The sequence below is a fragment of the Aegilops tauschii genome, chromosome 7 (assembly GCF_002575655.3).
Source record: "Aegilops tauschii subsp. strangulata cultivar AL8/78 chromosome 7, Aet v6.0, whole genome shotgun sequence".
Taxonomy (NCBI): domain Eukaryota; kingdom Viridiplantae; phylum Streptophyta; class Magnoliopsida; order Poales; family Poaceae; genus Aegilops; species Aegilops tauschii.
This window is the reverse complement of record NC_053041.3, coordinates 574,810,053-574,871,000: the sequence shown is the minus strand read 5'-3', so window position 1 is coordinate 574,871,000 and position 60,948 is coordinate 574,810,053. Positions and strand designations below refer to the sequence as shown.

At 45.7% G+C, this 60,948-nt stretch overlaps 1 pseudogene; it reads right to left on the bottom strand.

Annotated features, from left to right (window-relative positions):
• Nucleotides 1-2,656: 2,656 nt before the first annotated feature.
• On the bottom strand, nt 2,657-4,622 carry LOC109750527 (probable indole-3-pyruvate monooxygenase YUCCA10; annotated as a pseudogene).
• Nucleotides 4,623-60,948: the final 56,326 nt, after the last annotated feature.

Below are 60,948 nucleotides of genomic sequence, written 5' to 3'. Positions count from 1 at the left end.
CTGCCTAGATCCGTGCCCTCGAACCCGCACACAGGTAGCCACAACTGTCGCTAAGCTGTAACATAACATGCCTATGCTTGCAGACGCAACCCCCCGCCTCTTCGGCCGCCCCATGGTACCACCACTCCCACACACAGTAGACAACAACCCGAGGCTGACACTGCGTCGCCATGGACGGATCCAACTCACACACACCATCGCGCCAGATCCACGCGGGCGCCTCCCAAAGAGATGCCCCGCCGGTACCATCCATGGAGCCTAACCGGGCTTTGCAGACGAGCTCCTCAGGCGACGGCGAGCTCAAGGAGAGGAGGGCGTGGGAAGATGTCGACCCCCCGTGTCGCCAGAGAGAGAGGCGACACGACAGTTATAAGTGTGGTTCCTCAGTGACACTGTACAACATTTTTTTTTCATTTGTCTAGATACACAGATACATCCATATCTAGACAAATCTACTACAAGAATTTTGAGACGGAGGTAATATATCATAGTGGCCAGGATATTGATATAAATAAAAAGTGGTGTATTACCAGTTTACCACGCCACACATCTTCCGATAAATTAGGTATCTAAAGATTAGGATTTAGGGCCTCCACTGAGGTTTTGGGTCCGGCAACAGGAATCTCTTGTCTCGAATGTAAGCATTCATGACTTCCATAACAAATGATCAAGGGGGATGAAGGGTTATCGAGGAGAGCGGCTCCTATGCTTAGCTACGTGAGGGATAGCTTGATCTTATTTGAAGCTTTGCTTGCGATGAACAACAAGCAAGCAAGAATGGTCACTTGCAATGTGAGTATGTATGCTGAATGGTAGGAACTAGGAGTGCAATCAACACACATGTAGGATTAGAAGTTACCGAATGTGGGTGGGGCGACCGGCCTGCTCTCTCCCTGACAACGCTGGAGTATGATTCTACCGCCGGAGAAGGTGATGTTTTCTTTTGTTCGGCACACATGTGAAACACGTATAGCGGTATAGGTAGTGTTTCTACACTCGTGTGAGAGGCACCTATTGTGCCACACACATTATATTTTGTTGTGGGGCACAATTTACTTAGTCAGATAAAGTTATTGCGCATGTATAACGACATCGCTGCTACCTTGGGCCTACCCGCTAGTCCTGGTAAGAAGCGTGAGCTTAATGAGGGAAAACGAGACAAGTGATGACTACTTTTTTTGCAGCTTGGCCGAACTGAAACTAGATAGCACATGCACGAGCAGCACATGATAAAAAAGTTTTAAGGTTTAAGAACATCTCTAGCATATCCAGTAAAAGGCCTCGGTCCTTATAATAACTATCAGTTTTCGTGTACATGACAACATAGTTGTCAGGCTAGTAGTGGTCTTCCTTTCGCTCCTTTGGGTTCAAAATATAAAATGACTAACAATATTTCCAGCAAACTGTGTTTGTCAACTAACCATGTACACTTCCATGACATCAATATACATATAGGTTTTCCTGCCAGAAAAGGTAACCCATTTGTAATTCAAGCATCCAATTGTACTAGACCGAAGGGTCCCAAGCCAACCAACTCTCAACATACTCAACAGAAAATTGGATTTTTTTTCCAGTTAATCGGATCCATCGTCCATGGTAGATAAAATAAGTACGAGAAATCTGTGTTGTGGTTCAAGGAAATTAGGCGAAAGGAAAAGAAGCTTAATTAAATCTAGGACAAAACAATTTCTGATAGATCAAATTCTAGGAACAACTAACCTAGCCTAGTTAATTACGAGATCTTGCAAGGCTGAGGATGTTCTGGAATCCTCACTATCGCATCGAATGTCCATCCCTGCCGCCGTAGTCGAGGTCTAATATGACCTCCTCTATATGAGTAACCGCTCCAGCAACCTCAAGAGCGATGGGGATCGCCGCTGCCCTGGCGGCGGCCTCATCCAACACCTGGAGAAAGCTAAGGATGGTCACATGTTGCAATACAATTTCATCTAGATCACATATCTTTCCCTAACAATAAAGAAGCTATTGCTTCTGGCGGTACATCACTAAAATTGTCCTCAAAGTTGCAAAATTTTACCACCAATGCCAAAGTGACAAAAGACCGTTTTGCAGAGTATGCCCCAGCCTGGGCCGGCCCGTGCACAGGGACCTACTATACTGCGCTGTGCGCGATGTGGAAGACATGGTGCGCCCATTTGGGCCAGCCCATGTGCGGGTGCCTGTTTTTCTAATTTATTTTTTATATTTTTTTCTGATTCATTTTTACTTTTTGTACTCTAAATAATTTGGAAATTCAAAAGGTTTTGAAATTTAGAAAACTGATATATTTCAAATAAAATGTTCAAGAAAACATAAAATGTTTGTGAATTCAAAAAATGATCCGGATTTTTCTAAAAATGTTTGCATATTAAAAAATGTTCGCAATTAAAAAATATGTTTATAAATAAAAAAGTCCATGATTTTGAAAAAAGTCCGTGTATTAAAAATTATTATGAAATTGAACAAAAGATTTTCTAATTCAATTTTTTATGCATTTTAGAAAATGTCCTAAATTTTTTAAAATAGACTGCCAATTACAATAGAGTTTATTGATTCAAAAGAAAATGCTGAAAAATTGTTCACAATATAAAAAAATGTTTGTAAATAGTGAAAAAAGTTAATGAATTTAAAAAATGTTCACAAATTTGTAAAAATGTTCACAAATGATCGAAGGTACATAGTTAAACAGTAGTGCTTCTGAGTCTTTGTGACTATATACCCCTGTGAATTTTGAAAAATCGAGAAAACGCAAAACTTTTGCGTTTGATTGCATTGAAAGGATGGGGAAAAGTTACAGTCCTCCTAGGAGGTTAGTTTTACATTACATCATACAACTCAGTGAACATCCTAGGATTGGTGCAGAACAATCCGCAGGCCTTGTGCCCCTGCCTTAGCCCAGCATCGGATCTCACCCCTGATCTCGTTGAGGAGCCCAGCGATGGAAGGCATCGCGTTGTCGAAGACACATTCACTGATTTGACAATTTAGCCGGACATAGCGCCTATCACTGATTTGATGTCATTGGCGATGTTCTTGGCATCTGCTGCAATACCAGCCAATCCCCTCCTTCCTAACCCAGCGCAGTAGAGCCCATTTTCACCTTTCTAGTGATTCGGATATTCTTTGATGGGCAGTCCATTGCAATTTAACATGTTCTCACCGTTCTAGGATAAAAAAATAACATAGAGCTTGTTAGTAGATTTAACAATTGTTGCACCAAGGAAACAAACTCAGACATATTCAAACCTTGAGCCATATATTTGCTGTGCTTTTGTATCCACTTGCAAACACAATCGCGTCAAATGATATCTTTTTACGGCACTGAAATTCAACTATATCGCCCATGATCTTACTAGTACTCCCTTGTACCTGTAGGAGATGATTAGAATATTGATAACTTGGCATATGAAGACAACATATGTTATGAAATTTATGTCATGTCAAGGATATACTTACATTGATGATACCTTTTTTGATTAACCCAACAGTGCCAACATCAATAACAGCGGATCGGCCGGTTTCTGACTTGAGGATCATTGGACCCATTTTTGGCCTTCTGATGCCATACCTCGATAGGTCTCCAAATATTAAATTCGCCGCCATCACAAGGTTATCGACTAGATTCAATGGAAGACGGCGAGCAAGTGTCATCCCCAACCGGATTAGTTCCTTTGTCATTATATGAATCTGGAACCACAAAACATGTCACATATCTTTTGAAGCCTGCATCATAAAATAAAATTTCATAGAATCATCTTCTTTGAAGAGTTATTTTTTCAGTGTAGTTCGTCTAATTATTTAGTTGTCTGTGCATGTTATAAAATAGTCTATCGCTCTATAACATGAAAAACTTTCTAGTAACAACTCTGAAAAATTGCATCCTTCTAGTGGTGACTATAATAAGAAATTGCCCTGTACCCACTGAAAATATATAGTGCCCGTAGGGTGGGGGTGGGGGGGATCCCCTAGTGTTTCCAGGTCAAAAAATAATATATAGTGCGTGTACATACCGGGCTTCATATAACGATTAAAGTATTGGCACCATGGACCGCAAGGTCATAAGCAATTTCCATTCCAGAGTTGCCAAATCCAACGACCAATACATTCATGCCAGAGTAGCTCTTGCCTGACTTGTAGCTTGAGGAGTGGATGACATCACCCGGAAAACTTTGCAGTCCGGGGATCATTGGAATATTCTCCGCACTATTCTCACCACTTGCCATGACAAAAAACTTTGCTGTAAACCTGACTATTGTGCTCTTTGCCATGTCATGTGCCACGATGGACCAACATTTTTCGTCGTTGTCAAATGTGGATGACTCCACACTAGTGAGATACTTGGGTTTAATATTGAAACGCTCAACATAGTCATCCAAGTACTGCACAAACAAGGTTTTTGGTATGTATGTTGGCGCATCTAGTGGGTATGACATGTGTGGCAACTCACAGAACTCCTTTGCAAGATGCAGCTTGAGGCGATCGTAGGTGCGGTAGCGCCAAAGCGACGTGCTGCAACTTTCACGGTCGACAATGACATAGGGAATTGAGAATTGGCTAAGGCATGATGCTGTTGCAAGGCCTGCTGGCCCAGCGCCAACAATCAACACTACAACATTCTCCATTTCAAAGAGAATAGTTGACAAAGTTATGGGATGGGTGCAATGGTAGGCTAGAGTGTTTGATTGTTTGCTCGATGAATCTTTGGATGCATATGTGGGCATATATATACAGGTATGTTTCATGTGTCAATCTATTTAGAATGCGGAATGAAAAAGGTAAATATTTATTGACGCCTTATCCTGGTGTGTGTACTAGTATTCCATCTAAATATTGAACCGTTGGTGTGAAAGCATTTCCTGATACATTATAGGGATACAAAATAGCCAGGAAACGCACTCTTGATCAATTGTTTTTTTGGAAACTTATCAACCGGCTTTGGATATGTTTAGACTAAAATCTCTTTAGAATTTCTTTCCATTCCTGTTGTCATCAATGAAAATTCATATAGGATAAGTATATGTTCAGTATATACTCCCTCCGTCCCGAATTACTTGTCGCAGAAATGAATGTATCTAGACGTATTTTTAGTTCTAGATACATCCATTTCTATCCATTTTCAGGATGGGGAATACTTGCATGCTAATTAAGATTCAAGAAAGATTGTCCTCCGTTGAGGTTTTGGGTCTGGCAACATGAGTGTCTTGTCTCGAATGTTAGCATTCATGACTTCCATAACAAATGATCAAGGGGGGTCAAGGGTTACCGAGGAGAGCGGCTCCTATGCTTAGCTCCATGAGGGATGGCTTGATATTATTTGAAGCTTTGCTTGCGATGAACAACAAGCAAGCAAGAATGGTCACTTGCAATGTGAGTATGTATGCTGAACGTGGAATGCGATCAACACACATGTAGGATTAGAAGTTAACGAATGTGGGTGGGGCGACCGACCTGCTCTCTCCCTGACAACGCTGGAGTATGATTTTACCGCCGGAGAAAGTGATATTTTCTTTTGTTCGGCACACATGTGAAACACATGTCGGGGAACGCAGTAATTTCAAATTTTTTCCTACGCACACGCAAGATCCATCTAGGTGACGCATAGCAACGAGCGGGAGAGTGTGTCCATGTACCCTCGTAGACCGAAAGCGGAAGCGTTAAGTAACGCGGTTGATGTAGTCGAATGTCGGTGTGGAACGACACCTATGGGATCACAAGAATCCCTATTACGGTTGCCGGGGCGCAGGGTTGCGAGAAGAGTAGGATTAGTAATCAGCACAAAGATCGTTTATCCAGGTTCGGGCCGCGAGGATGCGTAAAACCCTAGTCCTGCTTTGGTGGGTGTATTTCAGAGAGTTCTTGAGCTCTCGAACTAGCTATGATGAGTGCGTGGTTCGAAAGAGCCGAATCCTTCTCCAGTATGCCATGGGCCTCCTTTTATAGTCGAAAGGGGCTGCCACAGTGGCATACAGGAGGTGGAAAGGCGTACAGTATTACGAGCTTATCGCTCATATTACAGGACAAGACGCATTTAATGCGCCACTGAGGTGTCCCCTAGCTTTATCGGGGACGGGGGCGAGGCCCGTCCCGTCCGTCGCTGCTCCTCCTCGCTTCGACACGTGCCCCGGCCAGTGATGCGTGCGGCGCCATGTAGGCAGGCAGGCAGCTGAGGTGGCACAGTGGTGGAGCCTCCACAAAGATCTGCATGCCGCCACGAAGGCGCCTGTTGAGTTGGCCTGGGAGCTGCATGTTGCCACGCAGGTGCCCGCTCAGCTGGTTGAGCTGGCAGCTGCATGCGAACGGCGGTGGAGACTTGGTTGGTGCGGGCCTGGTAGTGGTCCTGCTGGCGTCCTCGGCGAGGGCCTTGACGGGTGGCCCGGCAAGGGTCTTGCCGTGGTGCGCTGTCGTCCCCGGCAAGGATCTTGCCGGGGGTCTGGTGGCCTTCCTCGGCAAGGATCTTGCCGAGGATCGCCGTCTTCTAATCCTCTTCTCATATTGAGTGTTCCTTGTCTTCACAATGATCTGCATGCCACCATGGAGGTGCCTCCCGAGCCCTGGCCCAACGTGATTGATGGTGCTGGAAACTGTGGGCTCAAGGGTGGTGTGCTCCGCTGGTGTTGGACGGGCCGCCCCGGCAAGAGTCTTACCGGGGCCGCTGAGGCTGCCCCGGCAAGGGTCTTGCTGGGGGAACCCGCTTCGTCCCTCTGCTCTTTGTGGTCTTAGCCTTGGCATTACTCTGGCTGACTCGGGCTTCGGTTTTACCTCGGTTCACCTCCCCTGCCTCGTCAAGTGCGGCCGTGGCGCGTGGCTCCGACTGCCCGTGCACAAGTAAAGGGGTCGAAAGGAGAGCCCCTACTTTCGTACACTGACAGGAGCCCCCGGGCCTGGGCCACACATAAGCGCGACACGTTGTTGGGCCAGGCCCAAAACAGTGCGTGGGCAGGCGGGGCGGTTTTTACCGTGGTAAAACTTTTCGTGCGCTGCGCTTCCCACGATCTGTGTTGAATGCGCGACGTGGGGGGGGGTGCGCGTGACGTGGGCGGCATGCGTGGGGCGGTTCCCGCACACATGCGTCACATCGCAGTAAATGGGCAGTGCGACGCGCACCTTCCCCATAAAAAGGGATAACCGCGGGCGCACTGTTCCTTTTACCCTTCGCGCAACCCCAATCTCGGAAGCCTCCATTCGCCTTCCTCTTCTTCCCCAAGCTTCGCTCTTACTCGTCGCCGTTGCGTTCCCGCCGTCCTCTGTTTCTTGCCCCCCTCCCTCAGCCGCCATGGCGCCAAAATCCACCAAGGGCAAGGGAGTGGCCAAGGATGCCGGAGCGGCGGAGCCGCCGGAGAGTGCGCTGGCGGTGCAGCGGACGCAGTCTGCCTTCTTCCCCTCAACAGTTGACGTGTTCGAGCTTCGGGAAGCCTTCAAGCCCCTGTGGGGGGTGAAGACGGGGGGAGAGAAGTCGGGGCATCCAGCCACGCGTGTCATCCCCGCCAACTGCGCCGAGGCGGCCCCAAATTGGTACCCCTTCTTTGTCGACTATTTTTCCTGCGGGCTTTGTCCTCCCTTCTTCGATTTCTTCAGCGACATCATGCACACCTTTGGCTTCCGCCTCTTGGATTTTACCCCGAATGCGGTGGCGTGCATGGCCCTTTTCGCGCACCTCTGCGAGGGTTTCGCTGGGGTGCAACACAACACAACGCTCTTCCGCCATTACTTCTTTCCTCGGATCCAGACGGGAGGCGCCATTTCTGGTTGCATCACCTAGATCCCAAGGTCCAAGGGAGCGTACCCGGATGGCGCCATGAAGGAGAGGTGGGAAGAATGGCGGGGCCGATGGTGCTGGATCAAAGAGAAGGACCTGCCAACGTTCTGCGAAGTTCGCCGGGTGCCGCCGGTCCACAGAAGCGATTGGAGCGACGTCGACACCGCCGACGAGAAGCTCACGGTCGCCACCACCAGGATCCTTAGGCTCACCGAGGCCAGGCTCACCCTTGAGATGATCGGGGCGGGCTTCATCCGCCGCTGGATCGCTCCACTGCACAACAAGGGGAGGCCAGCCTGGCTCTTCACGAACCCCGCCGACATAAGGCGGCTTCGGCCCCGCCTCGACCAGAACTTCACAGTGATGGGGCATGCCCATTTCTGCCAGCGGCTCTTCCAGCTCGATGTGGGCCGCGACGGCGAGGTCGAGCGGACCAGCAAGGTCGCGAGGGCCGCTGCGAAGGCCGGCAAGGTCTTCAAGGGGCCTCTGTTCAAGCTGCCGGCGGGAGTGGTCCCGCTGTGCAGTAATTCGCGCCGGACCGAGATCATCGCCATGATGCCGGACTGCAACGCGCATGGCCCTAACCCAAGCTGGAAGGAGCCGGAGAACGTCGAGGTGCAGCAGTTCTTTGACACTCTACACGAGGGGTACATCAACACCGACGCCAAGCGGCTGCTTGTCCAGGACAGCACCCAGGCGGAACTAGACTACATCGCCACAAGGGCGAGGGAGGCGCAGCTTGCCGATGAGGCCGGTAGCGCCGGTGGTGTGGAGGACAGGGCCGCGACGGCCGAGGAGGAGGAGGAGCTCGCCCGATGGGCGGCGGCCACCGGGGAAGCCAGCAGCACCGGCACCGAGGCTCCTCTGGTTGAGGACGCAGCCAACGAGTCGTCGTCGGAGGAGGCCGGGGCTGTTGACCCTCCGGCCACGGGGAGAGGGCGAGTCCTGCGGCCGGCCACCTCTGGCGAGCCGGTGCGGCCCGTCAGGGCCGCGCGGCGGCCAAAGTCCCCGGAGGAGTCCGCGCGTCAGACGAGGGCCGCGGCGGCGAAGAAGGTGGTGAAGGCCGCGGCAGCAAGGAAGAAGGCATCTGCTTCTTCTTTGTCCAAGCGCACGCAGACTCCGCCCTCCTCCCCTCCTCCGGTAGATGCTGACGCGGGGGTCACTTTCGACTTCGGATCCCTCGGCCCGACGAGGAAGAGGAAAACAGCAGAGGAGGAGGTGGACGACGAGTAAGTATCTGGTTTCTTCCTGTCATCTCTGTCTCCTCAATCTGTGTCGCTTGTCTTGACTTGCTTTCATCTTTGCAGGGACGCGGAGACGCTGGCCTAAAGGGTGAAGAGTGCCAAGATCTCGGCGGGCGGCCAGCCCCCGGTTGGTACTTCAAGGGCGCCACTGGTGGTGTTGAGCAGCCCGGACAGCAGCCCCCGGCACAGCCCCCAGCGTAAGCTCACTACTCTCCCCTCGTCGACATGTGTCAGGGGTACGATACTTTGGTGCTGACCTTGCCGGGTATGCAGGAGGAGAGCGGTAGCAGGAGGAGCCGCAGAGGGCTACTCCCAACACACCGCCCCCATCGACCACGCCGCCCCAAGGGGCGTCCTCGGTAAGGGCGCCAAGCACCGAGCCCACGCACATGGAGGAGGAGGAGGAGGAGAACTTGGGCGCTGGCGGCTTTGCCTCGACGCCAAATGTTGGCGGGGAGGGGACTTCTTCTTCCCAGCCTGGCACTGGCGCTGGTAAGTCGCTCGCCTTTCGTCCCTGTTCCTTTTTCTTTTTTGCTGACCCTTGGTCTTGGCCTTGCCTTACTCCCTTCTTCGGTGTCCAGATTCCTTCTCGGTGAACCCAGAGGACGTGGACGCCATCATCGAGGACGTCGCCAAGGCCTCCGAGGCGGACGCCGAGAAGATCGCCACCGAGGAGGCCGCCAAGGGCACTGCTGAGGATGCCGCAAGGGGCCTGCCGGGGAGGCCAGCAAGGCCACCGCTGAGGAGACCGACAAGGGGCCTGCCGGGGAGGCCGGCAGGGCCTCTGCCGAGGAGGAGGAGGAGGTGGCTGATGACCAGCCTTCCTCCTCTGCTGCTTTCGGCTCCGGCAAGTACCTGAGGTGAGTGACGACTTGTTCGTCCACCTTCCAGGCGCGTCGAGCACCAGGACACCCGTCGAGGGACAGGTGTTCGACGACGAAGTGCTTGCCGCCGCCGGGCTTGAGGTCGTCGACGAGCCGAGCGTTGGTAGCGATGGCTCGCAGGAAGAGCGGCTCCTCCACGCCATGGGCGCCAGCTTCCGGAAGCTCCAGGCGCTCCATCGCGCCCGCCTGCACAAGGCTAAGTCCAGGACAGCGGTGGTGGAGAAGGCGGAGGCGGACCTCCAGAAGCGCGTTGCCGAGACGCAGGACTGGTTCCGCCAGGCTCACAAGGAGCTGAAGGCCGCCCAGGGCGAGCTGGCCAAGCGCAACGTGGAGCTCACCATGAAGCTTGCAGACATTGAGAAGGCCCAAGAGACGGCGAAGAACTTGGCCGCTGCCGCCGAAGCCGCCCGGACCCAGCACGAGGCTGCACTGAACTCCCAGGAGGAGGACCTCGCCGCGCGCGAGGAGAAGCTTGCCGCTATGCTTCGCGGCAAGGATGAAGAGGTGGAGAAGCTTGCCTTGCAGCGGACCCGTGAGCTGGAGCAGAGGCACCAAGAGGCGCTCGATGCCCATGCCCTAGTCCACGCTGGCAAGGTGAAGGAGCTGGAGGTGGAGCGGGATGGGCTAAAGGAGCAGGTCCTGAAGCTGTCCCATGAGAAGGACACGCTCAACGGCGCTCTGACGGAGGCGCAGGGCACGGCCATCAGCAAGGCCGGGGAGCTCTCCGAGGCCATCAAGTCCATCAAGGACCTCACACTGAAGCTGGAGGGCCTCGAGGGGATGCTCACGGAGGCCAAAGCCCGGGAGGGGACCCTGGCCAGGGAGCTGGAGACCGAGAAGCAGCTGCAGAAGAACGAGGCCGCCGAGCACAAGGATTTCAAGGAGGGCGTGAACCGCTGGATCGGCCGCCTCGAGGACGTCCCCGACAGGATCACCGCGCAGCTGGCTACCATGGGGATGCCAAACATCAGGTACGCCCCAGAGCGCAGTGGGACCACCAACGCCAAGCTGACCGTGTTCTTTGAGTGCGTTCTCGGGGCCTTGGAGCAGCTTCACGCCAACCGGGCGGCCTCGCTGGCCGATGAGGCCCGGAGGCTTTGCCAGGGCGCCATGACCAAGGTTCTCACCAAGGTGGCATACTGGTACCCCGACCTCGACTTCGACGCCGCGCTGGAGAGCTTGCCGGAGGATACTGACCTCGCGCCGCTCAGGGAGCGCATAAAGCCCATCATCAGCCGTGTCGGCGGAATTCTGAGGGTGGAGGGCCAGCGCCGGGATTAGGCACCCCTTTTTTATCATCGTTGCTGGTTCATGTCCAAGACAGTTTCTATCTTTAGTTAGAACCGCATCAACAATTTGATGTGATATAACTCTGCAGTACTCTCGATTTATGCATGTTATTTTCCCGTTCGATTTTTCCTTGTATGTCCACCCTATGTAACTGGGTAGGCTTTCCGGCGCGTAAACCCAGGGCGACGTCTTGGGGACAGATCCCCATTGGCCTGCCGGGTGTGCTTGCTGCCAGGCGAACCACCTTACCGCCCTTAGCGCGGCCGCCCGAACTGTCGAGCTTGACTCGAGTCAGAGTTGAGAGCGTTGCCAAGTGGGGAAGGCTACCCCGCCATTCTCGACGCGGCCGCTTTGAGCTGTTGATCCGACTCGAAACAGAACAAGGGCGTTGCCAATCGCGGGAGGGCCCCTTAGCGTGCAGGTTTTCCATACATATGCAAGATCTCCGAGGACGATAACCTTATGTATAAAAGGAAATAACTCAAGGCTCTGAACGACTTAGCTTTTCTGTCGCCGCGCTGGCATCCTTCGCGTTCGCAGGCGGCGCTCTTTTCTCCCGGCCGCCTCCTTCTTGGGAGCCATGGCGATGAAGAACTACTAGGCTAACTACCAGACCAGATTCTCACAATTGTGCCCCCTACCTGGCGCGCCAAAGATGTCGGTGTGGAACGACACCTATGGGATCACAAGAATCCCTATACGGTTGCCGGGGCGCAGGGTTGCGAGAAGAGCAGGATTAGTAATCAGCACAAGGATCGTTTACCCAGGTTCGGGCCGCGAGGATGCGTAAAACCCTAGTCCTGCTTTGGTGGGTGTATTTCAGAGAGTTCTTGAGCTCTCGAACTAGCTATGGTGAGTGCGTGGTTCGAAAGAGCCGAATCCTTCTCCAGTATGCCATGGGCCTCCTTTTATAGTTGAAAGGGGCTGCCACATTGGCATACAGGAGGTGGAAAGGCGTACAGTATTACGAGCTTATCACTCGTATTACAGGACAAGACGCATTTAATGCACCGCTGAGGTGTCCCCTAGCTTTATCGGGGACGGGGGCGAGGCCCATCCCGTCCGTCGCCGCTCCTCCTCGCTTCGACACGCGCCCCGGCCAGTGATGCGTGCGGTGCCATGTAGGCAGGCAGGCAGCTGAGGTGGCGCGGTGGTGGAGCCTCCACGAAGATCTGCATGCCACCACGCAGGCACTTGTTGAGTTGGCCTGGGAGCTGCATGTTGCCACGCAGGTGCCCGCTCAGCTGGTTGAGCTGGCAGCTGCATGCGAACGGCGGCGGAGACTTGGTTGGTGTGGGCCTGGTAGTGGTCCTGCTGGCGTCCTCGGCGAGGGCCTTGCCGGGTGGCTCGGCAAGGGTCTTGCCGTGGCGCGCTGTCGTCCCCGACAAGGATCTTGCCGGGGGTCTAGTGGCCTTCCTCGGCAAGGATCTTGCCGAGGATCATCGTCTTCTAATCCTCTTCTGATCTTGAGTGTTCCTTGTCTTCACAAAGATCTGCATGCCACCATGGAGGTGCCTCCCGAGCCCTGGCCCAACATGGTTGATGGTGTTGGAAACTGTGGGCTCAAGGGTGGTGTGCTCCACTGGTGTTGGACGGGCCGCCCCGGCAAGAGTCTTGCCGGGGCCGCTGAGGCTGCCCCGGCAAGGGTCTTGCCGAGGGAACCCGCTTCGTCCCTCTGCTCTTTGTGGTCTTGGCCTTGGCGTTACTCAGGCTGCCTCAGGCTTCGGTTTTACCTCGGTTCACCTCCCCTGCCTCGTCAAGTGCGGCCGTGGCTCCGACTGCCCGTGCACAAGTAAAGGGGTCGAAAGGAGAGCCCCTACTTTCGTACACCGACATCGAACGTCTTCGCGATCCAACCGATCAAGTACCGAATGCACGGCACCTCCGCGATCTGCACACGTTCAGCTCGGTGACGTCCCTCGTACTCTTGATCCAGTTGAGGCCGAGGGAGAGTTTCGCCAGCACGACGGCGTGTTGACGGTGATGATGAAGTTACCGACACAGGGCTTCGCCTAAGCTCTACAACGATATGACCGAGGTGGAAATCTGTGGAGGGAGGCACCGCACACGGCTAAGACAACTGTCAACTTGTGTGTCTATGGGGTGCCCCCTTCCCCCGTATATAAAGGAGTGGAGAAGGGAGGGCCGGCCCTCTCTATGGCGTGCCCCAAGGGGGATTCCTACTCCTAGTAGGAGTAGGTTCCCCCCTTCCCTAGTTGGAGTAGGAGAAGAAGGAAGAGGTAGAGGGAGAGAAGGAAAGTGGGGCCGGCCCCCACCCAATTCGGATTGGGCTTGGGGGGCGCCCTCCACCTGGCCGCTTCCTCCTCTCTTCCACAAAGGCCCAATAAGGCCCATTGACTCCCCAGGGGTTCCGGTAACCTCCCGGTACTCCGGAAAATGCCCGAACTCATCCGGAACCATTCCGGTGTCCAAATATAGCCTTCCAATATATCGATCTTTATGTCTCAACCATTTTGAGACTCCTCGTCATTTCCGTGATCACATCCGGGACTCCGAACAACCTTCAGTACATCAAAACACATAAACTCATAATACCGACCGTCATCGAATGTTAAGCGTGCGGACCCTACGGGTTCGAGAACCATGTAGACATGACCGAGACTCATCTCCGATTAATAACCAATAGCGGAACCTGGATGCTCATATTGGCTCCCACATATTCTAGAAGATCTTTATCGGTCAAACCGCAAAACAACATAAGTTGTTTCCTTTGTCATCGGTATGTTACTTGCCCAAGATTCGATAGTTGGTATCTCAATACCTAGTTCAATATCGTTACGGGCAACTCTCTTTAGTCGTTTCCGTAATGCATCATCCCGCAACTAACTCATTAGTCACATTACTTGCAAGGCTTATAGTGATGTGCATTGCCGAGAGGGCCCAGAGATACCTCTCCGACAATCGGAGTGACAAATCCTAATCTCGATCTATGCCAACTCAAAAAACACCATCGGAGACACCTGTATAACATCTTTATAACCACCCAGTTACGTTGTGACGTTTGATAGCACACTAAGTGTTCCTCCGGTATTCGGGAGTTGCATAATCTCATAGTCATAGGAACATGTATAAGTCATGAATAAAGCAATAGCAACAAACTAAACGATCATCGTGCTAAGCTAACGGATGGGTCTTGTCAATCACATCCTTCTCTAATGATGTGACCCCGTTAATCAAATGCAACTCATGTCTATGGCTAGGAAACTTAACCATCTTTGACTAACGAGCTAGTCATGTAGAGGCATACTAGTGACACTCTATTTGTTCTATGTATTCACACATGTACTAAGTTTCCGGTTAATACAATTCTAGCATGAATAATAAACATTTATCATGATATAAGGAAATATAAATAACACTTTATTATTGCCTCTAGGGCATATTTCCTTCAATCTTCCACTTGCACTAGAGTCAATAATCTAGATTACATAATAATGATTCTAACACCCATGGAGTCTTGGTGCTCATCATGTTTTGCTCGTGAGAGAGGCTTAGTCAACGGGTCTGCAACATTCAGATCCGTATGTATCTTGCAAATCTCTATGTCTCCCTCCTTGACTTGATCGCGGATGGAATTGAAGCGTCTCTTGATGTGCTTGGTTCTCTTGTGAAATCTGGATTCCTTTGCCAAGGCAATTGCACCAGTATTGTCACAAAAGATTTTCATTGGACCCAATGCACTAGGTATGACACCTAGATCGGATATGAACTCCTTCATCCAGACTCCTTCATTTGCTGCTTCCGAAGCAGCTATGTACTTCGCTTCACACGAAGATCCCCTCACGACGCTTTCCTTAGAACTGCACCAACTGACAGCTCCACCGTTCAATATAAATACGTATCCGGTTTGCGACTTAGAGTCATCTGGATCAGTGTCAAAGCTTGCATCAACGTAACCATTTACGACGAGCTCTTTGTCACCTCCATAAACGAGAAATATATCCTTAGTCCTTTTCAGGTATTTCAGGATGTTCTTGACTGCTGTCCAGTGATCCACTCCTGGATTACTTTGGTACCTCCCTGCTAAACTGATAACAAGGCACACATCAGGTCTGGTACACAGCATTGCATACATGATAGAACCTATGGCTGAAGCATAGGGGATGACTTTCATTTTCTCTCTATCTTCTGCAGTGGTCGGGCATTGAGTCTGACTCAACTTCACACCTTGTAACAAAGGCAAGAACCATTTATTTGCTTGATCCATTTTGAACTTCTTCAAAACTTTATAAAGGTATGTGCTTTGTGAAAGTCCAATATATAAGCAGCTTCACCGAGGTCCTTCATTGAAAAACTCTTGTTCAAGTATCCTTTTATGCTATCCAGAAATTCTATGTCATTTCCAATTAACAATATGTCATCCACATATAATATTAGAAATGCTACAGAGCTCCCACTCACTTTCTTGTAAATACAGGCTTCTCCAAAAGTCTGTATAAAACCATATGCTTTGATCACACTATCAAAACGTTTATTCCAACTCCGAGATGCTTGCACCAGTCCATAAATGGATCGCTGGAGCTTGCACACTTTGTTAGCATCCTTTGGATTGATAAAACCTTCTGGTTGCATCATATACAACTCTTCTTCCAGAAATCCATTCAGGAATGCAGTTTTTGCATCCATTTGCCAAATTTCATAATCATAAAATGCGGCAATTGCTAACATGATTCGGATGGACTTCAGCATCGCTAGGGGTGAGAAGGTCTCATCGTAGTCAACTCCTTGAACTTGTCGAAAACCTTTCGCAACAAGTCGAGCTTTGTAGACAGTAGCATTACCGTCAGCGTCAGTCTTCTTCCTGAAGATCCATTTATTCTTTATGGCTTGCCGATCATCGGGCAAGTCAACCAAAGTCCACACTTTGTTCTCATACATGGATCCCATCTCAGATTTCATGGCCTCAAGCCATTTCGCGGATTCTGGGCTCATCATCGCTTTCTCATGAAGGAAATATGCCCTAGAGGCAATAATAAAGTTATTATTTATTTCCTTATATCATGATAAATGTTTATTATTCATGCTAGAATTGTATTAACCGGAAACATAATACATGTGTGAATACATAGACAAACATAGTGTCACTAGTATGCCTCTACTTGACTAGCTTGTTGATCAAAGATGGTTATGTTTCCTAGCCATAGACATGAGTTGTCATTTGATTAACGGGATCACATCATTAGGAGAATGATGTGATTGACTTGACCCATTCCTTTAGCTTAGCACTCGATCGTTTAGTATGTTGCTATTGCTTTCTTCATGACTTATACATGTTCCTATGACTATGAGATTATGCAACTCCCGTTTACCGGAGGAACACTTTGTGTGCTACCAAACGTCACAACGTAACTGGGTGATTATAAAGGTACTCTACAGGTGTCTCCAAAGGTACTTGTTGGGTTGGCGTATTTCGAGATTAGGATTTGTCACTCCGATTGTCGGAGAGGTATCTCTGGGCCCTCTCGGTAATGCACATCACTATAAGCCTTGCAAGCATTGTAACTAATGAGTTAGTTGCGGGATGATATATTATGGAATGAGTAAAGAGACTTGCCGGTAACGAGATTGAACTAGGTATTGAGATACCGACGATCGAATCTCGGGCAAGTAACATACCGATGACTAAGGGAACAACGTATGTTGTTACGCGGTCTGACCGATAAAGATCTTCGCAGAATATGTGGGAGCCAATATGAGCATCCAGGTTCCGCTATTAGTTATTGACCGGAGACATGTCTCGGTCATGTCTACATAGTTCTCGAACCCGTAGGGTCCGCACGCTTAAAGTTTGATGACGGTTGTATTATGAGTTTATGTGTTTTGATGTACCGAAGGTAGTTCGGAGTCCCGGATGAGATCGGGGACATGACGAGGAGTCTCGAAATGGCCGAGACGTAAAGATCGATATATTGGACGACTATATTCGGACTTCGGAAAGGTTCCGAGTGATTCGGGTATTTATCGGTGTACCGGAGAGTTACGGGAATTCGCCGGGGAGAAGTATTGGGCCTTATTGGGCCATACGGGAATAGAGGAGAGAGGCCAAAAGAAAGGAGGCGCGCACCCCCCGTCTGGTCTGAATTGGACAAGGGGTGCAGCCCCCTTTTCCTTCTCCCTCTCCCCCTCTTTTCTTCTCTCCTACTCCAACAAGGAAAGGAGGAGTCCTACTCCCGGTGGGAGTAGGACTCCCCCCTTGGCGCGACCTCCTCCTTGGCCGGCCGCCTCCCCCTTGCTCCTTTATATACGGGGGCAGGGGGGCACCCCATAGACACAACAATTGATCGTTTGATCTTTTAGCCGTGTGCGGTGCCCCCCTCCACCATAGTCTACCTCGATAATATTGTAGCGGTGCTTAGGCGAAGCCCTGCGTCGGTAGAACATCATCATCGTCACCACGCCGTCGTGCCGACGAAACTCTCCCTCAACACTCGGCTGGACCGGAGTTCAAGGGACGTCATCGGGCTGAACGTGTGCTGAACTTGGAGGTACCGTGCGTTCGGTACTTGATCGGTCGGATCGTGAAGACGTACGACTACATCAACCGCATTGTGCTAACGCTTTCGCTTTCGGTCTACGAGGGTACGTGGACAACACTCTCCCCTCTCGTTGCTATGCATCACCATGATCTTGCATGTGGGTAGGAATTTTTTTGAAATTACTACGTTCCCAACAGTGGCATCCGAGCCTGGTTTTATGCGTTGATGTTATATGCACGAGTAGAACACAAGTGAGTTGTGGGCAATATAAGTCATACTGCTTACCAGCATGGCATACTTTGGTTCGGCGGTACTGTTGGATGAAGCGGCCCGGACCGACATTACGCGTACGCTTACGCGAGACTGGTTCTTCCGACGTGCTTTGCATAGAGGTGGCTGGCAGGTGTCAGTTTCTCCAACTTTAGTTGAACCGAGTGTGGCTACGCCCGGTCCTTGCGAAGGTTAAAACAGCACCAACTTGACAAACTATCGTTGTGGTTTTGATGCGTAGGTAAGAATGGTTCTTGCTAAGCCCAGTAGCAACCACGTAAAACTTGCAACAACAAAGTAGAGGACGTCTAACTTGTTTTTGCAGGGCATGTTGTGATGTGATATGGTCAAGACATGATGCTAAATTTTATTGTATGAGATGATCATGTTTTGTAACCGAGTTATCGGCAACTAGCAGGAGCCATATCACTACAAAAAGAAAAAAGTCCATTTTACTACCCTGAATAAAGTCGGTGGTTCAATTTACCCCCTGATCTATTTTTCGGCTTCTTTTACCCCCCAAACAAACCCAAACCGGACAAAACACCCCCCTGGCTGGTTTTTCTCCACCCTCTGCTGATGTGGCACTAGTCAACGGCGGTTTTGACCTGGGTGGGGCCCCCTTGTCAGGTTTCTCTTTCTCTCTCTCTCTCTCTCTCTCTCTCTCTCTCTCCCCATCGCTCTCGAAGTTGCTGGAGCAGTTACTCATATAGAGGAGCTCATATTATACCTCGACTACAGCGGCAGGGATGGACATTCGATGCGATAGTCAGAATTCCAGAACATCCTCAGCCTTGCAAGATCACGTAATTAACTAAGCTAGGCTAGTTGTTCCTAGAATCTGATCTATAAGAAATTGTTTTGTCCTAGATTTAATTAAGCTTCTTTTCCTTTCGCCTAATTTCCTTGAACCACAACACAGATTTCTTGTACTTGTTTTATCTACCATGGACGATGGATCTGATTAACTAAAAGAAATCCAATTTTCTATTGAGTACGTTGAGAGTTGGTTGGCTTGGGACCCTTCGGTCTAGTACAATTGCATGCTTGAACTACAAATGGGTTAACTTTTCTGGCAGGAAAACCTATATATGTATTGATGTCATGGAAGTGTACATGGTTAGTTGACAAACACAATTTGCTGGAAATATTGTTAGTCAATTTATATTTTGAACTCAAAGAAACGAAAGGAAGACAACTACTAGCATCACAACTATGTTGTCATGTACGCGAAAACTAATAGTTATTATAAGGACCGAGGCGTTTTACGGGATCTGCTAAGATGCTCTTAAACCTTAGAACTTTTTTATCATGTGCTGCTCATGCATGTCCTATCCAGTTTTAGTTCAGCCAAGCTTAGCCAGCAAAAGTAGTCATCACTTGTCTCGTTTTCCCTCATTAAGCTCACGCTTCTTACCAGGACTGACGGATAGGCCCAAGGTGGCAGCGATGTCGTTATACATGCGCAATAGCTTTACCTGACTGAGTAAATCGTGCCCCGCAACGAAAAATAATGTGTGTGGCACCGTAGGTGCCTCTCACGCGAGTGTAGAAACACTGCCTATACCGCTATATGCGTTGAAGGAAATATGCCCTAGAGGCAATAATAAAGTTGTTATTTATATTTCCTTATATCATGATAAATGTTTATTATTCATGCTAGAATTGTATTAACCGGAAACTTAGTACATGTGTGAATACATAGACAAAACAGAGTGTCACTAGTATGCCTCTACTTGACTAGCTCGTTAATCAAAGATGGTTAAGTTTCCTAGCCATGGACAAGAGTTGTCATTTGATGAACGTGATCACATCATTAGAGAATGATGTGATTGACTTGACCCATCCGTTAGCTTAGCACTATGATCGTTCGGTTTATTGCTATTGCTTTCTTCATAACTTATACATGTTCCTATGACTATGAGATTATGCAACTCCTGATTACCGGAGGAACACTTAGTGTGCTATCAAATGTCACAACGTAACTGGGTGATTATAAGGATGCTCTACATGTGTCTCTGATGGTGTTTGTTGAGTTGGCATAGATTGAGATTAGGATTTGTCACTCCGATTGACGGAGAGGTATCTCTGGGCCCTCTCGGTAAAGCACATCACTATAAGCCTTGCAAGCAATGTGACTAATGAGTTAGTTACAGGATGATGCATTACGGAACGAGTAAAGAGACTTGCCGGTAACGAGATTGAACTAGGTATGATGATACCGACGATCGAATCTCGGGCAAGTAACATACCGATGACAAAGGGAACAACGTATGTTGTTATGCGGTTAGACCGATAAAGATCTTCGTAGAATATGTAGGAACCAATATGAGCATCTAGGTTCCGCTATTGGTTATTGATCGGAGATGAGTCTCGGTCATGTCTACATAGTTCTCGAACCCGTAGGGTCCGCACACTTAACGTTCGATGACGGTCGGTATTATGAGTTTATGTGTTTTGATGTACCTAAGGTAGTTCGCAGTCCCGGATGTGATCACGGACATGACGAGGAGTCTTGAAATGGTCGAGACATGAAGATTGATATATTGGAAGGTTATGTTTGGACACCGGAAAGGTTTCGGATGAGTTCGAGCATATACCAGAGTACCGGAGGTTTACCGGAACCCCCCGGGGGCTATATGGGCCTACATGGGCTTTAGTGGGAGAGAGAGGATGCGGCCAAGAGGTGGGGGCGCGCCCCCAAGCCCAATCTGAATTGGTAGGGGGGCCGGCCCCCTTTTCCTTCCTCTCCTCTTCCCCTTCCTTCCCCCTCCTATTAGGACTAGGAAAGGGGGGAAACCTACTCCTAGTAGGAGTAGGAATCCCCCCTTGGGGCGCACCATGAGGAACGGTCGGCCCCCTCCTCCCCTCCTTTATATACGGGGGAGGGGGCACCCCATAGACACACAAGTTGACAGTTGTCTTAGCCGTGTGCGGTGCCCCCTCCACAGATTTCCACCTCGGTCACATCGTTGCAGTGCTTAGGCGAAGCCCTGCGCCGGTAACTTCATCATCACCGTCACCACGCCGTCGTGCTGACGAAACTCTCCCTCGACCTCAGTTGGATCTAGAGTTCGTGGGACGTCACCGAGCTGAACGTGTGCAAATCGCGGAGGTGCCGTACCTTCGGTACTAGGATCGGTCGGATCGTGAAGACGTACGACTACATCAACCGCATTGTCATAACTCTCCCGCTTTCGGTCTATGAGGGTACGTAGACAACACTCTCCCCTCTCATTGCTATGCATCACATAGATAGATCTTGCGTGATCGTAGGATTTTTTTTGAAATTACTACGTTACCCAACATCATTAACTAACAAGCACAAGTCGAAATGAGCCAAACTATCGAGCGCTCATTATGCTCGCGAGCTTCGAGCTTTTCGTCCAGCCCTAATAAGCATTCTGATAACCGTGCGTCATCTTTCAAGATTGAAACTTTTTGGGATTTCTAGAATATTTGAAATTTCAACTTCCATTTTTTTTATTCAGCTTCAAGCACTAGTAGGAAAAGGGGCTTTTACCCCGGTTTGTAAGGGCCTTTTGTCCCGGTTCTCGAACCGGGACTAAAGGGTCGTTTCTAAAGCCCTAACCCTTTAGTCCCGGTTCTTACACGAACCGGGACAGAAGGTCCTCCACGTGGCCGCTGCTGCCAGCCCAGGCAGGGGGGCCTTTGGTCCCGGTTGGTGCCACCAACCGGGACCAATAGGCAGGGCCTTTTGTCCCGGTTGGTGTCACCAACCGGGACCAATAGGCATCCACGCGTCAGCAGCTGGCAGGAGCTGAGGTTTTTGTTTTTTTTGAAAGGGGGTGGTTTAGGGGTTTTGGGGGGCTAATTGAGGTGTTTCATATATTGTGTTAGCTAGCTAATTAATAGAGAGAAGTGTCCTCTCTTATCTCTGTGCTTGGTCGATGCTACGTACTATATACGTATGGAGAGGAGTAGACACGCTAGCTAGTAATCAAATGAAGGAAACAGAAGATCGCCATGAACATATGCATACAGAGAGAAGTGATATCGACCACCTCTCCTTCTCCGAGATATTGGTCGAACAACAAGTTCTTGTATATCTATCCGACACTACCGGCTACATATATACAATAATTATCTCTTACAATACATTCTCCTAATTAAATTGTAGGAACACAGGGTCCACATAGTATTCTCCGTTTTCAGCGATCACGTGGTCAAGGAAGAATGCCGCCAATTCCTCTTGAATTCCTCGCATACGATCTGGTGCTAGGAGTTCATCCCGCTTCCGAAACATCTAATTTGAAGAAGGGGGTCAATACATATATATATATATGAATAAATGAAACTCAACACAAATGATGGTAATAAAATAAAATTGTGAATATTATTGCTTACGCACTTCATATTGTTCTTCAGTGTAGCCCCGCTCACAGGTCGTGTAGCGGATGGACTCGCAAACGTAGTATCCACAGTAATTATTCCCGGGTTCCTGCCACAACCACTTTACAAGAAATAGAGGTCAATCAAACTGATAAGCAAGCATGCTAAATGGTATTGATGAAACTAGCGCTTGAATCACTAGGAGATGCGCGGAACATGCTACTATAGTACTTACTTTCAGGTGATTAAATTGCAGCTTCTTCGGCAGTCCCGGAGCTTTTGAGGTGAATTTTCTCCAAACCCTGCCAGACAAAGAAAACAATTACTTGATATCAGGAAATGAACAAAGTTGCTGATATGGTGGATAATGATCGATTTAACTTACTTCTCGAGCATTTGAGTCATGTTCGCATAGTCCTGGGGATCTTTTCGTCTCGAGTCTAAGACGGTTACTACTCCCTGCTCAAGCTTAATCTCTAGGAGAATATAGTGGAAGCTGCGCATGCATGCATAAGTCATCAATTACATTACCATAACCTGGACTAATAAGGGAAACCGAATATGCACAAGACAGTAACACTCACTTGAAGTTGTAAGGAAAGAGTATTATATCTTTGTTTTGATTTAATACCAACGATTGTAGCAAGTTGGCCTCGGCTTCTTTGGGATGTTTTTCAACCGTATATGCATCTATGAGATTTGTGTTAATGAACCCAATATCACCGATTTGTCTTTTCTTTAATTCGGCGATCTTCAATCTGCATAATATAGTGAGGATAATTATAAATACATGCAATGAAAGAGCTGACATATATAGAGAGACTTAATGACAGAAGTAGTACTACTTACAGACAGTAGCAAGTGATCGTTGTTTTATCGAGGGCCTTTTGATTGTAAAACTGGAAGAAATCCTCAAATGGAACATTCAGCAGATCAATTCCAACGAGGTCATGCTCCGGTTTAACTCTCAGCGTCAAAGTATCCATCCCATCAGACTCTCTGCAGGTTTTCATGTACCAATCATGTAGTCTTCGCATCATCGTTGTTAGAGATCTTTCATCTTTGACGAGAGGCTTCCCGTAATGGTATTTGTGTTCGTCCACCTCCATGATTTCATAATGTACATCGTCGGGCAGGTAATATCCAAGATTGCTATAACCGGGCACCATACTCGAATCATTAGCGACGATGTCTTTTGACACCTTGAGCGGGGGGCACGATTGGTTCGCTTGTTCGCCGAGCTGGGCAAATTTTTTCCCAGCTCGTCGTTCTTTTAACCTTTGATCACTGACAGTATTTCCCGACCGCTCCGCTTCGGCATATGTCTTTGCAAGAATGCGCTCATAGTTGCCTCTCGGCGGAGACTTTGGTGCTTTTGTCAGGGCAGCCAGAGTGCGCTTTGCTTTCACCGGATCTACCTCCTCCTCCGGAGGTGGATGTTTCTTTGCTTTCACCCCTTCAAAGAAGTTTGTCACTTCGGCTCGCACAATCTTCCTGGTTTCCTCCTCGGTCCTCTCGTATGGTAACTTCTCTGGAGTCTTCAGAGAACGACCGAATCTGTATTGCCTCCCGCCTCTGGCAGCTGTACTGCTAGACGCCGGCAGAGCAGACGGAGCGGCTGCGGCTGTCTTCTTTCCTTGCTTACGAGGCGGAGGAGAAGGACTATGACGCGCCGGAGCAGCCGCAGCGGCGGCGGGTCTCTTCCGCCCTTGCTGACGAGGCGGAGAAGGAGGAGGCTGGCTGCTCTGGCGCGCCAGCGCTGGCGGAGAAGGAGGCGGAGTGCCGCCACGCGCCGGAGAAGGAGGCTGAGTGCCCTGATCACTCGCCGGAGGAGGAGGAGGAGGCGGAGGAGGAGGCGGAGTGCCCTTACTCGCCGGAGCCGTCCAGTTCGGAAGCTTGATGAGCTCCTTCCGCCATAGGCATGGAGTCTTCAGAGCAGAACCCAGCCGAGTCTCCCCTTCACCGGTAGGGTGGTCAAGCTGGAGCTCCTCAAATCCCTCCGTTATTTCATCCACCATCACCCTAGCATATCCTTCGGGAATCGACCGGCAGTGGTAGGTTGCGCCGGGTTCAGGAGGTAAAACAGAGCCAACAGCCGCCTTGACTTTGAAGTTCTGCCATTCCGCCATAAGGTGGCAATGTTGAGACTCCCTGATAGCATCCACGGGGTAGCTAGCAGGAGCCGCATGCTCCAGCTGAAGCAGCTCGGTGGAAGCCACGCTGCTTCTCCGCTGAGATGGCGGTGTAGCTTCGGGGGCAGTTTCGGCATGTCGATTGCCGTCTCGTTCCTCTAGCGCTTGAACCCTTTCGTGCAGCTTCTGAATTTGGATCTGCTCCACTTTTTTCCTCCTCTCCTGGCTTTTGTAACCGCCCGCGTCCGGAAAACCAGCCTTCCACGGAACGGAGCCTGGCGTGCCTCGTGTCCGTCCAGGGTGCTCAGGATTCCCGAGGGCCATTGTGAGCTCGTCGTTCTCTCTGTCTGGAACGAACGTCCCTTGCTGCGCTGCATCGATATATTGCTGAATCTTCTTGACTGGTATTCTCAAAAGCTCGTTCGTCCAAACGCACCTCCCTGATACAGGGTCCAAGGTTCCGCCAGCCCCGAAGAACCAAGTCCGGCAACGGTCTGTCCAGTTCATTGTCTGTGGTTCGATCCCTTTTTCAAGTAGATCATTCTCAGCCTTGGCCCACTTAGGTCGGGCTTTGAGGTAGCCACCTGACCCCGTGCGATGGTGAAGCTTCTTCTTTGCAGCATTCTTCTTGTTTGTCGCTGACATCTTCTTACTCTTTTCCGATGTCTTGTGGGCCAAAAATGTGGGCCAATGATCTCTGATCTTCTCATACCGGCCGATGAATTCTGGTGTCTCTTCTTTGTCGACAAACGTTTTCAGCTTATTCTTCCACCTCCTGAATAGGTCTGCCATCTTCTTAAGAGCATGAGACTTGATTAATTGCTCTATAACTGGCTTCTCCGGATCCTCCTCTGGCGGTAGGGTGAAATTTGCCTTCAGCTCAGTCCAAAGATCATCTTTCTGCATATCATTGACATAAGACACCTCAGGGTCTTCCTTCTTAGGCTTATACCATTGCTGGATGCTGATCGGGATCTTGTCCCTAACTAGAACCCCGCACTGAGCAGCAAATGCATCCTTTGTCCGGATGGGTTCAATCGGTTGGCCGTCGCGCGCGATTGCTGTGATCTCAAACCTTTCATCCGAGCGCAACTTTCTCTTCGGGCCTCGTCTCTTTACCGAAGTTGTGCTCGATCCGGAGGGCTAGAAAAAAGAAGAAAGACGAGTGTTAATTAATATGTGTACATACCAAAACAATGAATGCATCAATTAGCTAGTCAGCACAGGCTTAACTAATATATTTACCTGGCCGGACTCTGTTCGGTCACCGGAGCCGTCACCACGGGCTCCTTCTTGCACCAGCATTGGGTCACCGAAGCCATCATAATCATGTCTTTCCTCCTCCACTCTTCGATCACCGTAGCCTGCTTCTTCACCCTGTTCTTCCAGACCATCATTGTTGTTAAGATACGACAAGATATCACCTCCGGCTAAGATTATGTCCCCCAACACCTCTTCTGCTTGCTCGTCTCGTCCGTGCTCCATTGTTTCTGCAAATATTACAACATGGCAATTATTACACAAACATGACAGCAGGTGGATATATTAGTGCAAACATAGACCTAGCTTATTCCGGGTTTGGGGTGGCCTAGGCAACGCTTCAAGGGTAGGGCGCGGCGGGAGGGGGTAGGAGACCGACATCGTTTTTTTCTAGGGTTTGGGTGTCCTCGAGAGTTTTGGTCGAGCGAGAGGGCCGGGGGGTGCTCCCGTGGTATAAGTTATCACGGTCGAGAGGGGGTATAAATATCGATCATCCATCATGTCGAAGCTATCTGGGAGGGAGTTATATATATCGACAACGACGACATACATACATGGGAAAATAATGTTATCGGGGAGGGGGTATATCGACCCCCCCCCACGTGTTGAAGTTATCGGGAGGGGGTTATATCGACAACGACGACATACGTACATGGGAAAATAATATTATCGGCGGGGAGGGGGTATATCGACCCCCCCTCGTGTTGAAGTTATCGGGAAAGGGGTATATCGACGACGACAGACCCGATAAAACATAAGAAAACGAAGAAGAAATAAAAAGAGGAGAAGAAGAAAAGGAATAGAGGAGAAGATCGAAGAAAAAAATAAGAAGAAAAAAGAGGAGAAGAAGAAAGGAATAGAGGAGAGAAGAAGAAAAAATAGAATTTTTTTCTATTTTTTCTTCTTCTCTTCTATTCCTTTCTTCTTCTCATCTTCTTTTTCTTCTTTTTTCCTCTTCTTATTTATTTCTCCTCTTCTTCCTCTCCTCTTCTTCTCCTTTCTTCCTCTTCTTATTTTCCTTTTTACATGAACATATCATCATATATATGAACATACATTTTCTTTGCATATGCATATGAACATACATTTTCTTTGCATATGCATATGAACATAGATACATACATTTTTCTTTCATATGAACATACATACATACATTTTCTTTGCATATGACCATACATACATTTTTCTTTGCATATGACCATTCATACATTTTCTTTGCATATGCTTTGCATATAAACATACATACATATGAACATACATACATACATATAAACATAACATACATACACAAAAAATTCTAAAAATCTGCCTAAAAAAATTATATGAAAAAAAAAGCATACATCATCCATCCATCCATATAATGAACATATACATCATCCATCCATCCATATAATCAACATATGCATATGAAAAAAAATTATATGAAAAAAAATTATATGAAGAGGATCGAGGGGACAGGGAGGAAAGGGGGGTCGCCGGAGCCGGACCGATCAGGGAGGAGGGGCGGCGTCGAGGCAGGGGCGGCAGTGGGGGCGGGCGCCGGCGACGACGACAATGGTGGGGGCGGGCCGGGGCGCAGGGGCGCGGCCGTGCGTGCTCGGGGACGGGGCAGGGGCACGGGGCGACGGCCGGCGTGGGCTCGGGCGCGGGGCAGGGGCATGGGGAGACGGGGATGGCGGCCGGCGGCGGCGACGGCGACAAGGAGCGTGCGAGCGATTTGGGCAGCCTGGCGGCGGGGGCAACTGGCGAGGGAGGCGACGGAGATGTGAAATTTTCACAAGTCCTGGTTATATAGCAAGGGCATTGGTCCCGGTTCGTGGCACCAACCGGGACCAATGCCACCCTTTAGTCTCGGTTGGTGCCACCAACCGGGACCAAAGGTCCCTTTTCAGCAGCGCAAAGGGCGGGAAGCGGTGGCCTTTGGTCCCGGTTGGTGGCACCAACCGGGACTAAAGGGGGCATTGGTCCCGGTTGGTGCCACGAACCGGTACCAATGCATCCCTTTAGTCCCGGTTGGTGGCACCAACCGGGACCAAAGGCCTCTTGCTGCCTGCGTCGCGGCCAAAAGTTTAGTCCCACCTTGCTAGTTGAGAGGGGCTCGGAGTGGTTTATAAGCCCCGCTGCGGCTGCTGTCTCGAACTCCTCTCTATAGCAGGCTTCTGGGCCTAACTTTGGCGCGCTGCCCGTTGAGCCCTCTAGCCCTTCTGGGCCTGTATTTGCAAACCCGAGGGTTGGAGGGCCCAGCGGGCAGCGCCCCAACAATTTTTTTGTTGTCCGCATCGCGGCCAAAAGTTTAGTCCCACCTCGCTAGCCGAGGGGCGCCCGCACCAGTTTAAATGCCGCGGCGCGGCTGCTGTTTCGAACTCCTCTCTATAGCAGGCTTCTGGGCCTAACTTTGGCGCACTGCCCGTTTAGCCTCCTAGCCCTTCTGGGCCTGTATTTGCAAACCTGAGGGTTGGAAGGCTAAGCGGGCAGCGCCCCAACATTTTTTTTGCTGTATTTAGTTTTTTTGTTTTCTTTTTTTCTTTATTTATTTTGTTTTGTTTCTACTTACAACAAAAAACTTATTTATTTTATTTTATTTTGTTTCTAATTAATTATTTATTTTACTTTATAATAATTCTTTTTGCTATTAAAGTTTCTATCAAAAAAAGTTCTTTATGAATTTTTTTTGCTGTATTTAGTTTTTTTGTTTTCTTTTTTGCTTTATTTATTTTGTTTTGTTTCTACTTACAACAAAAAACTTATTTATTTTATTTTATTTTGTTTCTAATTACTTATTTATTTTACTTTATGATAATTCTTTTTGCTATTAAAGTTTCTATCAAAAAAAGTTCTTTATGAAAATTCTTTTTGCTTTTAATGATTTTGAACAGAAAATACTTCGATAATTTTAGTTGCATCAATTTTATATGATTTTAGTTTCAATAATAATAGAGGTTTCTTATAATGTTTTGAACAGAAAATACTTTGTTAATTTTAGTTTCATAAATTTTATTAAAGTTTATTTTATTTTGTCAGAACACAAGAAGTCCGGAGTTGTAATAAGTTATTAAAAATAAAAAAGAGGCGCAATGCTCGTTGATTTGCTTCAAGCCTTTCGGAATAGTGTAGACTGCACTGCACATAGCTCCATGCAGTCTACCTTATTCCTCAAGGCTTGAAGCTAAGCAACGTGAGCATTGCGCCTCTTCTTCATCGTCTCTGCACTCAGGGCTTATAAACCGCTCGTAGTGCCTCTCAGCTAGCGAGGTGGGACTAAAAAATTGCTTAGGAAGAAACTCTAGTACCGGTTCGTGCCACGAACCGGTACTAAAAGTGCTCGTGGGGCCACAGCCTCATTAGTACCGGTTCGTGGCACCAACAGGGACCAAAGGGTGGAATTGGTCTCGGTTCGTGCCACCAACCGGGACCAATGGCCTTGCACAGCGGCGTGGTGGTGAGTTTAGTCCCACCTCGCTAGCTGAGAGAGAGCCGCACCTGTTTATAAGGTGCGGTGCACCTGAGCTGTCGAGCTCCTCTCTAAAGCAGGCTTACGGGCCTAACCTCTCTGTACATGCCTGTGGGCCTACTGGGCCTTCTGCGGGCCTGAATCCTGGCCCATGGATGGGTTTCTAATCATATTCAGGCCGTGGTGGCCCAGTAGGTGGCATAATTTTTAATTTTTGGCCTGTTATTTTTCATGCATTTACTAATTATTTTGAGCTATAAGACCCTAAAATTGAAAAGCATTTAGAATGAACTCTGAGAAGGTTGAAAGTTGGCATGGTATCATCATTTCATCCACATAGAATGTGCAAGAAAGTTGAGAGGGTTACGGCAAAAACTAGATGCACTTCTTGTACAAAACGGACAATGGTATCATACTCGTCTATTACAAAGTTGGCATGGTATCATCATAATAGTTGCGGGAGAAAGTCTTCACTTTTTCTTCGCTTGTGTCATTTGCTTATTGCGCCGTAACCATGGATAATCTTCATCGTTTATCAGGATGCTTGGGTCAGCCTTGACTTTGAAGGGAGGAATTTCATGAAACTTTTCATAATCTTCAGACATGTCTGTCTTGCCCTCCACTCCCACAATGTCCCTTTTTCCTGAAAGAACTATGTGGCGCTTTGGCTCATCGTATGATGTATTCGCTTCCTTATCTTTTCTTTTCCTCGGTCTGGTAGACATGTCCTTCACATAGATAACCTGTGCCACATCATTGGCTAGGACGAACGGTTCGTCAGTGTACCCAAGATTGTTCAGATCCACTATTGTCATTCCGTACTGTGGGTCTACCTGTACCCCGCCTCCTGACAGATTGACCCATTTGCACTTAAACAAAGGGACCTTAAAATCATGTCCGTAGTCAAGTTCCCATATGTCTATTATGTAACCATAATATGTGTCCTTTCCCCTCTCGGTTGCTGCATCAAAGCGGACACCGCTGTTTTGGTTGGTGCTCTTTTGATTTTGGGCGATCATGTAAAATGTATTCCCATTTATCTCGTATCCTTTGTAAGTCAATACAGTCGAAGATGGTCCCCTGGACAACGAGTACAACTCATCACAAACAGTGGTGTCACCTCTGAGACGTGTTTCCAACCAACTGCTGAAAGTACTGATGTGTTCACATGTAATCCAGTCATCACACTGCTCCGGGTGTTTGGAGCGTAGACTGTTCTTGTGTTCATCGACATACGGGGTCACCAAGGTAGAGTTCTGTAGAACTGTGTAGTGTGCTTGAGACCAAGAATATCCGTCCCTGCATATTATTGAGTCCCCCCTCCAAGCGTGCCTTTTCCAGTCAGTCTCCCCTCATACCGCGATTTAGGGAGACCTATCTTCTTAAGGCCAGGAATGAAGTCAACACAAAACCCAATGACATCCTCTGTTTGATGGCCCATGGAGATGCTTCCTTCTGGCCTAGCGCGGTTACGGACATATTTCTTTAGGACTCCCATGAACCTCTCAAAGGGGAACATATTGTGTAGAAATACGGGCCCCAGAATGACAATCTCGTCGACTAGATGAACTAGGACGTGCGTCATGATATTGAAGAAGGATGGTGGGAACACCAGCTCGAAACTGACAAGACATTGCGCCACATCACTCCTTAGCCTTGGTATGATTTCTGGATCGATCACCTTCTGGGAGATTGCATTGAGGAATGCACATAGCTTCACAATGGCTAATCGGACGTTTTCCGGTAGAAGCCCCCTCAATGCAACCGGAAGCAGTTGCGTCATAATCACGTGGCAGTCATGAGACTTTAGGTTCTGGAACTTTTTCTCTGGCATATTTATTATTCCCTTTATATTCGACGAGAAGCCAGTCGGGACCTTCATACTGAGCAGGCATTCAAAGAAGATTTCTTTCTCTTCTTTCGTAAGAGCGTAGCTGGAAGGACCTTCATACTGCTTCGGAGGCATGCCGTCTTTTTTCGTGCAAACGTTGCAGGTCCTCCCGTGCCTCAGGTGTATCTTTTGTCTTCCCATACACGTCCAAGAAGCCTAGCAGGTTCACGCAAAGGTTCTTCGTCACGTGCATCACGTCGATTGAAGAGCGGACCTCTAGCTCTTTCCAGTAGGGTAGGTCCCAAAATATAGATTTCTTCTTCCACATGGGTGCGTGTCCCTCAGCGTCACTCGGAACAGCTAGTCCGCCGGGACCCTTTCCAAAGATTACGTGTAAATCATTGACCATAGCAAGTACGTGATCACCGGTACGCATGGCGGGCTTCTTCCGGTGATCTGCCTCGCCTTTGAAATGCTTGCCTTTCTTTCGACATTGATGGTTGGTCGGAAGAAATCGACGATGGCCCAGGTACACATTCTTCCTGCTTTTGTCCAGGTATATACTTTCAGTGTCATCTAAACAGTGCGTGCATGCGTGGTATCCCTTGTTTGTCTGTCCTGAAAGGTTACTGAGAGCGGGCCAATCGTTGATGGTTACAAACAGCAACGCGTGCAGGTTAAATTCCTCCTGTTTGTGCTCATCCCACGTACGTACACCGTTTCCATTCCACAGCTGTAAAAGTTCTTCAACTAATGGCCTTAGGTACACATCAATGTCGTTGCCAGGTTGCTTAGGGCCTTGGATGAGAACTGGCATCATAATGAACTTCCGCTTCATGCACATCCAAGGAGGAAGGTTATACATACATAGAGTCACGGGCCAGGTGCTGTGATTGCTGCTCTGCTCCCCGAAAGGATTAATGCCATCCGCGCTTAAACCAAACCATACGTTCCTTGGGTCAGCTGCAAACTCAACCCAGTACTTTCTCTTGATTTTTCTCCACTGCGACCCGTCAGCGGGTGCTCTCAACTTCCCGTCTTTCTTACGGTCCTCACTGTGCCATCGCATCAACTTGGCATGCTCTTCGTTTCTGAACAGACGTTTCAACCGTGGTATTATAGGAGCATACCACATCACCTTCGCAGGAACCCTCTTCCTGGGGGGCTCGCCGTCAACATCACCAGGGTCATCTCGTCTGATCTTATACCGCAATGCACCGCATACCGGGCATGCGTTCAGATCCTTGTACGCACCGCGGTAGAGGATGCAGTCATTAGGGCATGCATGTATCTTCTGCACCTCCAATCCTAGAGGGCATACGACCTTCTTTGCTGCGTATGTACTGTCGGGCAATTCGTTATCCTTTGGAAGCTTCTTCTTCAATATTTTCAATAGCTTCTCAAATCCTTTGTCAGGCACAGCATTCTCTGCCTTCCACTGCAGCAATTCCAGTACGGTACCGAGCTTTGTGTTTCCATCTTCGCAATTGGGGTACAACCCTTTTTTGTGATCCTCTAACATGCGATCGAACTTCAGCTTCTCCTTTTGACTTTCGCATTGCGTCCTTGTATCGACTATGACCCGGCGGAGATCATCATCATCGGGCACTGGTTCCTCTTGATCTTCAGCAGCTTCCCCCCTTGCAGCATCATTGGGCACATCGTCTGGTTCCTCTTGATCTTCAGCAGCTTCCCCCGTTGCAGCATCACCGTATTCAGGGGGCACATAGTTGTCATCGTCCTCTTCTTCTTCGCCGTCTTCCATCATAACCCCTATTTCTCCGTGCCTCGTCCAAACATTATAGTGTGGCATGAAACCCTTGTAAAGCAGGTGGGTGTGAAGGATTTTCCGGTAAGAGTAAGACTTCGTATTCCCACATATAGGGCATGGACAACACATAAAACCATTCTGCTTGTTTGCCTCAGCCACTTCGAGAAAATCATGCACGCCCTTAATGTACTCGGAGGTGTGTCTGTCATCGTACATCCATTGCCGGTTCATCTGCGTGCATTATATATAATTAAGTGTGTCAAAAACCATTACAGAACATCATGAATAGATAATTAAGTGACCAAATTAATAGAAGTTCATCATCACATTAGAACCAAAGTACATACATAGTTCTCATCTAACAACATATATATAGCTCTCCAGAGCATCTAATTAATTAAACCATACATTGAAACTATGTAAAACATTTCAATGCGAAAACAAATGCGATCATAATCGCAACCAAGGTAACAATTGATCCAACGGCATAATGATACCAAGCCTCGGTATGAATGGCATATTTTCTAATCTTTCTAATCTTCAAGCGCATTGCATCCATCTTGATCTTGTGATCATCGACGACATCCGCAACATGCAACTCCAATATCATCTTCTCCTCCTCATTTTATTTTATTTTTTCCTTCAAGTAATTGTTTTCTTCTTCAACTAAATTTAACCTCTCGACAATAGGGTCGGTTAGAATTTCCGGTTCAACCACCTCCTAGATAAATAAAATCTATGTCACGTTGGTCGGTATATTTGTCATAAACAATAAATGAACCAAATAGTTATAAAAAGATAATATATACCACATCCGAATCATAGACAGGACGAGGGCCGACGGGGGCGGATACCAAAACCATCGCACTATGTAATAAGAAGGAATAATAAAAGTAACAAAATTAGACAAGTAACTATCTAAAGTAAGAATTTTTTCCTTTCAGAAAGAAGATAAGAACAAGAGGCTCACCACGGTGGTGCTGGCGACGAGATCGGCGCGGGCGATCGACGGTGGTGAAGACGGGGACGGGACGTGACGGACCGCTAAACCTAGACAAATCTCGGGGGAAATGGAGCTCGGAGGTCGAGTTTCGAGAGGACAAAGATTAACTAGTGTGGCTCAGACATTTCATCGAACACCTCATGTGCATAGGAGGTGAGCTAGAGCACCCAAATGCCCTCCCCTCGCCGGCCAGAAAAAACAGAGCACTCTGGAGTGCTCTGCTGTGGCGATGGGGTATATATAGGGAACTCATTGGTCCCGGTTGGTGGCACCAACCGGGACTAAAGGCCTTTGGTCCCGGTTGGTGCCACGAATCGGGACCAATGCCCCCTTTAGTCCCGGTTGGTGGCACCAACCGGGACCAAAGGCCTTGTGCTGCCCCGCGTCAAAAGTTTAGTCCCACCTCGCTAGTTGAGAGAGCTCGAGAGTGGTTTATAAGCGCTGCTGCGCCCACCCTCTCGAACTCCTCTCAACTGCAGGCTTTCGGGCCTAGCTGTTCTCTTTGCCTGTGGGGCCTACTGGGCCTTCTGCGGGCCTGAATCCTGGCCCATGGATGGGTTTCTAGTCGTATTCAGGCCGTGGTGGCCCAGTAGGTGGCATAATTTTTTTCCTCTGTTTTTTTTCTCTTTTGGTTTATTTGTTTTGTTTTGTTTCTACTTACAACAAAAAACTTATTTATTTTATTTCTAATTACTTTTGTAGTTTACTTTAATTATTTTATTTTTATTTATTTTACTGCTGCTATTTTTATTTATTTTACTGCTGCTATTTTTACTTAATTTATTAAGGTTTATTTATTGTAGTTACTATAGTTTATTTTATTTTATTAAGGTTTATTTAGTTTTATTTATTTTATTAAGGTTTATTTATTTTATAAATATAAAAAAATGAACATAGATGCGCTTATAGAGAAAATTCAACCTAAATTCATAATAAATTTCTATGAAATTTACTGTGAATTTAGGTCAAATTCCCTGTATAAGGGCATCTATTTTCACTTTAAGAGAAGCTCAACAAGGCAGAGAGGGACGGCCTTATAAACTGATGTGAGCGCCCTTCGGTTGGCGAGGTGGGACTAAACACTGGCCGCAACTAGGACCAGGCCTTTAGTCCCGGTTTGTGGTAGGAACCGGGACTAAAGGGTGGTGGGCCAGGAGCGTGGCCCATTGGTCCCGGTTTGTCCCACCAACCGGGACCAATGCCCCGACGAGGCCCGGCAAGTCCCTGGCCGCACGAACCGGGACCAATGCTCACATGAGTCCCGGTTCGTGACTGAACCGGGACTAATGTGAAAACTGTCCTGTGACCTAAGCCCTGTTTTCTACTAGTGAAGCATTTCAACTTCCAAGTTCAAACTTTCAGAAAATAATTGAGCTTTCAGAATTCCAACTACCAAGCTTTTTGAACTTTTAGAACTATTTGAAGCTTTGCACAGAAAAAGAGAAAGCTCGAAGAAAAAAAGATATTGGCCGGGTGAGAGAGAGAGAGAGAGAGAGAGAGAGAGAGAGAGAGAGAGAGAGAGAGAGAGAGAGAGAGTTCAGCTCACATGGTTGGTCCCCATGCCGCACCGTGTCTCGACGTAGGCGTGCTCCCACCCGTGGTCCTTTGAGCAGCGTTGTGGCGGTTGGACTCCAGGGAGTCGCTTCGGGAAAAGAGAAATGGATTTCATGCTCTTCATGTCATTTGCCCTAAATGCAAATATGGGACAAGTTGAATTGAGATTTTGGTCCAGATGACGGACCGAAAGTTCAAGCACAAGAGAAAAAAGGAGCATGAAACAAGATGAACATCTGCACTATTGTGGATTAGCTAATAGGCTTTGATATGCCTGGTGGGCACTTTTTACTTCTATACACCACAAAAGTGCGAGGGAAAGTGATAAAACGTACTCCCTCCGTTCGAAAATACTTATCGAAGAAATGAATGTATCTAGACGTATTTTAGCTCTACATACATCTATCTTTATTTATTTCTCCAACAAGTTTTGGCTTACCCTTTTTTCAACAAACTCGGTCATTCAGGTTAAAGCCAAACTCTCTCATGCGTATCAAAAATTCAACAGACATATTGATTCCTTTTTCAACAAAAAAAGAGAAGAAAAATCATGATTTGTTGGTTAGCTTTGGAATAACGGAGTTGGGTAGAGTCACGTCTGGATACATCGATCGAAATAAAAAAGAAATCATTTACTCCTAGTTAACATATAGAGAGCCACAATTCACACACAAAACTTATTAGGCACTGGAGCAACAACAATATGGCAGAATCTCTGACCAACTTCCAGATCGATATCTTCATCGGATCCAGGATAGAAAAGGAAAGTACAGCGAGAGTACAACGAAATTGGAAGAAGGAAAAATTAAATGAGCTGAAAATAGACATCGAATTCCAGGAATAACTTTTCCTTCAAGGAACGGCTAGCCCAGCCTAGTTAATTGCCAGATCCTTCAAGGCCGCGGAGATGGAGGAATCCCCGCCGCCCGGTTGGACGCCCACCGCTAGCCCTGGCGCCGGCGCGGTGGACGTGTGGTCCGATCTCCTCTGCGCGAGGAAGCGCTCCAGCGACCTCAGTAGCGGCGGGGACTCCCCTATGGCGGCGGCCTCCTCCAGCGCCATCTTGACCCCGCGTAGGATCGCCCTCGCCTGCTCCTCCGTCCCCGAAGCACCGACGGCGGCGGCGACAGCCTTCTCCAGCTCCACGAGGCTTTGTTTGTCCATCGTGAAGCCTGCAAGGATCAGCACAGAGAGAGGGAGGGAGAGAGAAACAAGGTCCTGGATTGAGAGGCGGTGTGGAGGTGGAGTTGGCTTTATAGAACCCTGAAGATCCCAGGGGCTGGAGAAACATAGGCGCAATCAGTGTGCTGTGAGCCGTCGCGTGCTGTTTGGGAAGGGGTTTATGAGCTCCGATCCGGCTGTCGCCACCGTACCGGCTGGTACGGGTGGCACAGCCGGCGTGCGCCTCACTGTCGCCTCCGTACCGGCTGGTTTTGGCAAGCTGGCAGTGGCCTTTGATGGAGCACGCGCGTGTCACTGCTGAGGGAGGGGCATGCATGCACGCACGCATGAGCAATGGTGGAGAAAGAAAGCGTTGATTATTCGGGGAGTAGCACATGTTGAGTAAAGGTAGTGCCATTTCATTTGCCTGGATCGTGAGTTCGTGACAACAGTACTGGAGCGGCTCTGTTTTTTGTTGTTGTTGCAGCTACCTTAATTTCTTTTTGAAACATACCTTAATTAGAATAGTCAATTGCTTTCTTCGGATGCTAATCTTCATCCGTTTAGGAAACCTGTTGAGCTTGAGGTCAGTCCACTGAATTTCAAATTTGGGTCGGTCGATTTGGTGAAGAAGGATGCAACCGACAATGTGCAACACCGAAGCCGCCAACGGTGCCGGGGCGAGTCAAGAGAGGTAGAGGGACGCCCGCAAGACCTTGGCTAGGCGAGTAAGAAACTTGACGACGCGTGTGTGTGGGGGGGGGGGGGGGGGGGGGGCTCGCCGGTATAATCTACTCGTTCGCCATTCTTGAGGCATCTCAGGAGCGGCACCAACACGGCAGTGGCCGACGGTGAGGGGGGAGTGGGGCGGCGTGGTTGCCACGAGAGCGCCACCGGCCGTGAGCAGATGTGGCTAGCGGTTCGGCAGATGTTCTATGGAAAGGTTGGGGAAGAAGATGAACGGGAATGCAGAAGGTTGAAGAGGGCAATCCTGCCATTTGTTTTTCATCGCACAACTCAAAATCAATTGACTGGTCCAAATTATTGGCGTAACCACCAGGGTCGCTTCGCCTCTTGTGATAAGTTCTCCCTTTCTTTCTTTTTCTTCTTTCCTTCTTTTTCGTCTTTCTTTTCTTTCTTTTTTCAATTCTTTTCTTTCCTATTTCTTAATGTCATTAACTTTCAAAATACGTGACTTTTATTCAAATCGATGATTTTTCTAGGAATTTGTGATTTTTTCCGAATTTGTTAGCTTTTTCTGAAAATCGATGGACATTTTTGAAAATCAATAAAAATTTGAATTTGTGAACTTTTTTGAAAAACCGGCGAACTTTTTTCAAATCGATGAACTTTTTTTCTGAATTTGTGAAATTTTCTAAAATTGATGAACTTTTTTTCTATCTTGATGAACTTTTTTTCTAATTCAATGGTTTTTTTTCAAACTTTATGAACTATTTTCAAGTCGACGATCTTTTTTTGAAAATCCATGAGCTTTTTTTCAATTTTGATGAACGTTTTTCCAATTTGATGAACTTTTTTCAAATTTGATGAATGTTTTTCAAATTCAATGATTTTATTTTTCAAATTCTATGAACTATTTTCAAATTTTATGATTTTTCTGGAAAACCTTTTTTTCAAATTTGATGAACCTTTCTCAAATTTGAGTACCTTTTTTCAAATTCGACTATTTCTCTTTTCAAAGTCCATGAACATTTTTTAAGAATTTTATGATCTTTTTTTTTAATCAATGAAATATTTTAATGTTTGTGTATTTTTTTTCAAAATCCATGTACTTTATTAAACTGGGTTTTTTCCCAAATAATTCAAAAATAAATAAGCGATACAATAGATGGTTTTGTGCTATTAAATAGCGCAGCGACATTGTTTATTACTCCCCCGTCCGGAAATACTTGTCATCAAAATGGATAAAAGGAGATGTATCTAGAGATATTTTAGTTCTAGATACATTTTTTTTATCCATTTTGATGACAAGTATTATTGAACGGAGGGAGTACGTATGTGTCCCTTATGCAAAGCACTAACTTTAGGTAGCTCGAGTTGCTAGTGGAACTCAAGGTGACCTCGAAGGACATGAGTTCGAGACCTGTTGATGTGTTTTTTTGCGGTTTTTGCGAGCTGTTGCGTTCGCTGTCTGCACGTTTTTGTGGGCCGGCCGAACTAAGCGGCGTAGCGAGCGTGCAATCGCTTACGAGCAATAAGTAGGAATCGCTTACAGCCCGACACATAGCTATCGGGTAGATAAGCATGATAGCTATGTGTCGCCTATACTGCCCGATTTCCTATAGGAATAGCTTACGAGCAATGAGTAGCAAGGCCAGCCTAGCCGGCCCATTTAGCTTGGTTGCTCGTTGCCGCTTGTGGCAATCGCTCCGGATTTCTTTCTTTTTCTCTCATTTTTCATTTTTTGTTCACCATTTTTCTTTGGTTTTCCCCTTTTCATCATGTTTCTTTGGTTTTCTTTCTTTTCTCATGTTTTATTTTCAGGTTTTCTTTCTTTCTTCGCTATACTTTGGTATTTCCTTTGTCGGTTTTCTTCTGTTTTCCTTTTGTTTCTTTCTCATTTTCTTAATGGTTTTATTTTTTAAACACATGTCTACTTTTTTCAGTACATAATGTATATTTTTAGAGCAATGTAAAACATTTTTCCGATACACACATGGGACCTTTAGCAAGTACATGAACCTTTTTCAAGTATGTGATGTATATTTGTTTTTTGAAAATACATGTTTTGTACACTTTTTTGCATACACCGTAACATTTTCTAAATACACGTTTTACAGTGTCAATAAACATTTTATTAAACTACGCGGTATGAACATTTTCGAAAATGTCACAGCATTATTTGGAAACATGTGATTATTTCTTTAAAATTTCACGTGTATTTTAGAATGGCAATGAACAGTTTCTGAACCTGTAACAACATTTTATTTTTACATTTTGTATAACATTTTTTTTAAATGTCACAAACTTTTTTTGGAAGGCGGGGATATTATCATAAAATGTCACGTACATTTTTTCAATGGTACATTTTTTTACTACATTACACAAGCATTTTTGTACATCGTATATACGTTTTTAAACCTGTGATTCGTATACAGAGGCGAGATCAGTGTGTGGCGGCAGCGGTTAGTTTTTGCGGCCTGTGATTCGCCGCGTGCAGTTTGGGAAGGGGTTTATGAGCTCCAATATCCGAAGCTCTGCTGTTCACTCGTTCGTTTGGTTCGGGTGGCCAAGCCGGCGCGCGCCTCACTGTCGCCACCGTACCGGCTGGTTTTGGCAAGCTGGCAGTGGCCGAATCGCATAGCTTTGATGGAGTACGCGCGTGCCACTGCTGGCCGGAGGGGCATGCAATGCATGCACGCACGCACGAGCATAGCATGGTGGAGAAAGAACGTGTTGATTATCCGGGGAGGACAAATAGCACATGCTGAGTCTTGTCCGCAACTCCCTCCCTCCCGACTCCCGTCGGGTTCCTCGCCCCGCCGCGTGTTGCCGCCGCCACGGCCGGAGCCCACCGCCGCTAGCCCTCTCTCCCGCTCCCCCACCCTTCCTCCCCCGTGGCCCCCGCGTCCCCTCCCCGAGCGAGGCGACCAGGGGCTGCTTCTCCGTTCCCCTCCAACGCTTCCCCCCTCGCTCCTCCCTCCTCCCACCGCCGCCAGCGAGCGCCGCCGGGCCTTGCCCGCGTGGTGCTGGCGGCGGCGGGTCTGCCTGTCTCCGTGCGCCCCCACCCCTGCTCGGGCGGTGGTGTCTGGCGGCGGCGCCCTTCGCCCGACGTCGGTGTGGCCCAGCGGCAGTGGTGCCGCGTGCCACGGTGGCTCTCGACGCGACGGTGCGGCCGTTGGCCGTGGGGTGGCTGGTGGCTTCCGCCCAGCCCAGATCTGGGCCCATTTGGGCCCCACCTAGGTTGGGGCGGGCCGGTGGCTCGGCGTTCGGCGGCGACGCTAGCTCCCTGGTGGCGGCGAGGTGGCGACGGTCTTCGGGCGGTGAGGACTTCGTCGGTCGGCGAGTTGCAGCGTGGTGACAGGACCGTCCTTGTCCAAGTGGGCCTGGCCGGGCCGTCAGGGCCCGACAAGTCCTCGTCGTCGGGGCCGGTCGGCTCCGCTGCGGCGGTGGAAGCTGTTCCCTCCCTTCGGTCGTGTTGTGGTTGCTCCCGTGGCTGACGTCTCCTTTCCCTCTCCATGTCTCGTGTTGGCAGCTCCTGAGACGAGGCGAGGGTGGTCCGGTAACGGTGGTGGCACATGCTGGTGGACGGCTGATGGGGTATGTACATATATGCACTCGCACAACTTATCTACAAAAAACTTGACATGAAGAGATTTAAGATTGATAAGGTGAAGCAAACTGAGCCTAGCTCACACTAGTGCAAAAACGGGCTATAGTCCCAGTTCGTAAGGCCCTTCTGGAACCGGCACTAAAGGGTGGGGATTAAACGTCCCCCCTTTAGTCCCGGTTCAACACGAACCGGGACCAAAGTCCCACCATGTGGCACGAGCCCGCGCCGTGGTCTGGGGGACCCTGAGTCCCGGTTTTTTTGAATTTATTTATTTATTTTTGGGATTTTTTTTCCGATTTTCATTTTTCTGAATTATTTGACGATTTAGTCTCTATAATCACCCCTCTTAACTGCTCATGTGTGGAGCACTCATTGCAAATCGTCTAACTTCCAGGGCGGTCACCCATTCTCTCACCACTCCAGCCTGAGCACGCTTAACTTCCGAATTCTATTCCCCCTAGTTTCCAAGTCTGCACTTGTTGTTTTCCTGACAATAGTAAGTTGTCAATCCTATTAACCCTCAGGAGTTTAGCTTGAGCATGAAGTCACACGTTTCACCGTTTGAGTTTAAAACTATTATTCTAAAAAAACAACAATTATTTCTTTGAATAAATAGTTTGACCACAGTTTGACCACAGTTTGTCCAGATTTGACCAAAATTCAAAAAAAACTGAAATAATTATTTACTAACACTAATATTCTTGAATAAATATTTAGTAACACAAATATTTCTTGGATAAGTAGTTTGTCCACAGTTTGACCAGATTTAACCAAAATTTAAAAAATTGAAATTTGAACATAACTTTTTTTCCTTTCAGAATTTGAGGATTCTAAAAATTTGCAAAACGGCCTACGACTGTCGAAATCGGAACCGGATTTTCGTGCTGAAAATTTGGATATATTATACGGTTTTTTCGACATCGTATGCAAAAGATAGTCGTTCTACTTTTTCATAACGCTTTTTTGCAAAACATGTCGAAATTTATGTTTTTAAATTTCCCTAACTACTAGATGTAGTAACACAACTACATCTCGAAGGATTTTAATTTTTGATGTTTTTATCATTTTCTTTTGATTTTTTTTCAAAACAGAAAAGGCGAGACTGGGGGGGGGGGGTAGAGTTTGAAAGTTGCCCTTTAGTCCCGGTTTGCGTCTCCAACCGGGACTAAAGGGGCTCGTGGGGCACCGGCCTGACGCCAGCCTGCCACCACCCCTTTAGTCCCGGTTTGTGGCACAAACTGGGACTATAGGTCACAAATGAACCGGGCTAATGCATAGCTGTTGGAACCGGTACTAATGGTACCATTAGTACCGGGCCATAATCGAATCGGGACTAATGTGTCTCACGTAAGGTCGTTTTTCTACTAGTGTGACATGGTTAGGTTATTTGTGGTGGAGTTACACCACCAGGGTTCAATTCTTAGAGTTGGCACAGGTTCTCGCATTTTTCCGGATTTAGTTGAGGCTTTCCGGCGATGCTCGTTCAGTGGGAGTAGATGTTCACGTCAAAGACGGAGGCGCCTGTGGTGGCTTAGTCAATCTCAAGATGATGGGCCGACTTAGTCTTTGGGAGGTGCTCATAGGGGTAGGGAGTGCGTGTGTGCGTGCGTTCATAACTGTGATTGTGTATGCATATGTATGAGCGTCCATGTCTATATTGTGTTAATAAAATGAAAGTTATATCTTCTGGGAAATTGAACCACCTACGAGCCACCACATGGCGTCATCGGGCGTTGGATCCAACAAAGAAATGTCTAAGATTTTGCAACTCTCCTATCGGTCGTCTTAGCAGGTTTTCATAATAGACTCAGAGAGAGGGCGTTGGATCCAACAAAGAAATGTCTAAGATTTTGCAACTCTCCTATTGGTCGTCTAAGATTTTGCAATCAACTTGGGCAACATAATTGGGCCGCTGCTCCGTAGGCCGAGCTAGGGATCATTGATAGGGATGAACTAGACGCCCGATTACTTGGCAACAATTCTCACAGGAGTATGATTTAGGTGGCAATTACAACTCGATTGCAAGGTTTGTGGCTAGGGTTCATGCGAAATGGGGAGCGGGGTAGGTAGCCGAGCCGCCAGGTGCCTGATCCTCTGGATGGCTTCCCTCTGGAGCGATGCAGGTTAAGTAGCAGGAGGAAGGAGTTGGGCCGCTGTCACCCAGTCCGGCCCGCTGACTCGTGGGTTCGCAACGCATGCACGCTTTGCCCGTGCACCGTTGGCCTCTTGAGCCCCTGTGGATGGTCCCGCCTTGTCAGAGGCGTTGATATCCCCCTCTTCTTTACGTGCGGCTTGCTCCAAGCTGCCGCGTGGGGAAAAAGGGCGCGAAGCGCCTCCTTTTCTTCCCAGGTGATGCCGGTAGCTGCAGTTCCCGACCAACGTACTTGAACTTGCTCGATGACAGAGCCCCGACGCGCGCGCCAGCGGGACTGAAGCACTTCCACAGGAACATCGAGGTCGTCAGTACAGAGTGGTAGAGCTGGTTCGACCGGTGTACTTGAATGCAGGGCTCGCCGGAGTTGCGAGACGTGAAACACCGAGTGCACCATGGCTGTAGCTGGTAACTTGTGTTCATACGCCACCTCATTGATCTTCTTGATGATAGGAAAAGGCCCAAAGAACTTGAAAGAGAGCTTATGATTTGCCCGGGGAGCGACAGATGTTTGAATGTTCGGTTGCAGCTTGAGGAAGACGTGATCGCCCACTTGGAACTCTCGGAAAGATATCTTCTTGTCTGCTTGGGACTTCATGCATTGGCGCGCCCTGTTGAGATGCTGTTTTACCAGATCTTGCACCACCCGGCGTTCTTCCAGCCAAGCCTGTAGATAGGGCACTGAAGTACTGGGAGGTGTGGTGGTGCCCCAATGATGAGGCTCGTGGCCATACATCGCCTTGAAAGGTGACATGCCGATCGCCGAGTGTGGAGATGAATTGTACCAGAATTGCGCCAGGGCGATCCAAAGGCTCCAGCGAGGAGGACAAGAGTGAGTAAAACAGCGAAGGAAGGTTTCTAAGCATTGATTTACCAGCTGTTCTGTCTGGCCATCCATCTGGGGGTGATTGGCTATGCTCATTGATACGTCTCCAATGTATCTACTTTTTCTCACGCTTTTCCTCTTGCTTTGGACTCTAATTTGCATGATTTGAATGAAACTAACCCCGGACTGACGCTGTTTTCAGCGGAACTACCATGGTGTTGTTTTTGTGCAGAAATAAAAGTTCTCGGAATGGAACGAAATTTTGCGAGGATTTTTTATGTCAATAATAAGAACTTTTGGAGCCAAGACCTGCCGGAGAGGGGCACCTGGGTGGGCACAACCCACCAGGGCGCGCCCCCCTCTCCTGGCGCGCCCAGGTGGGTTGTACCCACTTGGTGGCCCCGCAAACGACCCCCCTGATACTATAAAATCACATATTCAAGAAAAAAATCAGGGAGAAAGAATTATCGCGATCCACGAGGCGGAGCCGCCGCCAAGCCCTGTTCTTCCTCGGGAGGGCAGATCTGGAGTCCGTTTGGGGCTCCGGAGAGGGGAATCTTCGTTCTTCATCATCACCAACCAATCTCCATCACCAATTCCATGATGCTCCCCACCGGGAGTTTGTAATTCCTTCGTAGGCTCGCTGGTCGGTGAGGAGTTGGATGAGATTCATCATGTAATCGAGTTAGTTTTGTTAGGGCCCGATCCCTAGTATCCACTATGTTCTTAGATTGATGTTGCTATGACTTTGCTATGCTTAATGCTTGTCACTTTGGGCCCGGGTGCCATGAACTCAGATCTGAACCGTTTATGTTATCATCATTATATCCATGTTTTAGATCCGATCTTGCAAGTTATAGTCATCTAGTACGGTTATGGTCCAACAACCCCGGAGTGCCAACAACGGGGCCCACTCTCGGTGATGACCGTAGTTTGAGGAGTTCATGTATTCACTATGTGTTAATTCTCTGTTCCGGTTCTCTATTAAAAGGAGGCCTTAATATCCCTTAGTTTCCAATATGGACCCCGCTGCCACGGGAGGGTAAGATGTCATGCAAGTTCTTTTAATAAAGCACGTACGACTATTTACGGAATACATGCCTACATTATATCGATGAACTGGAGCTAGTGCCGTATCGCCCTAGGTTATAACTGTCACATGATGAATATCATCCAACAAGTCACCGATCCAATGCCTACGAATTTACCTTATATTGTTTATGCTAAGTTACTACTACTATCATCACTGTTACACTTGCTACCAAATTACTGCTATCACTGTTACTGTTACCGTTGCTGCTGTCACCACTATCAAAACTATCGTATTACTGTGCTACTGATTACTTGTTGCAGATAATTAATCTCCAGGTGTGGTTGAATTGACAACTCAGCTGCTAATATATACCTTCAAATATTCTTTGCCTCCCCTTCTGTCGAATCTATAAATTTGGGTTGAATACTCTACCCTCGAAAACTGTTGCGATCCCCTATACTTGTGGGTTATCAAGACCTTTTTCTGGCGCCGTTGCCGGGGAGCATAGCTATATTTCTTGAGTCGCTTGGGATTATTATCAATTTATCATTATGAAGAATCTGAAGGATCCAAAGACTAAGCTATTTCCCTCAAAGACGAGGGGAGGTAAGGAACTGCCATCCAGTTCTACTTTAGATTCACCTTCTCTTATGAGTAAACTTGCAACACCACCACATGCTATGAATTCCAATATGTCGCAAGTTATTGATGATGCTACTTCTACTATGAATGATGCTTATGAGATGCTAGTACCTTGCTTGATAATGATGATGTGCCACTTGGTGAATTTCTTGATAAAAAAATTGCTAGAGTAATACAACATGATGTTGTTGAATCTGATGATGAGCTTGAAACTGGAACTCCTGAAACACTTGCTAGAGCTAGCCCTCCTAGATATGAGTTGCCTAAAGTACTGGAAGGTTATGTTATGAGTGAAGAAGCAACTAGAGATATTCTTGCTTGTAAGGATAGAGACGATCTAGAGAAATTATTACACAAGTATAAAGAAAAATCTCTGAATGCTAGAATGAAATGTGATCCTAAGTTTGCTACTTCACCTATCTTTATTGATGATAAGGATTATGAATTCTCTGTCGACCCACAGTTGATTACTTTGGTTGAATCTAATCCTTTCCATGGTTATGAAACTGAAACTGTTGTGGCACATCTTACTAAATTGAATGATATAGCCACCCTTTTTAATCATGATTAGAAAACTCGATATTACTTTATTCTCAAATTATTTCCTTTCTCTTTAAAGGGTGATGCTAAAGCTTGGTACAATACTCTTGCTCCTGGTTGTGTGCGTAGTCCCCCGGATATGATTTATTACTTCTCTGAGAAATATTTTCCTGCTCATAAGAAACAAGCTGCCTTACAGGAAATATTTAACTTTGTGCAAACTAAAGAAGAGAGTCTCCCACATGCTTGGGGGAGGCTTTGCCAGTTACTTAATGCTTTGCCTGATCATCCTCTTAAGCAAAATGAAATACATGATATCTTCTATAATGGACTAACCGATGCTTCTAGGGACTTCCTAGAGAGTTGTGCTGGTAGTGTTTTCAGGGAACGAACTATTTCTCAAGCTGAAGAATTATTAAATAATATATTGAAAAATTATGATGATTGGACTCTTCCTGAACCACCGGCTAAACCCACTCCAAAGAAGAGGGGTATATTATATCTCAGTCCTGAAGATATGCAAGAGGCAATGAAATCTATGAAGGAAAAAGGTATTAAAGCTGAGGATGCTAAAAATTTACCTCCTATTGAAGAAATACATGGGCTTAATACACCACCACTTCCTAAGGTGGTAGAGGTAAATTATCTTATGAAGTTCAATGAAAATGATACTCATCACAATATGCATCCTAGTCCATGCCTTTATGAGTTTGAAAACTATATTAGAAAACAAGATCATTTCAATGCAAATGTTATGAAACAATTGAAATATAATTCTGATATGATTGCTCGCTTGAGTGACTTGCTATTTAGAATGTCAAATGATGTTAGAGGTGTTGGAAAACATGTTTCTATGGTTCAAACTCAATTAGAACAAGTTGCTAAATCTGAAAGAGAATTACTTGATGAAATGAATCATAATATGCATGACTTTGCTGTTAGAGTTGCAACTAGAGGAGGTAAAATGACTCAGGAAACACTTTATTCTGGGGAACACCCAAAAAGAATTGAACAAGATTCACAAAGAAACAACACTAGTGCACCTAGTCCTTCTAAAAGGAAAAATAAGAAGAAAAATGATAGGACTTTGCACACTTCTAGTGAACCTGAAATAGAGAAACCTCCTGATAATGATAATGAAACTTCTATCTCAGATGCTGAAACTCAGTCTGGTAATGAACACTCACCTAGTGATAATGAAAAAGATAATGATGAGGTTCATGAAGACTCTCAACCAAACAATGATAAAGAACCATATATTGATGTTGAGATAGAACCACCTGTTGATCTTGATAACCCACAACCTAAGAATGAAAGATATGATAAAAATGACTTTGTGGCTAGAAAACACGGTAAAGAAAGAGAACCGTGGGTTAAAAAACCTATGCCTTTTCCACACAAGTCAACTAAAAAGAAAGATGATGAAGAATTTGAACGCTTTGCTGAAATGTTGAGGCATAGGTCCACCCAAGTTCAAGCAAAGTCCTATCATTTTTCATCTTCTTTTTCCTTTTAGAAGGACTAGGTGCACTAGTGTTATTTATTTGTGAATCTTGTTCAATTCCTTTTGGGTGTCCCTCAGGATAAAGTGGTTCCTGAGTCATTTTACCTCCTCTAATTGCAACTCTAACAGCAAAGTCATGCATATTATGATTCATTTCATCAAGCAATTCTCTTTGTGATTTAGCAACTTGTTCTAACTGAGTTTGAACCATAGAAGCATGCTTTACAACACCTCTAACATCATTTGAAATTCTAAATAACAAGTCACTCAAGCGAGCAACCATATCAGAGTTATATTTCAATTGTTTCATAACATTTGCATTGAAGTGATCTTGTTTTCTAATGTAGTTTTCAAACTCATAAAGGCATTGACTAGGATGCGTATTGTGAGGATTATCATTTTCATTGAACTTCATAAGATAATTTACCTCTACCACCTTAGGCAGTGGTGGTGTATTAAGCCCATGTATTTCTTCAATAGGAGGTAAATATTTAACATCTTCAGCTTTAATACCCTTTTCCTACATAGATTTCTTTGCCTCTTGCATATCTTCAGGACTGAGATATAAAATACCCCTCTTCTTCGGGGTGGGTTTAGCCGGTTGCTACCTCTTGAGCATGCGTTGGTTTTCCCTTGAAGAGGAAAGGGTGATGCGGCAAAGTAGCGTAAGTATTTCCCTCAGTTTTTGAGAACCAAGGTATCAATCCAATAGGAGATAACACGCAAGTCACCTAGTACCTGCAGAAACAATCAAGAACCTTGCAACCAACGTGATAAAGGGGTTGTCAATCCCTTCAAGGTCACTCGCAAAAGTGAGATCTAATAAAGATAGTAAGGTAAATATTTTTGGTATTTTTGTTTTATAGATTGGAAAGTAAAGAATGCAAAATAAAATAAATAGGAAACTAGAATTATATATCAGAAACTTATATGATGGAAAGTAGACCCGGGGGCCATAGGTTTCACTAGTGGCTTCTCTCAAGATAGCATATATTAAGGTGGGTGAACAAATTACTGCCGAGCAATTGATAAAAAGCGCATAGTTATGAGAATATCTAGGCAATGATCATGAATGTAGGCATCACATCCATGTCAAGTAGACCGAAATGATTCTGCATCTACTACTATTACTCCACACATCGACCGCTATCCAGCATGCATCTAGAGTATTAAGTTCATAAGAACAAAGTAATGCATTAAGCAAGATGACATGATGTAGAGGGATAAACTCAAGCAATATGATATAAACCCCATCTTTTTATCCTAGATGGCAACAATACAATACGTTCCTTGCTGCCCCTACTGTCACTAAGAAAGCACACCGCAAGATTGAACCCAAAGCTAAACACTTCACCCATTGCAAGAAAGATCAATATAGTAGGCCAAACTAAACCGATAATTCTAAGAGACTTGCAAAGATATCAAATCATGCATATAAGAATTCAGAGAAGAACCAAATATTATTCATAGATAAACTTGATCATAAATCCACAATTCATCGGATCTTGGAAAACACACCGCAAAAAAGTATTACATCGAATAGATCTCGAAGAACATCGAGGAGAACTTTGTATTGAGAACAAAAGAGAGAGAAGAAGCCATCTAGCTAATAACTATGGACCCGAAGGTCTGTGGTAAACGACTCACAAATCATCAGAGAGGCTATGGTGTTGATGTAGAAGCCCTCCGTGATCGATTCCCCCTTCGGCAGATCGCCGGAAAAGGCCCCAAGATGGGATCTCACGGGTACAGAAGGTTGCGGCGATGGAAAAGTGGTTTCGTGGCTCCCCCTGATGTTTTTAGGGTACAAGAGTATATATAGGCGAAAGAAGTACATCGGTGGAGCTCCGTGGGGCCCACGAGGGTGGGGGCGCGCCTACTCCCCCTGGGCGCGCCCTCCTGCCTCGTGGCTGCCTCGCGGAGTTCCAGACTTCAACTCCAAGTCTTCTGGATTGCTTTTGTTCCAAGAAAGATCATCGCGAAGGTTTCATTCCGTTTGGATTCCGTTTGGTATTCCTTTTCTGCAAAACACTGAAATAGGCAAAAAAAACATAAACTGGCACTGGGCCTTCGGTTAATAGGTTAGTCCCAAAAATAATATAAAAGAGCATATTAAAGCCCATTAAACATCCAAAACCGATAATATAATAGCATGGAACAATAAAATATTATAGATACGTTGGAAACATATAAAGCATCCCCAAGCTTAATTCCTACTCATCCTCGAGTAGGTAAATGATAAAAACAGAATTTTTGATGTGGAATGCTACCTAACATATTTTTCAATGTAATTTTCTTTATTGTGGCATGAATGTTCATATCCGAAAGATTCAAGACAAAAGTTTAATATTGACATGAAAATAATAATACTTCAAGCATACTAACCAAGCAATTATGTCTTCTCAAAATAACCTAGCCAAAGAAAGCTCATCCCTACAAAATCATATAGTTTGGCCATGCTCCATCTTCGCCACACAAAATGCTTAATCATGCACAACCCCGATGACAAGCCAAGAAATTGTTTCATACTTTAGTATTCTCAAACTTTTTCAACTTACACGCAATATATGAGCGCGAGCCATGGACATAGCACTATAGGTGGAATAGAATAGTGGTTGCGGAGAAGACAAAAAAGAGGATGATAGTCTCACATCAACTAGGCGTATCAATGGGCTATGGAGATGCCCATCAATAGATATCAATGTGAGTGAGTAGGGATTGCCATGCAACGGATGCACTAGAGCTATAAGTGTATGAAAGCTCAACAAAAGAAACTAAGTGGGTGTGCATCCAACTTGCTTGCTCACGAAGACCTAGGGCAATTTGAGGAAGTCCATCATTGGAATATACAAGCCAAGTTCTATAATGAAAAATTCCCACTAGTATATGAAAGTGACAACATAAGAGACTCTCTATCATGAAGATCATGGTGCTACTTTGAAGCACAAGTGTGGAAAAAGGATAGTAACATTGTCCCTTCTCTCTTTTTCTCTCATCATTTTTTTTATTTGGGCCTTCTCCTTTTTTTTTATATGGCCTCTTTTTTTTTCTTTTTTTCTTTTTCGTCCGAAGTCTCATCCCGACTTGTGGGGGAATCATAGTCTCCATCATCCTTTCCTCACATGGGACAATGCTCTAATAATGAAGATCATCACACTTTTATTTACTTACAACTCAAGAATTACAACTCGATACTTAGAACAAAATATGACTCTATGTGAATGCCTCCGGCGGTGTACCGGGATGTGCAATGAATCAAGAGTGACATGTATGAAATATTATGAATGGTGGCCATGCCACAAATACGATGTCAACTACATGATCATGCAAAGCAATATGACTATGATGAAGCGTGTCATAATAAACGGAACGGTGGAAAGTTGCATGGCAATATATCTCGGAATGGCTATGGAAATGCCATAATAGGTAGGTATGGTGGCTGTTTTGAGGAAGGTAAATGATGGGTTTATAGTACCGGGGAAAGTTGCGCGGCACAAGAGAGGCTAGCAATGGTGGAAGGGTGAGAGTGCGTATAATCCATGGACTCAACATTAGTCATAAAGAACTCACATACTTATTGCAAAAATCTACAAGTCATCAAAACCAAGCACTACGCGCATGCTCCTAGGGGGATAGATTCGTAGGAAAAGACCATCGCTCATCCCCGACTGCCACTCATAAGGAAGGCAATCAAAGAAACACCCCATGCTTCAAATTTGTCACACAACGGTTTCACACAACGGTTACCATACGTACATGCTATGGGACTTGCAAACCTCAACACAAGTATTTCTCAATTTCACAATTACTCAACTAGCACGACTCTAATATCACCATCTTCATATCTCAAAACAATCATCAATTATTAAACTTCTCATAGTATTCAATGCACTCTATATGAAAGTTTTTATTATACCCATCTTGAAGGCCCATCATATTAGGACTAATTTTATAACCAAAGAAAATTACCATGCTGTTCTAAAAGACTCTCAAAATAATATAAGTGAAGCACGAGAGATCAATAATTTCTATAAAATAAAACCACCACCGTGCTCTAAAAAGATATAAGTGGAGCACTAGAGCAAAATTATCTGTCTCAAATGATATAAGTGAAGCACATAGAGTATTCTAATAAATTCCGATTCATGCATGTCTCTCCCAAAAGGTGTGTACAGCAAGGATGATTGTGGTAAACTAAAAAGCAAAGACTCAAATCATAGAAGACGCTCCAAGCAAAACACATATCATGTGGTGAATAAAAATATAGCCTCAAGTAAAGTTACCGATAGATGAAGACAAAAGAGGGGATGCCTTCCGGGGAATCCCCAAGCTTAGGCTTTTGGTTGTCCTTGAATTTTACCTTGGGGTGCCTTGGGCATCCCCAAGCTTAGGCTCTTGCCACTCCTTATTCCAAAATCCATCAAAGCTTTACCCAAAAACTTGAAAACTTCATAACACAAAACTTAACAGAAAATCTCATGAGCTCCGTTAGTATAAGAAAACAAACCACCACTTTAAGGTACTGTAATGAACTCATTCCTTATTTATATTGGTGTTAAACCTACTGTATTCCAACTTCTCTATGGTTCATACCCCCCGATAGTACCCATAGATTCGTTAAAATAAGCAATCAACACACGAAAAACAGAATCTGTCAAAACAGAATAGTCTGAAGAAATCTGATTCATACGCATACTTCTGTAACTCCAAAAATTCTGAAATAAATTGGTGGACGTGAGGAATTTGTCTATTAATCATATGCAAAAAGAATCAACCTAAAATCACTCTCCGGTAAAAAATGGCGGCTAACCTCGTGAGCGCAAAAGTTTCAGTTTTTTACAGCAAGATCGCAAAGACTTCATCCAAGTCTTCCCAAAGGTTCTACTTGGCATAAACACTAATTAAAACATAAAACCACATCTAACCAGAGTCTAGATGAATTATTTATTACTAAACAGGAACAAAAAGCAAAAACAAAAATAAAATTGGGTTGCCTCCGAACAAGCGCTATCGTTTAACGCACCTAGCTAGGCATAATTTTTATTGATGCTCACAAGGATGATAATAATTGAAACACAAAGAGAGCATCATAAAACATGTGAAAAACACATCTAAGTCTAACATACTTCCTATGCATAGGCATCTTATCGGAAAACAAATTATCAAGGCAAGCAAAAACTAGCATATGCAAGGAAGCGGAAAGAAACAATAGCAATCTCAACATAACGAGAGGTAATTTAGTAACATGAAATTTTCTACAACCACATTTTCCTCTCTCATAATAATTACATGTAGGATCATAAGAAAATTCAACAATATAGCTATCACAAAACATATTCTTAACACGATCCACATGTATGCAAAGTTGACACTCTTCCAAAATAGTGGGATTAACATTAACTAAAGTCATGACCTCTCCAAACCCACTTTTATCAAAAACTTCATAATATTGAACATTCTCCAAATATGTGGGGTCTAAAGTTGACACTCTTCCAAACCCACTTTCAATATTATTGCAAACATTATTATCAATCTCATATTCATCATGGGGCTTAAATAAATTTTCAAGGTCATAAGAAGAATCACCCCAATCATGATCATTGCAACAAGTAGTAGACATAGCAAAACTAGCATCCCCAAGCTTAGGGTTTTGCATATTATTATCACAATTGACATTAATAGAATTTATAATAATATCATTGCAATCATGCTTTTCATTCAAGCAGCTATCGTGAATCACTTCATAAGTTTCTTGTTTCAACACTTCATCACACTTTCCAGATTCACAAATTTCAAGAAAAACCTCATAAAGATAATCTAGTGCACAAAACTTACTAGCAATTGGTTCATAATAATTGGATCTTTTAAAACGATTAGCAAGAGGATGAGGATCCATAAACTTTTATCAAGCTAAGATGCAAGCAAAAAGAAGGCACATGGTAAAACAAGATCGAATAGAAGAAGGGCGAAGAAAAGGCAAAGGTTTTCGAAAATTGTTTTAGAAGTGGGGGAGAGGAAAACGAGAGGCGAATGGCAAATAATGTAATGTGAGGGAGAAGATTTTATGATGGGTACTTGGTATGTCTTGACTTGAGCGTAGATCTCCCCGGCAACGGCGCCAGAAATCCGCCAGTTGTCGGGAGATCAAATCTTGACTTGACTTGGCGCAAATCTCCCCGGCAACAGCACTAGAAATCCTTCTTGCTACCTCTTGAGCATGCGTTGGTTTTCCCTTGAAGAGGAAAGGGTGATGCAGCAAAGTAGCGTAAGTATTTCCCTCAGTTTTTGAGAACCAAGGTATCAATCCAGTTGGAGATAACACGCAAGACACCTAGTACCTGCACAAACAATCAAGAACCTTGCAACCAACGTGATAAAGGGGTTGTCAATCCCTTCACGGTCACTCGCAAAAAGTGAGATCTAATAAAGATAGTAAGATAAATATTTTTGGTATTTTTGTTGTATAGATTGGAAAGTAAAGAATGCAAAATAAAATAAATAGGAAACTAGAATTATAGATTGGAAACTTATATGATGGAAAGTAGACCCGGGGCCCATAGGTTTCACTAGTGGCTTCTCTCAAGATAGCATATATTACGGTGGGTAAACAAATTACTGCCGAGCAATTGATAGAAAAGCGCATAGTTATGAGAATATCTAGGCAATGATCATGAATATAGGCATCATGTCCATGTCAAGTAGACCGAAACGATTCTGCATCTACTACTATTACTCCACACATCGACCGCTATCCAGCATGCATCTAGAGTATTAAGTTCATAAGAACAGAGTAATGCATTACGCAAGATGACATGATGTAGAGGGATAAACTCAAGCAATATCATATAAACCCCATCTTTTTATCCTTGATGGCAACAATACAATACGTGCCTTGCTGCCCCTACTGTCACTTGGAAAGCACACCACAAGATTGAACCCAAAGCTAAACACTTCTCCCATTGCAAGGAAGATCAATCTAGTAAGCCAAACTAAACCGATAATTCAAAGAGACTTGCAAAGATATCAAATCATGCATATAAGAATTCAGAGAAGAACCAAATATTATTCATAGATAAACTTGATCATAAATCCTCAATTCATCGGATCTCGGCAAACACACCGCAAAAAAGTATTACATCGAATAGATCTCCAAGAGCATCGAGGAGAACTTTGTATTGAGAACCAAAGAGAGAACAAGCCATCTAGCTAATAACTATGGACCCGAAGGTCTGTGGTAAACTACTCACACATCATCGGAGAGGCTATGGTGTTGATGTAGAAGCCCTCCATGATCGATTCCCCCTCCGGCAGATCGCCGGAAAAGGCCCCAAGATGGGATCTCACGGGTACAGAAGGTTGCGGCGGTGGAAAAGTGGTGTCGTGGCTCCCCCTGATGTTTTTAGGGTATAAGAGTATATATAGGCAAAAGAAGTACGTCGCTGGAGCTCCGTGGGGCCCACGAGGGTGGGGGCGCGCCTACCCCCCTAGGCGCGCCCTCTTGCCTCATGGCCGCCTCGCGGAGTTCCAGACTTCAACTCCAAGTCTTCTGGATTGCTTTTGTTCCAAGAAAGGTCATCGCGAAGGTTTCATTCCGTTTGGATTCCGTTTGGTATTCCTTTTCTGCAAAACACAGAAATAGGCAAAAAAACAGAAACTGGCACTGGGCCTTCGGTTAATAGGTTAGTCCCAAAAATAATATAAAAGGGCATATTAAAGCCCATTAAACATCCAAAACAGATAATATAATAGCATGGAATAATAAAAAATTATAGATACGTGGGAGACGTATCACCGGTGGTTCAGGAAGAGTCCAATCATCATAATTTTTCAATATGTTATTCAATAATTCTTCAGCTTGCCCAATAATTCGTTCCCTGAAAACACAACTGGCACAACTATCTAGGAAGTCCCTAGAAGCATCAGTTAGTCCATTATAGAAGATATCAAGTATTTCATTTTTCTTAAGAGGATGATCAGGCAAAGCATTAAGTAACTGGCAAAGCCTCCCCCAAGCTTGTGGGAGACTCTCTTCTTTAGTCTGCACAAAGTTAAATATTTCCTGTAAGGCAGCTTGTTTCTTATGAGCAGGAAAATATTTTTCAGAGAAGTAATAATAAATCAGATCCTGGGGACTATGCACACAAACAGGAGCAAGAGTATTGTACCAAGCTTTAGCATCACCCTTTAATGAGAAAGGAAATAATTTGAGAATAAAGTAATAGCGAGTTTTCTCATCATGGGTAAAAAGGGTGGCTATATCATTCAACTTAGTAAGATGTGCCACAACAGTTTCAGTTTCATAACCATGGAAAGGATCAGATTCAACCAAAGTAATCAACTCTGGGTCGACAGAGAATTCATAATCCTTATCATCAATAAAGATAGGTGAAGTAGCAAACTTAGGATCACACTTCATTCTAGCATTAAGAGATTTTTCTTTATACCTGCATAGTAATTTCTCTAGATCATCTCTATCCTTACAAGTAAGAATATCTCTAGTTGTCTCCTCATTCATAACATAACCTTCCGGTACCTTAGGCAATTCAAATCTAGGAAGGCTAGTTCTAGCAGGTGTTTCAGGAGATTCAGTTTCATGTTCATCATCAGATTCAACAACGTCATGTTGTATAACTCTAGCAATTTGTTTATCAAGAAATTCACCAAGTGGCACATCATCATTATCAAGCAAGGTACTAGCATCATCATAAGCATTATCCATAGCAGAAGTAGCATCATCAATAACTTGCGACATATCAGAATTAATAGCATGTGGTGGTGTTGCAAGTTTACTCAAAACAGAAGGTGAATCTAAAGCAGAACTGGATGGCCGTTCCTTATCTCCCCTCAGCCTTGAGGGAAATATCTTAGTCTTTGGATCCTTCAGGTTCTTCATAGTGATAATATGATAATAATCCCAAGTGACTCAACAAATATAGCTATGCTCCCCGGCAACGGTGCCAGAAAAAGGTCTTGATAACCCACAAGTATAGGGGATCGCAATAGTTTTCGAGGCTAGAGTATTCAACCCAAATTTATAGATTCGGCACAAGGGGAGCCAAAGAATATTTGAAGGTATTAGCAGGTGAGTTGTCAATTCAACCACACCTGGAGATTAATTATCTGCAGCAAGGTGATCAGTAGCAAAGTAGTTTGATAGTTTTGATAATAGTGACAGCAGCAATAGTAACAGTAATAGCAGTAACTTTGTAGTCAGTGTAACAGTGATGATAGCAGTAGTAAGTTAGCAGATACAATACAGGATAAATTCATAGGCATTGGATCGGTGACTTGTTGGATGATATTCATCATGTGACACTTATAACCTAGGGCGATACGGCACTAGCTCCAGTTCATCGATATAATGTAGGCATGTATTTTGTAAATAGTCATACGTGCTTTATTAAAAGAACTTGCATGACATCTTTTGTCCTACCCTCCCGTGGCAGCGGGGTCCATAATGGAAACTAAGGGATATTAAGGCCTCCTTTTAATAGAGAACCGGAACAAAGCTTAACACATAGTGAATACATGAACTCCTCAAACTACGGTCATCACCGGGAGTGGGCCCGGTTGTTGTTACTCCGGGGTTGCCGGATCATAACACGTAGTAGGTGACTATAACTTGCAAGATCGGATCTAAAACATGGATATAATGATGATAACACAAATGGTTCAGATCTGAGTTCATGGCACCCAGGACCAAAGTGACAAGCATTAAGCATAGCAAAGTCATAGCAACATCAATCTAAGAACATAGTGAATACTAGGGATCAAGCCCTAACAAAACTGACTCGATTACATGATGAATCTCATCCAACTCCTCGCCGACCAGCGAGCCTACGAAGGAATTACTCACTCACTGTGGGGAGCATTATGGAATTGGCGATGGAGAAGGGTTGGTGATGACGAAGAACGAAGATCCCCCTCACCGGAGCCCCAAACGGACTCCAGATCTGCCCTCCCGAGGAAGAACAGGGCTTGGTGGCGGCTCCGTCTCATGGATTGTGATAATTCTTTCTCCCTGATTTTTCTCTCCGAAAATAGGAATTTATAGTGTGAGGGTTGAGGTCTGCGGGGCCACCAGGTGGGTACAACCCACCTGGGCGCGCCAGGAGAGGGGGCAGCGCCCTGGTGAGTTGTGCCCATCCTGATGCCCCTCTCCGGCAGGTCTTGGCTCTAGAAATTCTTATTATTGATATAAAAAATCGTCGCAAAGTTTTGTTCCATTCCGAGAACTTTTATTTCTGCACAAAAACAACACCATGGTAGTTCTGCTGAAAACAACGTCAGTCCGGGGTTAGTTTCATTCAAATCATGCAAATTAGAGTTCAAAACAAGAGGAAAAGCGTTAGGAAAATTAGATACGTTGGAGACGTATCAGTACTCACTTGACTGATATCTTGAAAATGCCTCCTTATGCAAAGTATATGAAAGACATCATCACAAATAAGAGAAAAATACCGGAAGCTGAAATCTCCACTATGCTTGCTAATTATACTTTTAAAGATGGAGTACCTAAAAAACTTGGAGATCCGGGTATACCAACTATACCTTGCTCTATCAAAAAGAATTATGTGAAAACTGCTTTGTGTGATTTAGGAGCTGGTGTTAGTATTATGCCTTTCTCTTTATATAAAAGACTTGATTTGAATAAACTCACACCTACTGAAATATCTTTGCAAATGGCTGACAAATCAACTGCCATACCTATCGGTATCTGTGAGGATGTGCCCGTTGTTGTTGCTAATGTTACTATTTTGACTGACTTTGTTATACTTGAGATGCCCGAGGACGACAATATGTCGATTATCCTTGGTAGACCCTTCTTGAATACTGCAGGGGCTATTATTGATGGCAATAAAAGCAATGTCACTTTTCATATTAATGGTAATGAGCATACGGTGCACTTTCCGAAGAAACAATTCCAAGTGAATGGTATTAATGTTATTAAAAAATCTCCGACAATCACTATTGGAAGTTTTCAAATACCTCTACTTACTGTCAAAAAGAAATATGAAATGCTTATTGTTGGGGAAATGCATATCCCCATTGATGTAACTTAGTGATTTACGAAAGTTCTTCGGTTTCATGCTAATCTGAAGTGGTTGTTAATAAGACTTGATCAACCTTATAATGAATCATTTTTGAGCGGTATAAAGTTGATAAATTTAGTAAGCACTACTTTCTGTCCCTACTCTTTGTTTTCTGTTTTTATTAGTTAAATAAAATAAAATGCCGTTTTTGTCTGTTTTCTAAATTTCCCATGCAATAAAAAAATGACCCAAAAATAAAAGTTCTCAGAATGCTCTAAAAAATTTACACGATTTTTTTTTCTGAATATTTAAGAATTCTTGGTGCAAATAATATCAGAGGGAGGTGCACCAGGTGGGCACAACCCACCTGGGCGCGCCAGGACCCCCAGGCGTGCCCTGGTGGGTTGTGGTCCCCACGTGGCCCCCCTCACTTATCTCTTTAGCCCACATCATCACTCACCTCCAGAAAAAAAATCCCCATTGCTCTCTCTCTCCCGTGTTCTCGAGCTCAAACCCACGGATTTCGATCTCTTTGCTCGAAGCTCTGTTTCCGAAACTGTTTCGGGGGATTGTTTCTTGGTATGTGACTCCACCATTTGTCCAAATAGTTTTTGTTTTAGTGGTTTATACTTTGAATAATTAGCTACTCTTGGTGCTGCTGTAGATATGCTTGCATGTTGAATTCTTAGTGTTCTAAGTAGTTTGAATGCTTGCTATGGCCTCTATGTATCCCTATGAGCAGTTGCTATCAGTTTTATAAAGTTTTGTTGACAAATTTTTGTCACCCCAAAATTTTTATTTTCAGAAAATTGTACGCGGACATGAATATCTTCAGGAAGTTCGGATCTAAGAAGAACTCCAAGGGTGTTATTGGGGAGTCTTCTGACAGTGATCTCCACCCTCGGAGGTTGGCGGAGATGAGGGCGGATATAGGATTATGCCTGCAGACATCATCGCCTACTGGAACGCTCACGCTGCTGCAGAGGCTGCACAGGTACCTCAACAGTGGGATGAGTGGATGCCTGCTCCCTAGGATCCCTACTACCATCTAGGCTACTGATCTACTACCAATTTAGGCCAAAAGCCTAAGCTTGGGGGAGTACGTGTTTCTCACCGATATTACATTCATGTTCACATATCATTCTATTTGTCGGTGTTCACACTTTTTCATTGTATTATCCATGCTTAGATTTATTTTCTTGCTTTCTTCATGTGTGTTTGCAAAACTCTAGAAAAACCAAAAAAAATTAGTTGTAGCCAATTTACTTTCTATGCATGCTTAGTAGTAGTATTAAAAAGAAAACCCAAAAAGATTTCCTTGTTCTTCTTTTATTTGTTGGGAGCTTCCCCGTGTAAATAGTTTTTCTCGTTTTTGCTTTTTATTTGCTTGTTGAAGAAAACCAAAAACTCCAAAAATATTTCAGAGTGTTTCTCTGAACTTCTTTTCTTTTCATTCGAGTCTTACCATGGAGAAGACCACGATGAAAATGTTGAGTGGCTCTCATATGAATAACTGTTGAACTAATAAAGAGCACATTTTACCTTGTCTTCTCCTGTTGAATAAAATGTTTTGCAGATTCCAGCTTAGTCCATGGCACTCTTGCACTATTATTATTTTCATATCGTTCGGTAGTGCAAGTGAAAGGCAATAATGACGATATTTGATGAACTGGCCGTGGCAAAGAGAAACTGGTATGAACTCGACTTGTTCTGTTTGTGTAAATATGTTTAACCTAGTATCCAGGCTTCAGCCCATTATGATTAAACATGTTTGCAACGACAATTAGAATTATAGTTTCTCATGCCATGCATAAGTAGCTGGGAGTTGATAATGATTTATCTTAGATATCAACATAGTGTTAAAATGATTGTGATGTAGTATGATGATATGGTATCCTCCTCTGAATGTTCGAGTGGCTTGCCTTGGTACATGTTCATGCATGTAGTTGAATCAAAACCAACATAGCCTCTATAATATTTATGTTCATGGTGTTCATATCCTACTCATGCTAGTGTCCAATGTTACTTATGCATAATGCATGGTTATGATCGTTGTTTCTCTCTAGCTGGCCGCTTCTCAATCTAAATTGCTAGCCTTCGCCTGTACTAAGTGGGAATTCTGCTTGTACATCAAAAACCTTGAACCCAAAGTTATTCCAGATGAGTCCACCATACCTACCTATATACGGTATTACCCTGCCGTCCTAAGTAAATTTGCATGTGCCACCTCTAAAAACTTCTAAAAATTATCCTTTTTGTGTGCCTGGATCGTTCATGGAATGACAGGAGGTGGTCGATATCTTCCATGCTAAGCGGGTTATTCTCAGGTCGAGTGTTTATTCACTCGCCATCGCACGAGAAAATGGGCGTAATAGGGATTCCCAGTCCCGAACTCAAAAATGCAAATAATTAAACAAAACTCCCCCGGGACTGATGTTGGTATGGACGACACCCATTGTTTCGGACT